The sequence below is a fragment of the Schistocerca gregaria genome, chromosome 10 (genome assembly GCF_023897955.1).
Source record: "Schistocerca gregaria isolate iqSchGreg1 chromosome 10, iqSchGreg1.2, whole genome shotgun sequence".
NCBI lineage: Eukaryota > Metazoa > Arthropoda > Insecta > Orthoptera > Acrididae > Schistocerca > Schistocerca gregaria.
The window spans coordinates 25,819,117-25,891,205 of record NC_064929.1 but is presented as its reverse complement, the minus strand read 5'-3'; the positions used below and the strand labels follow the sequence as shown (position 1 = coordinate 25,891,205).

At 38.9% G+C, this 72,089-nt stretch overlaps 2 long non-coding RNA genes across 2 annotated transcripts; one reads left to right on the top strand and one right to left on the bottom strand.

Moving 5' to 3' along the window:
• Positions 1-46,339: 46,339 nt before the first annotated feature.
• Positions 46,340-63,053, bottom strand: LOC126293267 (uncharacterized). Its single transcript, XR_007552254.1, has 2 exons — positions 62,350-63,053; positions 46,340-46,956 (listed from the first exon to the last, which is right to left on the bottom strand). It is a non-coding gene; the product is annotated as an uncharacterized LOC126293267 (long non-coding RNA).
• Positions 46,453-62,395, top strand: LOC126293268 (uncharacterized). The gene is made up of 2 exons (XR_007552255.1): positions 46,453-46,539; positions 61,932-62,395. It is a non-coding gene; the product is annotated as an uncharacterized LOC126293268 (long non-coding RNA).
• Positions 63,054-72,089: the final 9,036 nt, after the last annotated feature.

The following is a 72,089-nucleotide window of genomic DNA, read 5'->3' as shown; positions in this document are numbered from 1 at the left end:
CTCGCAGCCGACTTTTCCGACTTTCCACGACGCTCACGCAACGCTCACGGTAGTGACAGCATTATTTATAGTTCGACGTCGCGCCAAAGCGAATGAGCACATTTCGCCTACGGCTTAGGCCGCCCTCCTAGTGTGGCTGCTCGGTGTCTGCAGGCAGCGAGGGTCTGCAAGCTTCCTGTGTTCGCACCTATGTCACCTGTGCTTGCTTGTCAGAGACAGACTATCGCAAAACATACAACTCACTCCATGAATTGATTGCTACGGCATCTGTTATCAGCAGTCACAACTAGCAACACCAGTAGCAGCTGACTGCACGCAAAGAATAGGAATGTGCAGTGGGATTTACGTGAACTCAGCGCAAGGCAGATCTTTCCGACATAGGCTTGAGAATCTTACGGGAACACTTGTACTGTTTCTAAATTAAGTGTAGGCGTGGGAGGAGGGTGCTTCCTGCGCACTAATAACAACACGCTTGTCAATTGTGGATGCTAATCATTCGCTTGTATCTTCCTAGACACATCTGCTGGTTGTGAATTATTCCACTTGCATGGCAAGGTGCGCATGTAGGTGTGTTAAAAATTCTGGAGGCACTGGGTATTGATCCCAGTACCTCTCGCATACTAAGCGAGCGCTCTACCATCTGAGCTACGCAGGCCCCCCCGAAGACTAATGGTGCTACATACAGCCATACAGACGACACAGAACCTTGCACTCAAATTATTCAGCAGACAAACACTACTCTCTATGTATCCGTTAGGGTGTCTTTCAGGTTTCGTGCAATCTGTATCGAATCGTAGTTGGCCACAATGAAAGTGGCACGTATAACGTCGAAAATAGAATTCGGACACCGCTCTGAGTAAGACCAACGTGTTGTCCACCCTCTAGACTTCAATGAGGTTAAGCCGCGAAACCTAAGACAGATGACACCTCGATAACAGCCGGTCCACACACTTACATCTTGCTCTCCTTACGTCAGTATACATCATATCAGTCTGTGACGCTGGATTTGCTACATCTTGCGTGCCTTTAGGTTCGCCGCGACCAACACTTACCATGCACTGACTACAAAAAATGGAGGCGCCGCGGCTTGAAACCTGGACCTTTCACATGCCAAGCGAACGCTCTACCAACTGAGCTACGCCCCATGCACGAGCAAACTGCGCTATTCCCCATTCTTTGCGACTCAGATGCGCACGGAAACGATGGTTGGTTGGTTTGTAGCGGTGAAGGGAGCAGAGTACAAGGGCGGGGACCCGTTTATATACACAAAAGTTCCAAGTAGTTTCCATGCTCTGGTATTACAAATGCAAATTCCGTCTGATTTTAACGTCTTAAATTGAAAGAGCCGTCACAAATTGCCCCGTTTTCACTCCTTGTCGACAATCATACAGCACCTGAGGTAACAAACACATCTCGAGCCCCATTGTGCACTCCATTATTCATGCCAACTCAGTGCCTCGCTCTTTACTACTGTGTACCAATCTTGTCGTCCAACTGCAAAACACTGGGCCACAACAAGTTTCCGCGTCTCCATTGCACTGCGCATACTACGAAACGCTCCCCAAACTTGGCACTCACCCTCGCAGCCGACTTTTCCGACTTTCCACGACGCTCACGCAACGCTCACGGTAGTGACAGCATTATTTATAGTTCGACGTCGCGCCAAAGCGAATGAGCACATTTCGCCTACGGCTTAGGCCGCCCTCCTAGTGTGGCTGCTCGGTGTCTGCAGGCAGCGAGGGTCTGCAAGCTTCCTGTGTTCGCACCTATGTCACCTGTGCTTGCTTGTCAGAGACAGACTATCGCAAAACATACAACTCACTCCATGAATTGATTGCTACGGCATCTGTTATCAGCAGTCACAACTAGCAACACCAGTAGCAGCTGACTGCACGCAAAGAATAGGAATGTGCAGTGGGATTTACGTGAACTCAGCGCAAGGCAGATCTTTCCGACATAGGCTTGAGAATCTTACGGGAACACTTGTACTGTTTCTAAATTAAGTGTAGGCGTGGGAGGAGGGTGCTTCCTGCGCACTAATAACAACACGCTTGTCAATTGTGGATTCTAATCATTCGCTTGTATCTTCCTAGACACATCTGCTGGTTGTGAATTATTCCACTTGCATGGCAAGGTGCGCATGTAGGTGTGTTAAAAATTCTGGAGGCACTGGGTATTGATCCCAGTACCTCTCGCATACTAGCGCTCTACCATCTGAGCTACGCAGGCCCCCCCGGAGACTAATGGTGCTACATACAGCCATACAGACGACACAGAACCTTGCACTCCCATTATTCAGCAGACAAACACTACTCTCTATGTATCCGTTAGGGTGTCTTTCAGGTTTCGTGCAATCTGTATCGAATCGTAGTTGGCCACAATGAAAGTGGCACGTATAACGTCGAAAATAGAATTCGGACACCGCTCTGAGTAAGACCAACGTGTTGTCCACCCTCTAGACTTCAATGAGGTTAAGCCGCGAAACCTAAGACAGATGACACCTCGATAACAGCCGGTCCACACACTTACATCTTGCTCTCCTTACGTCAGTATACATCATATCAGTCTGTGACGCTGGCTTTGCTACATCTTGCGTGCCTTTAGGTTCGCCGCGACCAACACTTACCATGCACTGACTACAAAAAATGGAGGCGCCGCGGCTTGAAACCTGGACCTTTCACATGCCAAGCGAACGCTCTACCAACTGAGCTACGCCCCATGCACGAGCGAACTGCGCTATTCCCCATTCTTTGCGACTCAGATGCGCACGGAAACGATGGTTGGTTGGTTTGTAACGGTGAAGGGAGCAGAGTACGAAGGCGGGGACCCGTTTATATACACAAAAGTTCCAAGTAGTTTCCATGCTCTGGTATTACAAATGCAAATTCCGTCTGATTTTAACGTCTTAAATTGAAAGAGCCGTCACAAATTGCTCCGTTTTCACTCCTTGTCGACAATCATACAGCACCTGAAGTAACAAACACATCTCGAGCCCCGTTGGGCACTCCATTATTCATGCCAACTCAGTGCCTCGCTCTTTACTACTGTGTACCAATCTTGTCGTCCAACTGCAAAACACTGGGCCACAACAAGTTTCCGCGTCTCCATTGCACTGTGCATACTACGAAACGCTCCCCAAACTTGGCACTCACCCTCGCAGCCGACTTTTCCGACTTTCCACGACGCTCACGCTAGTGACAGCATTATTTATAGTTCGACGTCGCGCCAAAGCGAATGAGCACATTTCGCCTACGGCTTAGGCCGCCCTCCTAGTGTGGCTGCTCGGTGTCTGCAGGCAGCGAGGGTCTGCAAGCTTCCTGTGTTTGCACCTATGTCACCTGTGCTAGCTTGTCAGAGACAGACTATCGCAAAACATACAACTCACTCCATGAATTGATTGCTACGGCATCTGTTATCAGCAGTCACAACTAGCAACACCAGTAGCAGCTGACTGCAGGCAAAGAATAGGAATGTGCAGTGGGATTTACGTGAACTCAGCGCAAGGCAGATCTTTCCGACATAGGCTTGAGAATCTTACGGGAACACTTGTACTGTTTCTAAATTAAGTGTAGGCGTGGGAGGAGGGTGCTTCCTGCGCACTAATAACAGCACGCTTGTCAATTGTGGATGCTAATCATTCGCTTGTATCTCCCTAGACACATCTGCTGGTTGTGAATTATTCCACTTGCATATCAAGGTGCGCATGTAGGTGTGATAAAAATTCTGGAGGCACTGGGTATTGATCCCAGTACCTCTCGCATACTAAGCGAGCGCTCTACCATCTGAACTACGCCCGCCCCCCCCCGAAGACTAATGGTGCTACATACAGCCATATAGACGACACAGACCCTTGCACTCCCATTATTCAGCAGACAAACACTACTCTCTATGTATCCGTTAGGGTGTCTTTCACGTTTCGTGCATTCTGTGTCGAATCGTAGTTGGCCACAATGAAAGTGGCACGTATAACGTCGAAAATAGAATTCGGACACCGCTCTGAGTAAGACCAACGTGTTGTCCACCCTCTAGACTTCAATGAGGTTAAGCCGCGATACCTAAGACAGATCTGCACTCGATGACACCTCGATAACAGCCGGTCCCCGCACTTACGTCTTGCTCTCCTTACGTCAGTATACATCACATCACTCTATGACGCTGGCTTTGCAACATCTTGCGTGCCTTAAGGTTCGCCGCGACCAACATTTACCATGCACTGACCACAAAAAATGGAGGCGCCGCGGCTTGAACCCTGGACCTTTCACATGCCAAGCGAACGCTCTACCAACTGAGCTACGCCACATGCACGAGCAAACTGCGCTATTGACCATTCTTTGCGACTCAGATGCGCACGGACACGATGGTTGGTTGGTTTGTAGCGGTGAAGGGAGCACAGTACAAAGGCGGGGACCCGTTTATATACACAAAAGTTCCAAGTAGTTTCCATGCTCTGGTATTACAAATGCAAATTCCGTCTGTTTTTAACGTCTTAAATTGAAAGAGCCGTCACAAATTGCTCCGTTTTCACTCCTTGTCGACAATTATACAGCACCTGAGGTAACAAACACATCTCGAGCCCCATTGTGCACTCCATTATTCATGCCAACTCAGTGCCTCGTTCTTTACTACTGTGTACCAATCTTGTCGTCCAACTGCAAAACACTGGGCCACAACAAGTTTCCGCGTCTCCATTGCACTGCACATACCACGAAACGCTCCCCAAACTTGGCACTCACTCTCGCAGCCGACTTTTCCGACTTTCCACGACGCTCACGCTAGTGACAGCATTATTTATAGTTCGACGTCGCGCCAAAGCGAATGAGCACATTTCGCCTACGGCTTAGGCCGCCCTCCTAGTGTGGCTGCTCGGTGTCTGCAGGCAGCGAGGGTCTGCAAGCTTCCTGTGTTCGCACCTATGTCACCTGTGCTTGCTTGTCAGAGACAGACTATCGCAAAACATACAACTCACTCCATGAATTGATTGCTACGGCATCTGTTATCAGCAGTCACAACTAGAAACACCAGTAGCAGCTGACTGCACGCAAAGAATAGGAATGTGCAGTGGGATTTACGTGAACTCAGCGCAAGGCAGATCTTTCCGACATAGGCTTGAGAATCTTACGGGAACACTCGTACTGTTTCTAAATTAAGTGTAGGCGTGGGAGGAGGGTGCTTCCTGCGCACTAATAACAGCACGCTTGTCACTTGTGGATGCTAATCATTCGCTTGTATCTTCCTAGACACATCTGCTGGTTGTGAATTATTCCACTTGCATGGCAAGGTGCGCATGTGGGTGTGTTAAAAATTCTGGAGGCACTGGGTATTGATCCCAGTACCCCTCGCATACTAGCGCTCTACCTTCTGAGCTACGCAGGCCCCCCCCCCGAAGACTAATGGTGCTACATACAGCCATATAGACGACACAGACCCTTGCACTCCCATTATTCAGCAGACAAACACTACTCTCTATGTATCCGTTAGGGTGTCTTTCAGGTTTCGTGCATTCTGTATCGAATCGTAGTTGGCCACAATGAAAGTGGCACGTATAACGTCGAAAATAGAATTCGGACACCGCTCTGAGTAAGACCAACGTGTTGTCCACCCTCTAGACTTCAATGAGGTTAAGCCGCGATACCTAAGACAGATCTGCACTCGATGACACCTCGATAACAGCCGGTCCCCACACTTACATCTTGCTCTCCTTACGTCAGTATACATCACATCACTCTGTGACGCTGGCTTTGCAACATCTTGCGTGCCTTTAGGTTCGCCGCGACCAACACTTACCATGCACGGACCACAAAAAATGGAGGCGCCGCGACTTCAGCCCTGGACCTTTCACATGCCAAGCGAACGCTCTACCAACTGAGCTACGCCCCATGCACGAGCAAACTGCGCTATTCCCCATTCTTTGCGACTCAGATGCGCACGGACACGATGGTTGGTTGGTTTGTAGCGGTGAAGGGAGCAGAGTACAAAGGCGCGGACCCGTTCATATACACAAAAGTTCCATGTAGTTTCCATGCTCTGGTATTACAAATGCAAATTCCGTCTGTTTTTAACGTCTTAAATTGAAAGAGCCGTCACAAATTGCTCCGTTTTCACTCCTTGTCGACAATCATACAGCACCTGAGGTAACAAACACATCTCGAGCCCCATTGTGCACTCCATTATTCATGCCAACTCAGTGCCTCGCTCTTTACTACTGTGTACCAATCTTGTCGTCCAACTGCAAAACACTGGGCCACAACAAGTTTCCGCGTCTCCATTGCACTGCGCATACTACGAAACGCTCCCCAAACTTGGCACTCACCCTCGCAGCCGACTTTTCCGACTTTCCACGACGCTCACGCTAGTGACAGCATTATTTATAGTTCGACGTCGCGCCAAAGCGAATGAGCACATTTCGCCTACGGCTTAGGCCGCCCTCCTAGTGTGGCTGCTCGGTGTCTGCAGGCAGCGAGGGTCTGCAAGCTTCCTGTGTTCGCACCTATGTCACCTGTGCTTGCTTGTCAGAGACAGACTATCGCAAAACATACAACTCACTCCATGAATTGATTGCTACGGCATCTGTTATCAGCAGTCACAACTAGCAACACCAGTAGCAGCTGACTGCACGCAAAGAATAGGAATGTGCAGTGGGATTTACGTGAACTCAGCGCAAGGCAGATCTTTCCGACATAGGCTTGAGAATCTTACGGGAACACTTGTACTGTTTCTAAATTAAGTGTAGGCGTGGGAGGAGGGTGCTTCCTGCGCACTAATAACAGCACGCTTGTCAATTGTGGATGCTAATCATTCGCTTGTATCTCCCTAGACACATCTGCTGGTTGTGAATTATTCCACTTGCATATCAAGGTGCGCATGTAGGTGTGATAAAAATTCTGGAGGCACTGGGTATTGATCCCAGTACCTCTCACATACTAAGCGAGCGCTCTACCATCTGAACTACGCCCGCCCCCCGAAGACTAATGGTGCTACATACAGCCATATAGACGACACAGACCCTTGCACTCCCATTATTCAGCAGACAAACACTACTCTCTATGTATCCGTTAGGGAGTCTTTTACGTTTCGTGCATTCTGTGTCGAATCGTAGTTGGCCACAATGAAAGTGGCACGTATAACGTCGAAAATAGAATTCGGACACCGCTCTGAGTAAGACCAACGTGTTGTCCACCCTCTAGACTTCAATGAGGTTAAGCCGCGATACCTAAGACAGATCTGCACTCGATGACACCTCGATAACAGCCGGTCCCCGCACTTACATCTTGCTCTCCTTACGTCAGTATACATCACATCACTCTATGACGCTGGCTTTGCAACATCTTGCGTGCCTTAAGGTTCGCCGCGACCAACATTTACCATGCACTGACCACAAAAAATGGAGGCGCCGCGGCTTGAACCCTGGACCTTTCACATGCCAAGCGAACGCTCTACCAACTGAGCTACGCCACATGCACGAGCAAACTGCGCTATTGACCATTCTTTGCGACTCAGATGCGCACGGACACGATGGTTGGTTGGTTTGTAGCGGTGAAGGGAGCGCAGTACAAAGGCGGGGACCCGTTTATATACACAAAAGTTCCAAGTAGTTTCCATGCTCTGGTATTACAAATGCAAATTCCGTCTGTTTTTAACGTCTTAAATTGAAAGAGCCGTCACAAATTGCTCCGTTTTCACTCCTTGTCGACAATCATACAGCACCTGAGGTAACAAACACATCTCGAGCCCCATTGTGCACTCCATTATTCATGCCAACTCAGTGCCTCGTTCTTTACTACTGTGTACCAATCTTGTCGTCCAACTGCAAAACACTGGGCCACAACAAGTTTCCGCGTCTCCATTGCACTGCACATACCACGAAACGCTCCCCAAACTTGGCACTCACTCTCGCAGCCGACTTTTCCGACTTTCCACGACGCTCACGCTAGTGACAGCATTATTTATAGTTCGACGTCGCGCCAAAGCGAATGAGCACATTTCGCCTACGGCTTAGGCCGCCCTCCTAGTGTGGCTGCTCGGTGTCTGCAGGCAGCGAGGGTCTGCAAGCTTCCTGTGTTCGCACCTATGTCACCTGTGCTTGCTTGTCAGAGACAGACTATCGCAAAACATACAACTCACTCCATGAATTGATTGCTACGGCATCTGTTATCAGCAGTCACAACTAGAAACACCAGTAGCAGCTGACTGCACGCAAAGAATAGGAATGTGCAGTGGGATTTACGTGAACTCAGCGCAAGGCAGATCTTTCCGACATAGGCTTGAGAATCTTACGGGAACACTCGTACTGTTTCTAAATTAAGTGTAGGCGTGGGAGGAGGGTGCTTCCTGCGCACTAATAACAGCACGCTTGCCAATTGTGGATTCTAATCATTCGCTTGTATCTTCCTAGACACATCTGCTGGTTGTGAATTATTCCACTTGCATGGCAAGGTGCACATGTAGGTGTGTTAAAAATTGTGGAGGCACTGGGTATATATCCCAGTACCTCTCGCATAATAAGCGAACGCTCTACCATCTGAGCTACGCCCGCCCCCCCAAAGACTAATGGTGCTACATACAGCCATATAGACGACACAGACCCTTGCACTCCCATTATTCAGCAGACAAACACTACTCTCTATGTATCCGTTAGGGTGTCTTTCAGGTTTCGTGCATTCTTTATCGAATCGTAGTTGGCCATTATGAAAGTGGCACGTATAACGTCGAAAATAGAATTCGGACACCGCTCTGAGTAAGACCAACGTGTTGTCCACCCTCTAGACTTCAATGAGGTTAAGCCGCGATACCTAAGACAGATCTGCACTCGATGACACCTCGATAACAGCCTGTCCCCACACTTACATCTTGCTCTCCTTACGTCAGTATACATCACATCACTCTGTGACGCTGGCTTTGCAACATCTTGCGTGCCTTTAGGTTCGCCGCGACCAACACTTACCATGCACGGACCACAAAAAATGGAGGCGCCGCGGCTTGAACCCTGGACCTTCCACAGGCCAAGCGAACGCTCTACCAACTGAGCTACGCCACATGCACGAGCGAACTGCGCTATTGACCATTCTTTGCGACTCAGATGCGCACGGACACGATGGTTGTTGGTTTGTAGTGGTGAAGGGAGCAGAGTACAAAGGCGGGGACCCGTTTATATACACAAAAGTTCCAAGTAGTTTCGATGCTCTGATATTACAAATGCAAATTCCGTCTGTTTTTAACGTCTTAAATTGAAAGAGCCGTCACAAATTGCTCCGTTTTCACTCCTTGTCGACAATCATACAGCACCTGAGGTAACAAACACATCTCGAGCCCCATTGTGCACTCCATTATTCATGCCAACTCAGTGCCTCGCTCTTTACTACTGTGTACCAATCTTGTCGTCCAACTGCAAAACACTGGGCCACAACAAGTTTCCGCGTCTCCATTGCACTGCACATACCACGAAACGCCCCCCAAACTTGGCACTCACTCTCGCAGCCGACTTTTCCGACTTTCCACGACGCTCACGCTAGTGACAGCATTATTTATAGTTCGACGTCGCGCCAAAGCGAATGAGCACATTTCGCCTACGGCTTAGGCCGCCCTCCTAGTGTTGCTGCTCGGTGTCTGCAGGCAGCGAGGGTCTGAAAGCTTTCTGTGTTCGCACCTATGTCACCTGTGCTTGCTTGTCAGAGACAGACTATCGCAAAACATACAACTCACTCCATGAATTGATTGCTACGGCATCTGTTATCAGCAGTCACAACTAGCAACACCAGTAGCAGCTGACTGCACGCAAAGAATAGGAATGTGCAGTGGGATTTACGTGAACTCAGCGCAAGGCAGATCTTTCCGACATAGGCTTGAGAATCTTACGGGAACACTTGTACTGTTTCTAAATTAAGTGTAGGAGTGGGAGGAGGGTGCTTCCTGCGCACTAATAACAGCACGCTTGTCAATTGTGGATGCTAATCACTCGCTTGTATCTTCCTAGACACATCTGCTGGTTGTGAATTATTCCACTTGCATGGCAAGGTGCGCATGTAGGTGTGTTAAAAATTGTAGAGGCACTGGGTATTGATCCCAGTACCTCTCGCATACTAAGCGAGCGCTCTACCATCTGAGCTACGCCCCATGCACGAGCAAACTGCGCTATTCCCCTTTCTTTGCGACTCAGATGCGCACGGACACGATGGTTCGTTGGTTTGTAGCGGTGAAGGGAGCAGAGTACAAAGGCGCGGACCCGTTCATATACACAAAAGTTCCAAGTAGTTTCGATGCTCCGGTATTACAAATGCAAATTCCGTCTGTTTTTAACGTCTTAAATTGAAAGTGCCGTCACAAATTGCTCCGTTTTCACTCCTTGTCGACAATCATACAGCACCTGAGGTAACAAACACATCTCGAGCCCCATTGTTCACTCCATTATTCATGCCAACTCAGTGCCTCGCTCTTTACTACTGTGTACCACTCTTGACGTCCAACTGCAAAACACTGGGCCACAACAAGTTTCCGCGTCTCCATTGCACTGCGCATTCTACGAAACGCTCCCCAAACTTGGCACTCACCCTCCCAGCCGACTTTTCCGACTTTCCACGACGCTCACGCTAGTGACAGCATAATTTATAGTTCGACGTCGCGCCAAAGCGAATGAGCACATTTCGCCTACGGCTTAGGCCGCCCTCCTAGTGTGGCTGCTCGGTGTCTGCAGGCAGCGAGGGTCTGCAAGCTTCCTGTGTTCGCACCTATGTCACCTGTGCTTGCTTGTCAGAGACAGACTATCGCAAAACATACAACTCACTCCATGAATTGATTGCTACGGCATCTGTTATCAGCAGTCACAACTAGCAACACCAGTAGCAGCTGACTGCACGCAAAGAATAGGAATGTGCAGTGGGATTTACGTGAACTCAGCGCAAGGCAGATCTTTCCGACATAGGCTTGAGAATCTTACGGGAACACTTGTACTGTTTTTAAATTAAGTGTAGGCGTGGGAGGAGGGTGCTTCCTGCGCACTAATAACAGCACGCTTGTCAATTGTGGATACTAATCATTCGCTTGTATCTTCCTAGACACATCTGCTGGTTGTGAATTATTCCACTTGCATGGCAAGGTGCGCATGTAGGTGTGTTAAAAATTCTGGAGGCACTGGTTATATATCCCAGTACCTCTCGCATACTAAGCGAATGCTCTACTATCTGAGCTACGCCCGCCCCCCCAAAGACTAATGGTGCTACATACAGCCATATAGACGACACAGACCCTTGCACTCCCATTATTCAGCAGACAAACACTACTCTCTATGTATCCGTTAGGGTGTCTTTCACGTTTCGTGCATTCTGTATCGAATCGTAGTTGGCCACAATGAAAGTGGCACGTATAACGTCGAAAATAGAATTCGGACACCGCTCTGAGTAAGACCAACGTGTTGTCCACCCTCTAGACTTCAATGAGGTTAAGCCGCGATACCCAAGACAGATGACACCTCGATCACAGCCGGTCCCCACACTTACATCTTGCTCTCCTTACGTCAGTATACATCATATCAGTCTGTGACGCTGGCTTTGCAACATCTTGCGTGCCTTTAGGTTCGCCGCGACCAACACTTACCATGCACTGACCACAAATAATGGAGGCGCCGCGGCTTGAACCCTGGACCTTTCACATGCCAAGCGAACGCTCTACCACCTGAGCTACGCCCCATGCACGAGCAAACTGCGCTATTCCCCATTCTTTGCGACTCAGATGCGCACGGACACGATGGTTGGTTGGTTTGTAGCGGTGAAGGGAGCAGAGTACAAAGGCGCGGACCCGTTCATATACACAAAAGTTCCAAGTAGTTTCGATGCTCTGGTATTACAAATGCAAATTCCGTCTGTTTTTAACGTCTTAAATTGAAAGAGCCGTCACAAATTGCTCCGTTTTCACTCCTTGTCGACAATCATACAGCACCTGAGGTAACAAACACATCTCGAGCCCCATTGTGCACTCCGTTATTCATGCCAACTCAGTGCCTCGCTCTTTACTCCTGTGTACCAATCTTGTCGTCCAACTGCAAAACACTGGGCCACAACAAGTTTCCGCGTCTCCATTGCACTGTGCATACTACGAAACGCTCCCCAAACTTGGCACTCACCCTCGCAGCCGACTTTTCCGACTTTCCACGACGCTCACGCTTGTGACAGCATTATTTATAGTTCGACGTCGCGCCAAAGCGAATGAGCACATTTCGCCTACGGCTTAGGCCGCCCTCCTAGTGTTGCTGCTCGGTGTCTGCAGGCAGCGAGGGTCTGAAAGCTTTCTGTGTTCGCACCTATGTCACCTGTGCTTGCTTGTCAGAGACAGACTATCGCAAAACATACAACTCACTCCATGAATTGATTGCTACGGCATCTGTTATCAGCAGTCACAACTAGCAACACCAGTAGCAGCTGACTGCACGCAAAGAATTGGAATGAGCAGTTGGATTTATGTGAACTCAGCGCAAGGCAGATCTTTCCGACATAGGCTTGAGAATCTTACGGGAACACTTGTACTATTTCTAAATTAAGTGTAGGCGTGGGAGGAGGGTGCTTCCGGCGCACTAATAACAGCACGCTTGTCAATTGTGGATGCTAATCATTCGCTTGTATCTCCCTAGACACATCTGCTGGTTGTGAATTATTCCACTTGCATGGCAAGGTGCGCATGTAGGTGTGTTAAAAATTCTGGAGGCACTGGGTATTGATCCCAGTACCTCTCGCATACTAAACGAGCGCTCTACCATCTGAGCTACGCCCGCCCCCCCGATGACTAATGGTGCTACATACAGCCATATAGACGACACAGACCCTTGCACTCCCATTATTCAGCAGACAAACACTACTCTCTATGTATCCGTTAGGGTGTCTTTCACGTTTCGTGCATTCTGTATCGAATCGTAGTTGGCCACAATGAAAGTGGCACGTATAACGTCGAAAATAGAATTCGGACACCGCTCTGAGTAAGACCAACGTGTTGTCCACCCTCTAGACTTCAATGAGGTTAAGCCGCGATACCTAAGACAGATGACACCTCGATAACAGCCTGTCCCCACACTTACATCTTGCTCTCCTTACGTCAGTATACATCACATCACTCTGTGACGCTGGCTTTGCAACATCTTGCGTGCCTTTAGGTTCGCCGCGACCAACACTTACCATGCACTGACCACAAAAAATGGAGGCGCCGCGGCTTGAACCCTGGACCTTTCACAGGCCAAGCGAACGCTCTACCAACTGAGCTACGCCACATGCACGAGCGAACTGCGCTATTGACCATTCTTTGCGACTCAGATGCGCACGGACACGATGGTTGTTGGTTTGTAGTGGTGAAGGGAGCAGAGTACAAAGGCGGGGACCCGTTTATATACACAAAAGTTCCAAGTAGTTTCGATGCTCTGGTATTACAAATGCAAATTCCGTCTGTTTTTAACGTCTTAAATTGAAAGAGCCGTCACAAATTGCTCCGTTTTCACTCCTTGTCGACAATCATACAGCACCTGAGGTAACAAACACATCTCGAGCCCCATTGTGCACTCCATTATTCATGCCAACTCAGTGCCTCGCTCTTTACTACTGTGTACCAATCTTGTCGTCCAACTGCAAAACACTGGGCCACAACAAGTTTCCGCGTCTCCATTGCACTGCACATACCACGAAACGCCCCCCAAACTTGGCACTCACTCTCGCAGCCGACTTTTCCGACTTTCCACGACGCTCACGCTAGTGACAGCATTATTTATAGTTCGACGTCGCGCCAAAGCGAATGAGCACATTTCGCCTACGGCTTAGGCCGCCCTCCTAGTGTTGCTGCTCGGTGTCTGCAGGCAGCGAGGGTCTGAAAGCTTTCTGTGTTCGCACCTATGTCACCTGTGCTTGCTTGTCAGAGACAGACTATCGCAAAACATACAACTCACTCCATGAATTGATTGCTACGGCATCTGTTATCAGCAGTCACAACTAGCAACACCAGTAGCAGCTGACTGCACGCAAAGAATAGGAATGTGCAGTGGGATTTACGTGAACTCAGCGCAAGGCAGATCTTTCCGACATAGGCTTGAGAATCTTACGGGAACACTTGTACTGTTTCTAAATTAAGTGTAGGAGTGGGAGGAGGGTGCTTCCTGCGCACTAATAACAGCACGCTTGTCAATTGTGGATGCTAATCACTCGCTTGTATCTTCCTAGACACATCTGCTGGTTGTGAATTATTCCACTTGCATGGCAAGGTGCGCATGTAGGTGTGTTAAAAATTGTAGAGGCACTGGGTATTGATCCCAGTACCTCTCGCATACTAAGCGAGCGCTCTACCATCTGAGCTACGCCCCATGCACGAGCAAACTGCGCTATTCCCCTTTCTTTGCGACTCAGATGCGCACGGACACGATGGTTCGTTGGTTTGTAGCGGTGAAGGGAGCAGAGTACAAAGGCGCGGACCCGTTCATATACACAAAAGTTCCAAGTAGTTTCGATGCTCCGGTATTACAAATGCAAATTCCGTCTGTTTTTAACGTCTTAAATTGAAAGTGCCGTCACAAATTGCTCCGTTTTCACTCCTTGTCGACAATCATACAGCACCTGAGGTAACAAACACATCTCGAGCCCCATTGTTCACTCCATTATTCATGCCAACTCAGTGCCTCGCTCTTTACTACTGTGTACCACTCTTGACGTCCAACTGCAAAACACTGGGCCACAACAAGTTTCCGCGTCTCCATTGCACTGCGCATTCTACGAAACGCTCCCCAAACTTGGCACTCACCCTCCCAGCCGACTTTTCCGACTTTCCACGACGCTCACGCTAGTGACAGCATAATTTATAGTTCGACGTCGCGCCAAAGCGAATGAGCACATTTCGCCTACGGCTTAGGCCGCCCTCCTAGTGTGGCTGCTCGGTGTCTGCAGGCAGCGAGGGTCTGCAAGCTTCCTGTGTTCGCACCTATGTCACCTGTGCTTGCTTGTCAGAGACAGACTATCGCAAAACATACAACTCACTCCATGAATTGATTGCTACGGCATCTGTTATCAGCAGTCACAACTAGCAACACCAGTAGCAGCTGACTGCACGCAAAGAATAGGAATGTGCAGTGGGATTTACGTGAACTCAGCGCAAGGCAGATCTTTCCGACATAGGCTTGAGAATCTTACGGGAACACTTGTACTGTTTTTAAATTAAGTGTAGGCGTGGGAGGAGGGTGCTTCCTGCGCACTAATAACAGCACGCTTGTCAATTGTGGATACTAATCATTCGCTTGTATCTTCCTAGACACATCTGCTGGTTGTGAATTATTCCACTTGCATGGCAAGGTGCGCATGTAGGTGTGTTAAAAATTCTGGAGGCACTGGTTATATATCCCAGTACCTCTCGCATACTAAGCGAATGCTCTACTATCTGAGCTACGCCCGCCCCCCCAAAGACTAATGGTGCTACATACAGCCATATAGACGACACAGACCCTTGCACTCCCATTATTCAGCAGACAAACACTACTCTCTATGTATCCGTTAGGGTGTCTTTCACGTTTCGTGCATTCTGTATCGAATCGTAGTTGGCCACAATGAAAGTGGCACGTATAACGTCGAAAATAGAATTCGGACACCGCTCTGAGTAAGACCAACGTGTTGTCCACCCTCTAGACTTCAATGAGGTTAAGCCGCGATACCCAAGACAGATGACACCTCGATCACAGCCGGTCCCCACACTTACATCTTGCTCTCCTTACGTCAGTATACATCATATCAGTCTGTGACGCTGGCTTTGCAACATCTTGCGTGCCTTTAGGTTCGCCGCGACCAACACTTACCATGCACTGACCACAAATAATGGAGGCGCCGCGGCTTGAACCCTGGACCTTTCACATGCCAAGCGAACGCTCTACCACCTGAGCTACGCCCCATGCACGAGCAAACTGCGCTATTCCCCATTCTTTGCGACTCAGATGCGCACGGACACGATGGTTGGTTGGTTTGTAGCGGTGAAGGGAGCAGAGTACAAAGGCGCGGACCCGTTCATATACACAAAAGTTCCAAGTAGTTTCGATGCTCTGGTATTACAAATGCAAATTCCGTCTGTTTTTAACGTCTTAAATTGAAAGAGCCGTCACAAATTGCTCCGTTTTCACTCCTTGTCGACAATCATACAGCACCTGAGGTAACAAACACATCTCGAGCCCCATTGTGCACTCCGTTATTCATGCCAACTCAGTGCCTCGCTCTTTACTCCTGTGTACCAATCTTGTCGTCCAACTGCAAAACACTGGGCCACAACAAGTTTCCGCGTCTCCATTGCACTGTGCATACTACGAAACGCTCCCCAAACTTGGCACTCACCCTCGCAGCCGACTTTTCCGACTTTCCACGACGCTCACGCTTGTGACAGCATTATTTATAGTTCGACGTCGCGCCAAAGCGAATGAGCACATTTCGCCTACGGCTTAGGCCGCCCTCCTAGTGTTGCTGCTCGGTGTCTGCAGGCAGCGAGGGTCTGAAAGCTTTCTGTGTTCGCACCTATGTCACCTGTGCTTGCTTGTCAGAGACAGACTATCGCAAAACATACAACTCACTCCATGAATTGATTGCTACGGCATCTGTTATCAGCAGTCACAACTAGCAACACCAGTAGCAGCTGACTGCACGCAAAGAATTGGAATGAGCAGTTGGATTTATGTGAACTCAGCGCAAGGCAGATCTTTCCGACATAGGCTTGAGAATCTTACGGGAACACTTGTACTATTTCTAAATTAAGTGTAGGCGTGGGAGGAGGGTGCTTCCGGCGCACTAATAACAGCACGCTTGTCAATTGTGGATGCTAATCATTCGCTTGTATCTCCCTAGACACATCTGCTGGTTGTGAATTATTCCACTTGCATGGCAAGGTGCGCATGTAGGTGTGTTAAAAATTCTGGAGGCACTGGGTATTGATCCCAGTACCTCTCGCATACTAAACGAGCGCTCTACCATCTGAGCTACGCCCGCCCCCCCGATGACTAATGGTGCTACATACAGCCATATAGACGACACAGACCCTTGCACTCCCATTATTCAGCAGACAAACACTACTCTCTATGTATCCGTTAGGGTGTCTTTCACGTTTCGTGCATTCTGTATCGAATCGTAGTTGGCCACAATGAAAGTGGCACGTATAACGTCGAAAATAGAATTCGGACACCGCTCTGAGTAAGACCAACGTGTTGTCCACCCTCTAGACTTCAATGAGGTTAAGCCGCGATACCTAAGACAGATGACACCTCGATAACAGCCGGTACCCACACTTACATCTTGCTCTCCTTGCGTCAGTATACATCACATCACTCTGTGACGCTGGCTTTGCAACATCTTGCGTGCCTTTAGGTTCGCCGCAACCAACACTTACCATGCACTGACCACAAAAAATGGAGGCGCCGCGGCTTGAACCCTGGACCTTTCACATGCCAAGCTAACGCTCTACCAACTGAGCTACGCCACATGCACGAGCGAACTGCGCTATTCCCCATTCTTTGCGACTCAGATGCGCACGGACACGATGGTTGTTGGTTTGTAGCGGTGAAGGGAGCAGAGTACAAAGGCGGGGACCCGTTTATATACACAACAGTTCCAAGTAGTTTCGATGCTCTGGTATTACAAATGCAAATTCCGTCTGATTTTAACGTCTTAAATTGAAAGAGCCGTCACAAATTGCTCCGTTTTCACTCCTTGTCGACAATCATACAGCACCTGAGGTAACAAACACATCTCGAGCCCCATTGTGCACTCCATTATTCATGCCAACTCAGTGCCTCGCTCTTTACTACTGTGTACCAATCTTGTCGTCCAACTGCAAAACACTGGGCCACAACAAGTTTCCGCGTCTCCATTGCACTGCACATACCACGAAACGCTCCCCAAACTTGGCACTCACTCTCGCAGCCGACTTTTCCGACTTTCCACGACGCTCACGCAACGCTCACGCTAGTGACAGCATTATTTATAGTTCGACGTCGCGCCAAAGCGAATGAGCACGTTTCGCCTACGGCTTAGGCCGCCCTCCTAGTGTGGCTGCTCGGTGTCTGCAGGCAGCGAGGGTCTGCAAGCTTCCTGTGTTCGCACCTATGTCACCTGTGCTTGCTTGTCAGAGACAGACTATCGCAAAACATACAACTCACTCCATGAATTGATTGCTACGGCATCTGTTATCAGCAGTCACAACTAGCAACACCAGTAGCAGCTGACTGCACGCAAAGAATAGGAATGTGCAGTGGGATTTACGTGAACTCAGCGCAAGGCAGATCTTTCCGACATAGGCTTGAGAATCTTACGGGAACACTTGTACTGTTTTTAAATTAAGTGTAGGCGTGGGAGGAGGGTGCTTCCTGCGCACTAATAACAGCACGCTTGTCAATTGTGGATGCTAATCATTCGCTTGTATCTTCCTAGACACATCTGCTGGTTGTGAATTATTCCTCTTGCATGGCAAGGTGCGGATGTAGGTGTGTTAAAAATTCTGGAGACACTGGGTATTGATCCCAGTACCTCTCGCATACTAAGCGAGCGCTCTACCATCTGAGCTACGCCCGCCCCCCCCAAAGACTAATGGTGCTACATACAGCCATATAGACGACTCAGACCCTTGCACTCCCATTATTCAGCAGACAAACACTACTCTCTATGTATCCGTTAGGGTGTCTTTCAGGTTTCGTGCATTCTGTATCGAATCGTAGTTGGCCACAATGAAAGTGGCACGTATAACGTCGAAAATAGAATTCGGACACCGCTCTGAGTAAGACCAACGTGTTGTCCACCCTCTAGACTTCAATGAGGTTAAGCCGCGATACCCAAGACAGATGACACCTCGATCACAGCCGGTCCCCACACTTACATCTTGCTCTCCTTACGTCAGTATACATCATATCAGTCTGTGACGCTGGCTTTGCAACATCTTGCGTGCCTTTAGGTTCGCCGCGACCAACACTTACCATGCACTGACCACAAATAATGGAGGCGCCGCGGCTTGAACCCTGGACCTTTCACATGCCAAGCGAACGCTCTACCACCTGAGCTACGCCCCATGCACGAGCAAACTGCGCTATTCCCCATTCTTTGCGACTCAGATGCGCACGGACACGATGGTTGGTTGGTTTGTAGCGGTGAAGGGAGCAGAGTACAAAGGCGCGGACCCGTTCATATACACAAAAGTTCCAAGTAGTTTCGATGCTCTGGTATTACAAATGCAAATTCCGTCTGTTTTTAACGTCTTAAATTGAAAGAGCCGTCACAAATTGCTCCGTTTTCACTCCTTGTCGACAATCATACAGCACCTGAGGTAACAAACACATCTCGAGCCCCATTGTGCACTCCGTTATTCATGCCAACTCAGTGCCTCGCTCTTTACTCCTGTGTACCAATCTTGTCGTCCAACTGCAAAACACTGGGCCACAACAAGTTTCCGCGTCTCCATTGCACTGTGCATACTACGAAACGCTCCCCAAACTTGGCACTCACCCTCGCAGCCGACTTTTCCGACTTTCCACGACGCTCACGCTTGTGACAGCATTATTTATAGTTCGACGTCGCGCCAAAGCGAATGAGCACATTTCGCCTACGGCTTAGGCCGCCCTCCTAGTGTTGCTGCTCGGTGTCTGCAGGCAGCGAGGGTCTGAAAGCTTTCTGTGTTCGCACCTATGTCACCTGTGCTTGCTTGTCAGAGACAGACTATCGCAAAACATACAACTCACTCCATGAATTGATTGCTACGGCATCTGTTATCAGCAGTCACAACTAGCAACACCAGTAGCAGCTGACTGCACGCAAAGAATTGGAATGAGCAGTTGGATTTATGTGAACTCAGCGCAAGGCAGATCTTTCCGACATAGGCTTGAGAATCTTACGGGAACACTTGTACTATTTCTAAATTAAGTGTAGGCGTGGGAGGAGGGTGCTTCCGGCGCACTAATAACAGCACGCTTGTCAATTGTGGATGCTAATCATTCGCTTGTATCTCCCTAGACACATCTGCTGGTTGTGAATTATTCCACTTGCATGGCAAGGTGCGCATGTAGGTGTGTTAAAAATTCTGGAGGCACTGGGTATTGATCCCAGTACCTCTCGCATACTAAACGAGCGCTCTACCATCTGAGCTACGCCCGCCCCCCCGATGACTAATGGTGCTACATACAGCCATATAGACGACACAGACCCTTGCACTCCCATTATTCAGCAGACAAACACTACTCTCTATGTATCCGTTAGGGTGTCTTTCACGTTTCGTGCATTCTGTATCGAATCGTAGTTGGCCACAATGAAAGTGGCACGTATAACGTCGAAAATAGAATTCGGACACCGCTCTGAGTAAGACCAACGTGTTGTCCACCCTCTAGACTTCAATGAGGTTAAGCCGCGATACCTAAGACAGATGACACCTCGATAACAGCCGGTACCCACACTTACATCTTGCTCTCCTTGCGTCAGTATAAATCACATCACTCTGTGACGCTGGCTTTGCAACATCTTGCGTGCCTTTAGGTTCGCCGCAACCAACACTTACCATGCACTGACCACAAAAAATGGAGGCGCCGCGGCTTGAACCCTGGACCTTTCACATGCCAAGCTAACGCTCTACCAACTGAGCTACGCCACATGCACGAGCGAACTGCGCTATTCCCCATTCTTTGCGACTCAGATGCGCACGGACACGATGGTTGTTGGTTTGTAGCGGTGAAGGGAGCAGAGTACAAAGGCGGGGACCCGTTTATATACACAACAGTTCCAAGTAGTTTCGATGCTCTGGTATTACAAATGCAAATTCCGTCTGATTTTAACGTCTTAAATTGAAAGAGCCGTCACAAATTGCTCCGTTTTCACTCCTTGTCGACAATCATACAGCACCTGAGGTAACAAACACATCTCGAGCCCCATTGTGCACTCCATTATTCATGCCAACTCAGTGCCTCGCTCTTTACTACTGTGTACCAATCTTGTCGTCCAACTGCAAAACACTGGGCCACAACAAGTTTCCGCGTCTCCATTGCACTGCACATACCACGAAACGCTCCCCAAACTTGGCACTCACTCTCGCAGCCGACTTTTCCGACTTTCCACTACGCTCACGCAACGCTCACGCTAGTGACAGCATTATTTATAGTTCGACGTCGCGCCAAAGCGAATGAGCACGTTTCGCCTACGGCTTAGGCCGCCCTCCTAGTGTGGCTGCTCGGTGTCTGCAGGCAGCGAGGGTCTGCAAGCTTCCTGTGTTCGCACCTATGTCACCTGTGCTTGCTTGTCAGAGACAGACTATCGCAAAACATACAACTCACTCCATGAATTGATTGCTACGGCATCTGTTATCAGCAGTCACAACTAGCAACACCAGTAGCAGCTGACTGCACGCAAAGAATAGGAATGTGCAGTGGGATTTACGTGAACTCAGCGCAAGGCAGATCTTTCCGACATAGGCTTGAGAATCTTACGGGAACACTTGTACTGTTTCTAAATTAAGTGTAGGCGTGGGAGGAGGGTGCTTCCTGCGCACTAATAACAGCACGCTTGTCAATTGTGGATGCTAATCATTCGCTTGTATCTTCCTAGACACATCTGCTGGTTGTGAATTATTCCTCTTGCATGGCAAGGTGCGGATGTAGGTGTGTTAAAAATTCTGGAGACACTGGGTATTGATCCCAGTACCTCTCGCATACTAAGCGAGCGCTCTACCATCTGAGCTACGCCCGCCCCCCCCCCAAAGACTAATGGTGCTACATACAGCCATATAGACGACTCAGACCCTTGCACTCCCATTATTCAGCAGACAAACACTACTCTCTATGTATCCGTTAGGGTGTCTTTCAGGTTTCGTGCATTCTGTATCGAATCGTAGTTGGCCACAATGAAAGTGGCACGTATAACGTCGAAAATAGAATTCGGACACCGCTCTGAGTAAGACCAACGTGTTGTCCACCCTCTAGACTTCAATGAGGTTAAGCCGCGATACCTAAGACAGATCTGCACTCGATGACACCTCGATAACAGCCGGTCCCCGCACTTACATCTTGCTCTCCTTACGTCAGTATACATCATATCAGTCTGTGACGCTGGCTTTGCAACATCTTGCGTGCCTTTAGGTTCGCCGCGACCAACACTTACCATGCACTGACCACAAATAATGGAGGCGCCGCGGCTTGAACCCTGGACCTTTCACATGCCAAGCGAACGCTCTACCAACTGAGCTACGCCCCATGCACGAGCAAACTGCGCTATTCCCCATTCTTTGCGACTCAGATGCGCACGGACACGATGGTTGGTTGGTTTGTAGCGGTGAAGGGAGCAGAGTACAAAGGCGCGGACCCGTTCATATACACAAAAGTTCCAAGTAGTTTCCATGCTCTGGTATTACAAATGCAAATTCCGTCTGTTTTTAACGTCTTAAATTGAAAGAGCCGTCACAAATTGCTCCGTTTTCACTCCTTGTCGACAATCATACAGCACCTGAGGTAACAAACACATCTCGAGCCCCATTGTGCACTCCATTATTCATGCCAACTCAGTGCCTCGCTCTTTACTACTGTGTACCAATCTTGTCGTCCAACTGCAAAACACTGGGCCACAACAAGTTTCCGCGTCTCCATTGCACTGCGCATACTACGAAACGCTCCCCAAACTTGGCACTCACCCTCGCAGCCGACTTTTCCGACTTTCCACGACGCTCACGCTAGTGACAGCATTATTTATAGTTCGACGTCGCGCCAAAGCGAATGAGCACATTTCGCCTACGTCTTAGGCCGCCGTCCTAGTGTGGCTGCTCGGTGTCTGCAGGCAGCGAGGGTCTGCAAGCTTCCTGTGTTCGCACCTATGTCACCTGTGCTTGCTGGTCAGAGACAGACTATCGCAAAACATACAACTCACTCCATGAATTGATTGCTACGGCATCTGTTATCAGCAGTCACAACTAGCAACACCAGTAGCAGCTGACTGCACGCAAAGAATAGGAATGTGCAGTGGGATTTACGTGAACTCAGCACAAGGCAGATCTTTCCGACATAGGCTTGAGAATCTTACGGGAACACTTATACTGTTTCTAAATAAAGTGTAGGCGTATGAGGAGGGTGCTTCCTGCGCACTAATAACAGCACGCTTGTCAATTGTGGATGCTAATCATTCGCTTGTATCTTCCTAGACACATCTGCTGGTTGTGAATTATTCCACTTGCATGGCAAGGAGCGCATGTAGGTGTGTTAAAAATTCTAGAGGCACTGGGTATTGATACCAGTACCTCTCGCATACTAAGCGAGCGCTCTACCATCTGAGCTACGCCCGCCACCCCGAAGACTAATGGTGCTACATACAGCCATATCGACGACACAGACCCTTGCACTCCCATTATTCGGCAGACAAACACTACTCTCTATGTATCCGTTAGTGTGTCTTTCACGTTTCGTGCATTCTGTATCGAATCGTAGTTGGCCACAATGAAAGTGGCACGTATAACGTCGAAAATAGAATTCGGACACCGCTCTGAGTAAGACCAACGTGTTGTCCACCCTCTAGACTTCAATGAGGTTAAGCCGCGATACCTAAGACAGATGACACCTCGATAACAGCCGGTCCCCACACTTACATCTTGCCCTCCTTACGTCAGTATACATCATATCAGTCTGCGACGCTGGCTTTGCAACATCTTGCGTGCCTTTAGGTTCGGCGCGACCAACACTTACCATGCACTGACCACAAAAAATGGAGGCGCCGTGACTTCAGCCCTGGACCTTTCACATGCCAAGCGAACGCTCTACCAACTGAGCTACGCCCCATGCACGAGCAAACTGCGCTATTCCCCATTCTTTGCGACTCAGATGCGCACGGACACGATGGTTGGTTGGTTTGTAGCGGTGAAGGGAGCAGAGTACAAAGGCGCGGACCCGTTCATATACACAAAAGTTCCAAGTAGTTTCGATGCTCTGGTATTACAAATGCAAATTCCGTCTGTTTTTAACGTCTTAAATTGAAAGAGCCGTCACAAATTGCTCCGTTTTCACTCCTTGTCGACAATCATACAGCACCTGAGGTAACAAACACATCTCGAGCCCCATTGTGCACTCCATTATTCATGCCAACTCAGTGCCTCGCTCTTTACTACTGTGTACCAAATTTGTCGTCCAACTGCAAAACACTGGGCCACAACAAGTTTCCGCGTCTCCATTGCACTGCGCATACTACGAAACGCTCCCCAAACTTGGCACTCACCCTCGCAGCCGACTTTTCCGACTTTCCACGACGCTCACGCTAGTGACAGCATTATTTATAGTTCGACGTCGCGCCAAAGCGAATGAGCACATTTCGCCTACGGCTTAGGCCGCCCTCCTAGTGTGGCTGCTCGGTGTCTGCAGGCAGCGAGGGTCTGCAAGCTTCCTGTGTTCGCACCTATGTCACCTGTGCTTGCTTGTCAGAGACAGACTATCGCAAAACATACAACTCACTCCATGAATTGATTGCTACGGCATCTGTTATCAGCAGTCACAACTAGCAACACCAGTAGCAGCTGACTGCACGCAAAGAATAGGAATGTGCAGTGGGATTTACGTGAACTCAGCGCAAGGCAGATCTTTCCGACATAGGCTTGAGAATCTTACGGGAACACTTATACTGTTTCTAAATAAAGTGTAGGCGTGGGAGGAGGGTGCTTCCTGCGCACTAATAACAGCACGCTTGTCAATTGTGGATGCTAATCATTCGCTTGTATCTTCCTAGACACATCTGCTGGTTGTGAATTATTCCACTTGCATGGCAAGGTGCGCATGTAGGTGTGTTAAAAATTCTAGAGGCACTGGGTATTGATCCCAGTACCTCTCGCATACTAAGGGAGCGCTCTACCATCTGAGCTACGCCCGCCCCCCCGAAGACTAATGGTGCTACATACAGCCATATAGACTACACAGACCCTTGCACTCCCATTATTCAGCAGACAAACACTACTCTCTATGTATCCGTTAGGGTGTCTTTCAGGTTTCGTGCATTCTGTATCGAATCGTAGTTGGCCACAATAAAAGTGGCTCGTATAACGTCGAAAATAGAATTCGGACACCGCTCTGAGTAAGACCAACGTGTTGTCCACCCTCTAGACTTCAATGAGGTTAAGCCGCGATACCTAAGACAGATGACACCTCGATAACAGCCGGTCCCCACACTTACATCTTGCTCTCCTTACGTCAGTATACATCATATCAGTCTGTGACGCTGGCTTTGCAACATCTTGCGTGCCTTTAGGTTCGCCGCGACCAACACTTACCATGCACTACCCACAAAAAATGGAGGGGCCGCGGCTTGAACCCTGGACCTTTCACATGCCAAGCGAACGCTCTACTAACTGAGCTACGCCCCATGCACGAGCAAACTGCGCTATTCCCCATTCTTTGCGACTCAGATGCGGACGGACACGATGGTTGGTTGGTTTGTAGCGGTGAAGGGAGCAGGGTACAAAGGGGCGGACCCGTTCATATACACAAAAGTTCCAAGTAGTTTCGATGCTCTGGTATTACAAATGCAAATTCCGTCTGTTTTTAACGTCTTAAATTGAAAGAGCCGTCACAAATTGCTCCGTTTTCACTCCTTGTCGACAATCATACAGCACCTGAGGTAACAAACACATCTCGAGCCCCATTGTGCACTCCATTATTCATGCCAACTCAGTGCCTCGCTCTTTAATGCTGTGTACCAATCTTGTCGTCCAACTGCAAAACACTGGGCCACAACAAGTTTCCGCGTCTCCATTGCTCTGCGCATACTACGAAACGCTCCCCAAACATGGCACTCACCCTCGCAGCCGACTTTTCCGACTTTCCACGACGCTCACGCTAGTGACAGCATTATTTATAGTTCGACGTCGCGCCAAAGCGAATGAGCACATTTCGCCTACGGCTTAGGCCGCCCTCCTAGTGTGGCTGCTCGGTGTCTGCAGGCAGCGAGGGTCTGCAAGCTTCCTGTGTTCGCACCTATGTCACCTGTGCTTGCTTGTCAGAGACAGACTATCGCAAAACATACAACTCACTCCATGAATTGATTGCTACGGCATCTGTTATCAGCAGTCACAACTAGCAACACCAGTAGCAGCTGACTGCACGCAAAGAATAGAAATGTGCAGTGGGATTTACGTGAACTCAGTGCAAGGCAGATCTTTCCGACATAGGCTTGAGAATCTTACGGGAACACTTGTACTGTTTCTAAATTAAGTGTAGGCGTGGGAGGAGGGTGCTTCCTGCGCACTAATAACAGCACGCTTGTCAATTGTGGATGCTAATCATTCGCTTGTATCTTCCTAGACACATCTGCTGGCTGTGAATTATTCCACTTGCATGGCAAGGTGCGCATGTAGGTGTGTTAAAAATTCTGGAGGAACTGGGTATTGATCCCAGTACCTCTCGCATACTAAGCGAGCGCTCTACCATCTGAGCTACGCCCCATGCACGAGCAAACTGCGCTATTCCCCATTCTTTGCGACTCAGATGCGCACGGACACGATGGTTGGTTGGTTTGTACCGGTGATGGGAGCAGAGTACAAAGGCGCGGACCCGTTCATATACACAAAAGTTCCAAGTAGTTTCGATTCTCTGGTATTACAAATGCAAATTCCGTCTGTTTTTAACGTCTTAAATTGAAAGAGCCGTCACAAATTGCTCCGTTTTCACTCCTTGTCGACAATCATACAGCATCTGAGGTAACAAACACATCTCGAGCCCCATTGTGCACTCCATTATTCATGCCAACTCAGTGCCTCGCTCTTTACTACTGTGTACCAATCTTGTCGTCCAACTGCAAAACACTGGGCCACAACAAGTTTCCGCGTCTCCATTGCACTGCGCATACTACGAAACGCTCCCCAAACTTGGCACTCACCCTCGCAGCCGACTTTTCCGACTTTCCACGACGCTCACGCTAGTGACAGCATTATTTATAGTTCGACGTCGCGCCAAAGCGAATGAGCACATTTCACCTACGGCTTAGGCCGCCCTCCTAGTGTGGCTGCTCGGTGTCTGCAGGCAGCGAGGGTCTGCAAGCTTCCTGTGTTCGCACCTATGTCACCTGTGCTTGCTTGTCAGAGAAAGACTATCGCAAAACATACAACTCACTCCATGAATTGATTGCTACGGCATCTGTTATCAGCAGTCACAACTAGCAACACCAGTAGCAGCTGACTGCACGCAAAGAATAGGAATGTGCAGTGGGATTTACGTGAACTCAGCGCAAGGCAGATCTTTCCGACATAGGCTTGAGAATCTTACGGGAACACTTGTACTGTTTCTAAATTAAGTGTAGGCGTGGGAGGAGGGTGCTTCCTGCGCACTAATAACAGCACGCTTGTCAATTGTGGATGCTAATCATTCGCTTGTATCTTCCTAGACACATCTGCTGGTTGTGATTTATTCCACTTGCATGGCAAGGTGCGCATGTAGGTGTGTTAAAAATTCTGGAGGCACTGGGTATTAACCCCAGTACGTCTCGCACACTAAGCGAGCGCTCTACCATCTGAGCTACGCCCGCCCCCCCGAAGACTAATGGTGCTACATACAGCCATATAGACGACACAGACCCTTGCACTAACATTATTCAGCAGACAAACACTACTCTCTATGTATCCGTTAGGGTGTCTTTCAGGTTTCGTGCATTCTGTATCGAATCGTAGTTGGCCACAATGAAAGTGGCACGTATAACGTCGAAAATAGAATTCGGACACCGCTCTGAGTAAGACCAACGTGTTGTCCACCCTCTAGACTTCAATGAGGTTAAGCCGCGATACCTAAGACAGATCTGCACTCGATGACACCTCGATAACAGCCGGTCCCCACACTTACATCTTGCTCTCCTTACGTCAGTATACATCATATCAGTCTGTGACGCTGGCTTTGCAACATCTTGCGTGCCTTTAGGTTCGCCGCGACCAACACTTACCATGCACTGACCACAAAAAATGGAGGCGCCGCGGCTTGAACCCTGGACCTTTCACATGCCAAGCGAACGCTCTACCAACTTTTTTTTATTATTACTTTTTTTTTTTTTTTGGGCCTCCCTTCTCCCCACACAGCCCATCCATTCGCTCTCCTTTTATGCCTTCTTCGGCGAGCTTCTATGCTATATCGACTGATTTTTTTTTCATATTTACTGTGACAGTTAGGGAAATGAAATGATGTTTCGCTTCTTCGCCATGTGAGGCTTCTCCTCCGTAGAACTGAAAATTGAAAAATTAAGGCTTCTTGGGAATTAATAAATTGTCACTCTTGCTTCATACTGAAAAAAATTAAACAAAAATAGAAAGATTGTAACTGAGGAGAACGTGCAAGAAGCTTCCACTGCATTGTGTGCAACGAAACCACCTTCCGATATTACCGAGATTTTGGAAAATCATCATAGATGAAAGTAGTTGCTGGAGATATGGGGTTCATCCAGCAGTAAGTGTGAAGCCGCAGTGCCGTTTCGGGGTTCTGTCCGAGGCCTTCACGGCTACCGTAGCGGCCCTGGGGCACACGAAGTCCCCACCGTACTTCACCCTCAACAGCGATCCCCTACTTTGGCCTGTGACTACATTTTTCGTAGACGAGGGCTATTAAGATGTTTATCCAATCCCTTGTCTCTGAAACAGAATGTGTAACATGTTACCAAAAGTTTTTTTGTGGTCCCTGCGCGTACATATCTGATAATATTTTGCTCGTTCGTATAATTCGTATTCTAAAACACGGGCATTGCCGTGTTCAGATATAACGTAATGTACATAATTACCAAACAACCACAACACAGCAGTGGTTTTCTGGACAGGGAAGAAAACACCACCGGGGAAGAGTAATTTTTCAACATTGATCTCAGTACTAACAGTTCTGGTTATAAAGGCTACCCGCCGTTGGAGTCCCCTCCATATTTCGGCGTATCCGCCACAGAGAAAGCGGTGGATCAATGTGTCAACTGCGTCACATCGGGTGCACACAATCGTGTCACTAAGACCAATGGAGTGCAACTTTTCGTTAGTGGAAACTACGTTATTAACAACTCGGTACCAGGTTGCCTGAATGTCGGAAGACAGTTCACGATTACTAATATTTTTCCAAATTCTTTTCCAGTCTTTGTCGGGATATCTGCACTCCATTTTGTTGACATGTTCTTTCGTTGTTAAGAGTTCCATTAATTTCCTGCAATTCCTTGATTGTGGATTCGTGACAATACTGTCCATGTAGCTAATCTCTAAAAAGAACTGGCGAATATATTTCAATTTATAATTAATTCCGCCTATATTTATGGGTGGACGTAAATTTTCTGGCTGTAGGAGTCGATACAGCCTGGCTGTAATACTATGTGGATGTTTTTCTATAATTTGTAGGGTCCTCTTTATATATAACGCCGTAGTCTTCCGCCATATATCTGTTAAACCTAGGCCACCTTCAGCGGAAGGTAACGTAACTGTACCGACTGCTACTCTAAAAATATTCCCTGTCCATATAAATCGGCAAATGATACTCATTATACGTTTGGCAATGGGTTTCGAAACTGGCAATATTTGACCTATATATATAGCTTTTGATAAAATGGACCAATTAATTATTCTGATTCGTTGTTTAATGTTCAGATGTCTGGTCTGATTGAGTATTGTGGCTCCTCTGATTGTATCCAGTACTTTCTTCCAATTGTAGGTCATGGTCTGAAGCGGACATCGGTAAAAGGTGACACCCAGAGCGGTGTGACGATCGACGGAGCGTGCCCATTCCAAACGGACATCTTGAAGACCTTTAAGATTTAAAAACGAACTCTTCACCTCGTTAACCCTAGCGCCTGTAGCTTCACAAAAGATCTGAATATTCGTAGTTAATTTCTCTAAATCTTCGTTACTACGAATAACCACTCCAACGTCATCAGCATATGCATTGGTGACGTTGTTAACGCCAGATATCGTGACGCCCTCAAGATCGACATCGAGTCTCCTTAGTAAAGGCTCCAGTGCAACAACATACAGGAGCATTGACAAAGGACTTCCCTGCGGGACGCCGTTGCGAATTTCAATGGGTGGAGTGAAATGCCCATTTACAGACACTTGTGTTTGGATGCCTTCAACAATGTTAATTAAAACTTGCACAAAATGTTGACTAAAACCCACATAGGTCAACGTTCTGAACAAAAATAAGTGGTTGACCCTGTCAAAAGCCTTTGAGAAGTCGATAAAGGCAAGGCCTCCTGGTGAGGATGACGTTGCAAAAATTGCAGAGACATCCCTATATTCACAAACAGTTTTAAAAATATTCCGCCCCGAGAGACAGGTTTGGTGGTCACCTATGATCTTCTCCATTAGAGGTCTCAGTCTTTCCTTCAGTACACGTGCAATTATTTTATAATCCGAGTTCATCAAACATATTGGTCTCAATTGATTGAGATCTTTAACTGTCGCGTTCCTTCCCTTTGGTATTAGCACAGTTACGCTTGCTTTGAACTCGCGTGGAACAGTAACACCTTGCAACACTTCATTTATCACTTCTGTGAATTGATTACCGATGAGAGGCCAAAATTTACAATAAAACTCTACAGGCAAGCCATCAGGCCCTGGGGACTTACGGGTAGGCGAATATTTAAGTATATCAAACACCTCCTCACATGTGATCGCAGTGGTAAGGGACACATTGTCCTCGTCATTGATAACGTTGTCGATACCTGTAGTTCGTAGCAAATCGTTCGCACAGTCTAGATTATACCGGGTATCAGTATATAAAGTACGATAAAATTCATAAACTGCATTTAAAATGTCAGAGTGTTCCGTCAGCACCCGGTTATCGCCCACTCTAAGACAAGCAATAAACGCTCGTCTTCTATTTCTTTCATGTTCGAGTAAGTGGTACAGCGATGCGTTTTCGTCCTCCACCGTTGTCGGGACACGAGATTTAATTTTTAAACCCTCCAGCTGTTGTCGCTTGAGACTTATGAGGTGAGCCTTGATCTTCTTTATTTCAATGAAAAACCTCATCAGTCATCTGCTGAGCTGATAGTTCCCTTAAGCATGTATAGTAAAATTCAACGGTATTGCGAGACCACATCGCTCGCTCCCTCCCGTAAGCTATTAGGGATGATCTCAATTTCTTTTTAGCACATGAGGTCCACCACGCAAGGCGAGATCTGTATTTATGGCGCATACGTAGAGCAGCCTGCCATACCTCCGCTACTGTTCTTGATAGGGCACCCTCGAACAACATATGGGTATTCAGCTTCCATAAGGGGCGACCCCAATACGTTCCTTGCTTCTGAAACCGAATGCTGCATTTCACTGCGAGATGGTCCGAAAAGGTAGTGGGAATTACTTCGATACTACTGATTTTATTTTCCAGGTTTGCTGTGACGTATATTCTGTCTATTCTGCTTTGCGAGCGACTACTGATGTACGTAAATTTGACTAACGTGGGGTATTTGCTTTCCCACACGTCTGTCCACTTCATGTTTGTCACCAAAGCCGCCAGTTCCCTGGAGAAGTTAAAATTTGGTCGCTGATCCTTTTTGTGAAGTACACAATTAAAGTCACCACCGATTAAAGCTTCCGCCGGATTCCCCTTAAGTAAATAGACCATATCGTTCTTAAAAAAATTAGCCCTATCATCTCTAGCGTTGTTACCAGAGGGGACATATACATTTAAAACAGTAGTAGTAAAGATGTTACAACTGATGCCCCTCCCATTTTCTAACAGACAGATATCCTTCACATCAATACCATCTTTGACAAGGATCGCAGTCCCACATGTGGCTTCCGGTGCAATATTTAAAATCTCTTGAAAACCTGGGACATAAAAGTTGTGGACATTAAATTCCTGTAGGAGGGCTATATCAGTATCCGACTGGTAAATGAAATCTTTTAAAGAAGCGACTTTCGTTTCACTGCGAATCCGATTTACATTGATCGTGGTCACATTATATGTCAGTTCCGTTGGCATAGGTGCAGGTAAAAGAAATTGGCTAATGAAGTATACCCCATGCAGAGTCACGTCTGTACCATTCCATTCTGTCTGTCAGAAAGAAAAAGACACATTAAAAAAAAAAATTAAATGCCACTAGCATGTGTCAGGTCCATCTCCATTCCGTGGTCGGTGCGATCTTCTTGGGCATCGGCCCAATCAAGTCCTTTTCCTGAGACAGTTCGGTCTAAATCCATAGTAGTGCCGGTCTGCAAACCTGCGACGCCAAGCGGTGCGCGAGGTTGTTGTTGAAGATCATCTGCATCGGCACGACTCATCTCCGCTTCAGTACACTCGTTAACTCGTGCTACTGGGCATTATTCTCGTAGTCGTTCATTATCCCGTAAATGTTTTAACTTTTCCCGCAATGCAGGAGCTAAACTCTCTGCTGCTTTGTGTGCCAATCTCCTCTTCTTGCCTTTCTTCGAAGATCTCTTCGGCGATCTAGCAGGAGATGAAGTTTGCGACCTGTCAGGAGAAGTACCGGATGATACGTCTGACGTCGCCTGTTCCTTTTTTCGGACAAAAGTCCGCGTATCGCATTCCACAACGGCAGAAGGAGGCGCATCTTTTTCCATGGCTCCCACTGGTAGCAACCCAGTCTCCAATTCTACACTATCGCTCGTTGTGGTTTCCTTGACGCAAGTGTCTTCTGTGGGCGCCAACGTGAAACCAATGTCCAGATTGCTATCTTCGTTCATAGTTCCCGCAGAGTGGATGCCTGGAGCGTCCACTCCTCGGAAGCTAGTGGCAATATCCTCACGTTGGTGGGAATCCTGACGACGCAAGGAAACCTCCGTTGCGGGTATTTGGGGATCTTCGGCCGAGTCCGCGGAAGAACGAGCAACCACAGTGGGAGAGTTGGAAAAAGTTGGCGTCGGCATAGATTCGAGGGGCGCGGAGCTGATCGGCAGACCATCCGCAAATCTAGAGCTTGAAGCCGCAGTATCATCGACAACCGCCCGCGAGGCAGCAGGCACCCCGCGCACAGGCGGCACCGACTCGCCTCGGCTGCTGAAGTCAGCAGCGGCAGCGTATGACAACTTCATACCAACAACAGGGCCGGAACTCGGCATCTCGTCACGCGGTAACTGCGGGACACGCCTCCGTGAACATTCTGCACGAATGTGTTCCGTGGAATTGCATAAAGCGCAAGTCCGCGGTTGCCCATCATAAATAATCAAAGCACGATACCCACAAATATTAAGATAAGAGGGGACATGCTTCTGTAATTCAATCTTAATTTGCCTTACGCCGTTCAAGACAGGAAACATATGAGCTTCAGACCACCTTTCTGCCACATTGGAAATAATTCTGCCATAAGGCCGAAGGGCAACATTAAGTTCTTCGGGCGGAATTTCAAAAGGGAGCTCAAACACTCTGATCGTACGAATCCCGTACCCAGCATGACTAACAGCAACGTCACTCACATTCCCATCAGAATGATTAAACTTCACGCTACCTCCGCAACGATCCACAATGGAACTACTTAATTCTGGACTTTTCATCTTCAGATACACAGCATTTGTCACAAACGAGAGATAAACTCCGACAACATCATCACCGTTAATCAATACTTTTTTGATAAACCATGCTTTAATTTCAAATGCTTTAGGTCGAACGAAATTTCGATCGAAAGTACACTTGATTGTGTCTTTCCTCAAATAATTCGAATTATTCATTCTAGAACTTCATGAATACAAGTGCAACACGAATAGCGGCTTAGCAGCACCTCTAACCGCAAACGAAGCGACTCAGCCTGTGTTTACTACAGCCAGACGTCCAGCTCCGCCACACGTCCGTCCCGCTCGGCGGCTGACTCGCAACAACTGAGCTACGCCCCATGCACGAGCGAACTGCGCTATTCCCCATTCTTTGCGACTCAGATGCGCACGGACACGATGGTTGGTTGGTTTGTAGCGGTGAAGGGAGCAGAGTACAAAGGCGCGGACCCGTTCATATACACAAAAGTTCCAAGTAGTTTCGATGCTCTGGTATTACAAATGCAAATTCCGTCTGTTTTTAACGTCTTAAATTGAAAGAGCCGTCACAAATTGCTCCGTTTTCACTCCTTGTCGACAGTCATACAGCACCTGAGGTAACAAACACATCTTGAGCCCCATTGTGCACTCCATTATTCATGCCAACTCAGTGCCTCGCTCTTTACTACTGTGTACCAATCTTGTCGTCCAACTGCCAAACACTGGGCCACAACAAGTTTCCGCGTCTCCATTGCACTGCGCATACTACGAAACGCTCCCCAAACTTGGCACTTACCCTCGCAGCCGAGTTTTCCGACTTTCCACGACGCTCACGCTAGTGACAACATTATTTATAGTTCGACGTCGCGCCAAAGCGAATGAGCACATTTCGCCTACGGCTTAGGCCGCTCTCCTAGTGTGGCTGCTCGGTGTCTGCAGGCAGCGAGGGTCTGCAAGCTTCCTGTGTTCGCACCTATGTCACTTGTGCTTGCTTGTCAGAGACAGACTATCGCAAAACATACAACTCACTCCATGAATTGATTGCTACGGCATCTGTTATCAGCAGTCACAACTAGCAACACCAGTAGCAGCTGACTGCACGCAAAGAATAGGAATGTGCAGTGGGATTTACGTGAACTCAGCGGAAGGCAGATCTTTTCGACATAGGCTTGCGAATCTTACGGGAACACTTGTACTGTATCTAAATTAAGTGTAGGCGTGGGAGGAGGGTGCTTCCTGCGCACTAATAACAGCACGCTTGTCAATTGTGGATGCTAATCATTCGCTTGTATCTTCCTAGACACATCTGCTGGTTGTGAATTATTCCACTTGCATGGCAAGGTGCGCATGTAGGTGTGTTAAAAATTCTGGAGGCACTGGGTATTAATCCCAGTACCTCTCGCACACTAAGCGAGCGCTCTACCATCTGAGCTACGCCCGCCCCCCCCCCCCCCCCCCCCCCCCGAAGACTAATGGTGCTACATACAGCCATATAGACGACACAGACCCTTGCACTCCCATTATTCAGCAGACAAACTCTACTCTCTATGTATCCGTTAGGGTGTCTTTCAGGTTTCGTGCATTCTGTATCGAATCGTAGTTGGCCACAATGAAAGTGGCACGTATAACGTCAAAAATAGAATTCGGACACCGCTCTGAGTAAGACCAACGTGTTGTCCACCCTCTAGACTTCAATGAGGTTAAGCCGCGATACCTAAGACAGATCTGCACTCGATGACACCTCGATAACAGCCGGTCCCCATACTTACATCTTGCTCTCCTTACGTCAGTATACATCATATCAGTCTGTGACGCTGGCTTTGCAACATCTTGCGTGCCTTTAGGTTCGCCGCGACCAACACTTACCATGCACTGACCACAAAAAATGGAGTCGCCGCGGCTTGAACCCTGGATCTTTTACATGCCAAGCGAACGCTCTACCAACTGAGCTACGCCCCATGCACGGGCAAACTGCGCTATTCCCCATTCTTTGCGACTCAGATGCGCACGGACACGATGGTTGGTTGGTTTGTAGCGGTGAAGGGAGCAGAGTACAAAGGGGCGGACCCGTTCATATACACAAAAGTTCCAAGTAGTTTCGATGCTCTGGTATTACAAATGCAAATTCCGTCTGTTTTTAACGTCTTAAATTGAAAGAGCCGTCACAAATTGCTCCGTTTTCACTCCTTGTCGACAATCATACAGCACCTGAGGTAACAAACACGTCTCGAGCCCCATTGTGCACTCCATTATTCCTTCCAACTCAGTGCTTCGCTCTTTACTACTGTGTACCAATCTTGTCGTCCAACTGCAAAACACTGGGCCACAACAAGTTTCCGCGTCTCCATTGCACTGCGCATACTACGAAACGCTCCCCAAACTTGGCACTCACCCTCGCAGCCGACTTTTTCGACTTTCCACGACGCTCACGCAACGCTCACGCTAGTGAGAGCTTTATTTATAGTTCGACGTCGCGCCAAAGGGAATGAGCACATTTCGCCTACGGCTTAGGCCGCTCTCCTAGTGTGGCTGCTCGGTGTCTGCAGGCAGCGAGGGTCTGCAAGCTTCCTGTGTTCGCACCTATGTCACCTGTGCTTGCTTGTCAGAGACAGACTATCGCAAAACATACAACTCACTTCATGAATTGATTGCTACGGCATCTGTTATCAGCAGTCACAACTAGCAACACCAGTAGCAGCTGACTGCACGCAAAGAATAGAATGTGCAGTGGGATTTACGTGAACTCAGCGCAAGGCAAATCTTTCCGACATAGGCTTGAGAATCTTACGGGAACACTTGTACTGTTTCTAAATTATGTGTATTCGTGGGAGGAGGGTGCTTCCTGCGCACTAATAACAGCACGCTTGTCAATTGTGGATTCTAATCATTCGCTTGTATCTTCCTAGACACATCTGCTGGTTGTGAATTATTCCACTTGCATGGCAAGGTGCGCATGTAGGTGTGTTGAAAATTCTGGAGGCACTGGGTATTGATCCCAGTACCTCTCGCACACTAAGCGAGCGCTTTACCATCTGAGCTACGCCCGCCCCCCCAAAGACTAATCGTGCTACATACAGCCATATAGACGACACAGACCCTTGCACTCCCATTATTCAGCAGACAAACACTACTCTCTATGTATCCGTTAGGGTGTCTTTCAGGTTTCGTGCATTCTGTATCGAATTGTAGTTGGCCACAATGAAAGTGGCACGTATAACGTCGAAAATAGAATTCGGACACCGCTCTGAGTAAGACCAACGTGTTGTCCACCCTCTAGACTTCAATGAGGTTAAGCCGCGATACCTAAGACAGATCTGCACTCGATGACACAAGCCGGTCCCCACACTTACATCTTGCTCTCCTTACGTCAGTATACATCATATCAGTCTGTGACGCTGGCTTTGCAACATCATGCGTGCCTTTAGGTTCGCCGCCACCAACACTTACCATGCACTGACCACAAAAAATGGAGGCGCCGCGGCTTGAACCCTGGACCTTTCACATGCCAAGCGAACGCTCTACCAACTATGCTACGCCCCATGCACGAGCAAACTGCGCTACTCCCCATTCTTTGCGACTCAGATGCGCACGGACAGGATGGTTGGTTGGTTTGTAGCGGTGAAGGGAGCAGAGTACAAAGGGGTGGACCCGTTCATATACACAAATGTTCCAAGTAGTTTCGATGCTCTGGTATTACAAATGCAAATTCCGTCTGTTTTTAACGTCTTAAATTGAAAGAGCCCTCACAAATTGCTCCGTTTTCACTCCTTGTCGACAATCATACAGCACCTGAGGTAACAAACACATCTTGAGCCCCATTGTGCACTCCATTATTCATGCCAACTCAGTGCCTCGCTCTTTACTACTGTGTACCAATCTTGTCGTCCAACTGCAAAACACTGGGCCACAACAAGTTTCCGCGTCTCCATTGCACTGCGCATACTACAAAACGCTCCCCAAACTTGGCACTCACCCTCGCAGCCGACTTTTCCGACTTTCCACGACGCTCACGCTAGTGACAGCATTATTTATAGTTCGACGTCGCGCCAAAGCGAATGAGCACATTTCGCCTACGGCTTAGGCCGCCCTCCTAGTGTGGCTGCTCGGTGTCTGCAGGCAGCGAGGGTCTGCAAGCTTCCTGTGTTCGCACCTATGTCAGCTGTGCTTGCTTGTCAGAGACAGACTATCGCAAAACATACAACTCACTCCATGAATTGATTGCTACGGCATCTGTTATCAGCAGTCACAACTAGCAACACCAGTAGCAGCTGACTGCACGCAAAGAATAGGAATGTGCAGTGGGATTTACGTGAACTCAGCGCAAGGCAAATCTTTCCGACATAGGCTTGAGAATCTTACGGGAACACTTGTACTGTTTCTAAATTAAGTGTAGGCGTGGGAGGAGGGTGCGTCATGCGCACTAATAACAGCACGCTTGTCAATTGTGGATGCTAATCATTCGCTTGTATCTTCCTAGACACATCTGCTGGTTGTGAATTATACCACTTGCATGGCAAGGTGCGCATGTAGGTGTGTTAAAAATTCTGGAGGCACTGGGTATTGATCCCAGTACCTCTCACATACTAAACGAGTGCTCTACCATCTGAGTTACGCCCGCCCCCCCAAAGACTAATGGTGCTACATACAGCCATATAGACGACACAGACCCTTGCACTCCCATTATTCAGCAGACAAACACTACTCTCTATGTATCCGTTAGGGTGTCTTTCAGGTTTCGTGCATTCTGTATCGAATCGCAGTTGGCCACAATGAAAGTGGCATGTATAACGTCGAAAATAGAATTCGGACACCGCTCTGAGTAACACCAACTTGTTGTCCACCCTCTAGACTTCAATGAGGTTAAGCCGCGATACATAAGACAGATGACACCTCGATAACAGCCGGTCCCCACACTTACATCTTGCTCTCCTTACGTCAGTATACATCATATCAGTCTGTGACGCTGGCTTTGCAACATCTTGCGTGCCTTTAGGTTCGCCGCGACCAACCCTTACCATGCACTGACCACAAAAATGGAGGCACCGCGGCTTGAACGCTGGACCTTTCACATGCCAAGCGAACGCTCTACCAACTGATCTACGCCCTATGCACGAGCAAACTGCGCTATTCCCCATTCTTTGCGACTCAGATGCGCACGGACACGATGGTTGGTTGGTTTGTAGCGGTGAAGGGAGCAGAGTACAAAGGGGCGGACCCGTTCATTTACACAAAAGTTCCAAGTAGTTTCGATGCTCTGGTATTACAAATGCAAATTCCGTCTGTTTTTAGCGTCTTAAATTGAAAGAGCCCTCACAAATTGCTCCGTTTTCACTCCTTGTCGACAATCATACAGCACCTGAGGTAACAAACACATCTCGAGCCCCATTGTGCACTCCATTATTCATGCCAACTCAGTGCCTCGCTCTTTACTACTGTGTACCAATCTTGTCGTCCAACTGCAAAACACTGGGCCACAACAAGTTTCCGCGTCTCCATTGCACTGCGCATACTACGAAACGCTCCCCAAACTTGGCACTCACCCTCGCAGCCGACTTTTTCGACTTTCCACGACGCTCACGCAACGCTCACGCTAGTGACAGCATTATTTATAGTTCGACGTCGCGCCAAAGCGAATGAGCACATTTCGCCTACGCCTTAGGCCGCCATCCTAGTGTGGCTGCTCGGTGTCTGCAGGCAGCGAGGGTCTGCAAGCTTCCTGTGTTCGCACCTGTGTCACCTGTGCTTGCTTGTCAGAGACAGACTATCGCAAAACATACAACTCACTCCATGAATTGATTGCTACGGCATCTGTTATCAGCAGTCACAACTAGCAACACCAGTAGCAGCTGACTGCACGCAAAGAATAGGAATGTGCAGTGGGATTTACGTGAACTCAGCGGAAGGCAGATCTTTCCGACATAGGCTTGAGAATCTTACGGGAACACTTGTACTGTTTCTAAATTAAGTGTAGGCGTGGGAGGAGGGTGCTTCCTGCGCACTAATAACAGCACGCTTGTCAATTGTGGATGCTAATCATTCGCTTGTATCTTCCTAGACACATCTGCTGGTTGTGAATTATTCCACTTGCATGGCAAGTTGCGCATGTAGGTGTGTTAAAAATTCTGGAGGCACTGGGTATTGATCCCAGTACCTCTCACATACTAAACGAGTGCTCTACCATCTGAGTTACGCCCGCCCCCCCAAAGACTAATGGTGCTACATGCAGCCATATAGACGACACAGACCCTTGCACTCCCATTATTCAGCAGACAAACACTACTCTCTATGTATCCGTTAGGGTGTCTTTCAGGTTTCGTGCATTCTGTATCGAATCGCAGTTGGCCACAATGAAAGTGGCACGTATAACGTCGAAAATAGAATTCGGACACCGCTCTGAGTAAGACCAACGTGTTGTCCACCCTCTAGACTACAATGAGGTTAAGCCGCGATACCTAAGACAGATGACACCTCGATAACAGCCGGTCCCCACACTTACATCTTGCTCTCCTTACGTCAGTATACATCATATCAGTCTGTGACACTGGCTTTGCAAAATCTTGCGTGCCTTTAGGTTCGCCGCGACCAACACTTACCATGCACTGACCACAAAAATGGAGGCGCCGCGGCTTGAACCCTTGACCTTTCACATGCCAAGCGAACGCTCTACCAACTGAGCTACGCCCCATGCACGAGCAAACTGCTCTACTCCCCATTCTTTGCGACTCAGATGCGCACGGACACGATGGTTGGTTGGTTTGTAGCGGTGAAGGGAGCAGAGTACAAAGGGGAGGACCCGTTCATATACACAAAAGTTCCAAGTAGTTTCGATGCTCTGGTATTACAAATGCAAATTCCGTCTGTTGTTAACGTCTTAAATTGAAAGAGCCGTCACAAATTGCTCCGTTTTCACTCCTTGTCGACAATCATACAGCACCTGAGGTAACAAACACATCTCGAGCCCCATTGCGCACTCCATTATTCATGCCAACTCAGTGCCTCGCTCTTTACTACTGTGTACCAATCTTGTCGTCCAACTGCAAAACACTGGGCCACAACAAGTTTCCGCGTCTCCATTCCACTGCGCATACTACGAAACGCTCCCCAAACTTGGCACTCACCCTCGCAGCCGACTTTTTCGACTTTCCACGACGCTCACGCAACGCTCACGCTAGTGACAGCATTATTTATAGTTCGACGTCGCGCCAAAGCGAATGAGCACATTTCGCCTACGCCTTAGGCCGCCATCCTAGTGTGGCTGCTCGGTGTCTGCAGGCAGCGAGGGTCTGCAAGCCTCCTGTGTTCGCACCTATGTCACCTGTGCTTGCTTGTCAGAGACAGACTATGGAAAAACATACAACTCACTCCATGAATTGATTGCTACGGCATCTGTTATCAGCAGTCACAACTAGCAACACCAGTAGCAGCTGACTGCACGCAAAGAATGGGAATGTGCAGTGGGATTTACGTGAACTCAGCGCAAGGCAGATCTTTCCGACATAGGCTTGAGAATCTTACGGGAACACTTGTACTGTTTCTAAATTAAGTGTAGGCGTGGTAGGAGGGTGCCTCCTGCGCACTAATAACAGCACGCTTGTCAATTGTGGATGCTAATCATTCGCTTGTATCTTCCTAGACACATCTGCTGGTTGTGAATTATTCCACTTGCATGGCAAGGTGCGCCTGTAGGTGTGTTAAAAATTCTGGAGGCACTGGGTATTGATCCCAGTACCTCTCGCATACTAAGCGAGCGCTCTACCAAATTGATATTTGGATAACCCATAGCCAAAATTCTTATTATTAAACCAAGTTGTCTTAAAGTAGAAAGAGCAATAATCTTCTTCAAATCAAATTCAAAATTAGCGCCCAGTCCAGCCATAAATATAGTTATACAACCAATTAAAAGTAAAAATCAACCACAATTATAAGTATCTAATATTGGTCTAAAACGAATTAATAAATAAACACCAGCAGTAACAAGAGTAGAAGAATGAACTAAAGCAGAAACAGGAGTAGGAGCTGCTATAGCAGCAGGAAGTCATGAAGAGAAAGGAATCTGAGCTCTCTTAGTTATAGCTGCTAAAACAATTAATATAGTAATGAGCTTTATTTCAAAAGAATTAGAAATAAAATCATAATAATAAATATAATTTCAACCACCAAAATTTAACATTCATGCAATAGAAATTAAAATAGCAACATCACCAATACGATTAGAAAGTGCAGTTAATATACCAGCACTATAAGATTTTACATTTTGATAATAAATAACTAAACAATAAGAAACTAAACCAAAACCATCTCAACCTAATAAAATTCTAATTAAATTAGGACTAATAATTAAAAAACCTATAGAAAGAATATATATTAAAACAATAGTAATAAAACGATTTATATTCTTTTCACCAGATATATAATCCTCTCTATAATAAATAACCAAAGATGAAATATATATAACAAAAGATATAAAAATAAGAGATATTCAATCCAAAATTAAAGTTATAACAACTATAGAACCATTTAAATTGAAAAGCTCTCACTCAACAAAAACTCTATAATCCGTTATTAAATAATAAATACCTAAAATAAAAATTATAGTTCTCGAAAAAAAACAAAGAAAAAAAACTCAAAGAACAAATAGAAAATAAATTCACGGCCTAAGATGAAAAACTTCATATCATTGATTCCACAAAACAATATTTTTAATTAAAATTCTTAAGCAAACTAAACAAAGAAATATTCACCCTTTAAACAGAGAATATTTAAAGGCAATCAATGTAAAAGTAAAAGATGATATTCACGAAAATAACCAAGAGAACAAGTATAAACACCAGAATAATAATTTCCATACTGAGAATAAGAATATATATACAAAGTATAAACAGCTCTAAAAAAAGATAAAAAAATCAAAGCAAAGAATCTAAAAGAAGATCAAGATATAATTCTATTTAATAATCTAATTTCACCTACCAAATTTAAAGAAGGAGGAGCAGCCATATTTGATGATCTTAAAAGAAATCATCATAAAGCCATTCTTGGCATCAAATTAATTATACCCTTGTTAATTAATAATCTTCGTCTACCTAAACGTTCATAAATAATATTAGATAAACAAAATAAACCAGAAGAACATAAACCATGACCAACCATTAGAGAAAGAGAACAGAAGAATATGCAATTAAAGACTTTAAATCAACCTGACGAAAACAAATAAATCTTACAATAACACCCCCAGATAAACCCAAAGATAATCAAAAATAATTAAACTTTAAACCCAAATAAGAAATAACCTTTAAACACGAAAAATACCATAACCACCTAACTTTAATAAAACACCAGCAAGAATCATTCTACCTGAAATAGGGGCCTCTACATGAGCCTTAGGAAGTCATAAATGAACCAAAAACATAGGTATCTTAACTAAAAAAGCCAAAATTATAAATACATAAAACATAAAATAATAAGAACCAAAATCAACTAATAAAGGAAAATATAAAGTATTAGAAAAATCATAAACCTTAAATAAAACTAATAATAAAGGTAATCTAGCAACCAAAGTATAAAAAATTAAATAAACACCAGCCTGCAAACGCTCAGGTTGATAACCCCAACCCAAAATTAAAAGTAAAGTAGGAACTAATCTAGCCTCAAAAAAAATATAAAAAGAAAGAAGACTTAATCTAGCAAATGAACAGTAAAGCATAATTATTAAAATCAAAACCATAAAAACAAAAAAATTAGAATGATATGAACTTAAATAAACTGAACCTCTAGCAGTGATTATTAAAGAACAAATCCAAAAACTAAGCAAAATTAAACTAAAAGAAAAATAATCAATACCAAAATAATATCTAATTATATTCAAATCAGCATATGAATAAACACAAATTATAAACACAAAACTCGACAGAAACATTAAAGAATGAACCAACCATCAACAATTATTTAATAAACAAAGAGGGATCAAAAAAATAGTTATAAATTAATACTTTAACATTAAGATAAACCAAAAGAATTAAAAAAATCATTACCATGAGAACGAATTATTGAAACTAAAATAGAAAGACCTAAAGCACCCTCACAAACAGAAAAAACTAAAAAAATAACAGGAAAAAATAATCATAATCAAACTCAATAAGAAAAACAATAACTAATATAAATAAAGAAAGAACAATATATTCTAATCTCAAAAGAACCATTAATAAATGTTTACGTTTAGAAGAAAAAACATAAACACCAGCAAAATAAATCAATAAAGAAGTAAAAATAGAGAATATAAACATTAGTTTTAATAGTTTAAAAAAAACGCCGGTCTTGTAAACCGGAAATAAGTCCAGCCCCCACTTTTAAAACTTCAGAGGTGGAAAAGCTTCCATCATCGGTCCCCAAAACCGATATTTTAAATAAACTAACCCCTGAAATGATCGAAATAATAATTATATCATTATCAAATGTAATAAATATTAATTTTATTAAATTAAGACACCCAATATCAATAATGCTTTTTATTATCCTTCAAACCTTCCTAGTTGGATTAATAACAGGAACAATAATAGAAAGATATTGATTATCATATATTTTATTTTTAACATTTCTTGGTGGTATACTAGTATTATTTATTTACATTACAAGAATTGCATCAAACGAAATATTTCAGCCTAAATCAATTACTATAATTATTACATTAATAATGTGAGTATTTATCATATCAATATTCATTATTCTAGATATACCTATATTTATAGACTTTTTCAAAACACCGAAACTATAAATATTGATAATTCAATCAATTATCAAGAAATAACAATATCTTTAGAAAAATTATATAACAGACCAACATTCATTATTACAATAATAATAATAATTTATTTATTTTTAGCACTACTAGCTGTTGTTAAAATCACTAATATTAATCAGGGACCTATTCGTAAAATAAGATAATTACTAATGAATAAACCCTTACGATTAAGACATCCTTTAATTAAAATTATTAATAACTCTTTAATTGACTTACCTGCCCCAACAAATATTTCATTTTGATGAAATTTTGGATCCCTATTAGGGTTATGTTTGGTAATTCAAATCGTAACTGGACTATTTTTAGCTATACATTATACATCAAATATTGAAATAGCATTCAGTAGTGTAGTACACATCTGCCGAGACGTAAATAATGGTTGAATTATCTGAACCTTACATGCAAATGGAGCATCTATATTTTTTATTTGTATTTACTTACATGTAGGACGGGGAATTTACTACGGATCTTATATATATATACATACCTGAATAATTGGTACAGTGATTTTATTTTTAGTTATAGCAACTGCATTTATAGGATATGTCTTACCCTGAGGCCAAATATCTTTTTGAGGTGCAACAGTAATTACTAATTTATTATCAGCAATCCCATACTTAGGAACAGATTTAGTCCAATGAGTATGAGGAGGATTCGCTGTTGATAATGCAACATTAAATCGAATCTTCACATTCCATTTTGTATTACCATTTATTATTGCTGCTATAGCAGCAATTCATTTATTTTTTCTTCACCAAACAGGATCTAATAATCCTCTTGGACTAAATGGAGATATTGAAAAAATTCCATTCCATCCATACTTTACCTTTAAGGATTCTATTACATTTGTAATAATAACATCATTATTAATTATACTATGTTTAATCAATCCTTACCTATTAGGAGATCCAGATAACTTTGTACCTGCCAACCTGTTGAAGAACCTTATATTATAACAGGTCAAATCTTAAAAATTATCTACTTTACATATTTCTTAATTAATGTCCATGTCGCAAATGCATGAGATAAATTAATTAAGGAATAAAGTTAATTAGCTTAGGAAAAGCATATGTTTTTAAAACATTAAATTAGAAGTTTAACTCTTCTATTAACTTTTCTCAAAAAATTTCACTAGTCAAATGAGATAAATAAAATCTTTAAACCAACAAAGAAAATAAAAAAATTCAAAGATAAAGGTAAAAAACTTTTTCAAGCTAAGTACATTAATTTATCATAACGAAACCGTGGTAATGTTCCACGAACCCAAATAAAACCAAAAGATATAATAGCAAGCTTAATAAAAAATATAAAAGAATAAAAATCACCACCTAAAAAAATTAAAGCCAATAATATTCTTATGAAGACAATTCTAGTATATTCAGCTAAAAAATTAAAGTAAAACCACCCGCACCATACTCAATATTAAATCCTGAAACTAACTCAGATTCCCCTTCAGCAAAATCAAAAGGAGTACGATTAGTTTCAGCTAAACAAGAAGCAAAACAAGCTAAAGCTAAAGGAAAAGAAATAATAATAAATCAACAATAAAGCTGATAGTTTATAAAATCAAACATATTAAAACTACCAATTAAAATAATTAAAGACAATAAAATTAAAGCTAAACTAACTTCATAAGAAATTGTTTGAGCAACAGAACGAAGAGAACCTAATAATGAATAATTGGAATTAGAAGATCAACCAGCAATTATAACAGTATAAACACCTAACCTAGTACAAGAAAAAAAATAAAAATCCATAAGAAAAAGAACACATATAAGTTAAATAAGGAAAAATTACTCAAACGGCTAAAGAAATCATTAAATTAAAAACAGGGGAAAAATAATAAAGTAGGTAATTAGATATAATAGGAATTGGCTGCTCCTTACAAATTAACTTAATAGCATCTCTAAATGGCTGAGGAATTCCAACAAAACCTACCTTATTTGGACCCTTTCGAATCTGAATATAACCTAAAACCTTACGCTCTAATAAAGTTAAAAAGGCAACACTAATTAAAACACAAATAACCAATAAAAGAAAATTCAAAATAAATATAATTAAATCATAAAGTATCAATACTATTTGTAGAAAAAAATCTACATAAACGAATTCTAAATTCAACACATTAATATGTCAAAATAGTAAATAAATTAATATTAATCAATATGACAAAAAATATTTTAACCATATGGTCCTTTCGTACTAATATGGATTAATAATCTTAGGATAGAAACCGACCTGGCTCACGCCGGTCTGAACTCAGATCAAGTAAGAATTTAAAGGTCGAACAGACCTAATCATTGGGCTCCTGCACCCAAAATTTTTCTTAATCCAACATCGAGGTCGCAGTCTGCTTTGTCGATATGAGCTCTCAAAAACAATTACGCTGTTATCCCTAAGGTAACTTAATCTTATGATCATAAATTATGGATCAAAATAACAAACATAAATAAATGATATAATAATGAAGAGTTTATCTATTCTTCATGTCACCCCAACAAAACATCATCATTAAATATAGAAAGACAAACAAAAAACTATATAAAAGTAAAATGTCAAGCTCTATAGGGTCGTCTCGTCCTAAAGAAGAATTTAAGCCTTTTGACTCAAAAGTTAAATTCAAAAATTTATTAAGAGACAGTTGATTTCTCGTCAAGCCATTCATTCCAGCCACTAATTAAGAGACAAATGATTATGCTACCTTTGCACGGTCAATATACCGCGGCTCTTTAAAAATACGCTCAGTGAGCAGGCCAGACCTCAAAGTATAAACAAGAGGACATGTTTTTGATAAACAGACGGAAATCAATTTTTCCTTATAATAAGTTCACAAGGTAAGAATTTCATACAAATAAATATACAAATTCTATCATTATTAAAAAAATTTTAAAATTAAATTAATAATCTTAATAAAAAAACTAAAATATTTATAAAATCAAAATAAAAAATAATGAACTAAAACGTAATCTTAAAGATAGCTGGTTTAAAGCTTACTATTATATTTCTATAAAATAAATTATAGGTTATTAACTTCAAAGCTTATCCCTTAAAGAATAAATAAGTTAATATTTTTACTTAAAAAATTAAATAAAAACAAATAACTTTAAAAAATTAAATTTTTTCTTAAGAAACTAGATATCTTGGAAAACGATTAACATCTCATTTCTATAAATAATTTAATAATAATTATGATACATTAACTATAAATTATTTATAAATCAACCCAAATCGAGACAAGTAAAATAAATACTAAAATTTTGATAAACCCTGATACAAAAGGTACAATAAATAAAATCTACTTAAAAAAATTTAAAATAATATTTCATAAAACACTTACATTACCAATACACTATAATTTAAAAAATCAATTCTATAAAATATACTAAGACAAAAATACAATAAAATTATTTATATTAAATAATTAAAGAAACAAAAAATAAAAATAATAAAATAAATAATCAAGATATCCTGATTTGCACAGAAAAATTTTCAGTGTAAATGAAACACTTTACTAATAAGTTATATCTTGAAACTCTTCCTAGATACACTTTCCAGTCAATCTACTATGTTACGACTTATCTCATCTAAATTGAAGCTACTTTAAAATAGAATAGAATAATCAATAATGAGAGCGACGGGCGATGTGTACACATCTCAGAGCCAATATCAGTTAAATTAAATAAATTAATTTACTATCAAATCCACCTTCATTAACAGTATTTCACTATCAAATCCGTTATAAACAAAAATCTATTGTAACCCACCTCCTCTTAACTATAAGCTGCACCTTGACCTGAAATATTTTATAATTATAAATCTTGAGAATTATAACTCTAAAAAGATTCTCTGATAACGGAGATATATAAACAAATAAATTAAGTAGAGTAAATCGTGTATTTTCAATCATGGGGTAGGTTCCTCTGAATGGAATGAGATACCGCCAAATTCTTTGGGTTTAAAGACCTTAACTAATAGTACCCTGGTAAATATGATTAACATTTAAAATAATAGGGTATCTGATCCTAGTTTATTATTTAAATTTCACAGATTCATAAAAAGGGCCACAAATAAATTTTAACATTTCACCTTACAAATTTATATTTCAACCCTAATAGTATAAACAACTGCTTTAACCAATAATATTCACTTGTATCAATTGTATAACCGCGGCTGCTGGCACGAATTATGCCGATACTAAATCAATTGCTAAATCCAAAATCACTTGATAATTAAATCAAATTACTGCAAAAAGAACATTTAGTCTAACAAAACTTACATATAATACAATGAAAAAGTGAATAAACAAGCAAGAATAAAACTTTTAAAAATAAAAAATAAGAAATTTTTAAATTTATTAAATCAGGAAAAAATAAAAGATTCAAATATTTAAAGAAAAAAAAAGAAAAAACCACAAACATTAACAAAAAAAAAGAAACGCTCCCCTGTATGACCACAACAACTTCTCTATTATATATAATTAAAGATTAATATGGAACTTGTATAGCAATAAATGTATTATATTCTTTCTTATTTAATCTTTCTTTTCCCTAATAAATAAAGAAAGATTAAATATTATAATAAATATATTTTATACAATTATGTAATTTAATATAATATGTTATTAATATGATTTCTTTTTTTATATTAAGTTAACTTATATATATATTAGTTAAATAATCTAATTATAGATAATTTAGGTTAATTATATTATTATAATTAATATAATTATTTATATTATTATATTATTTTATATTTAAAATTAATAATTTTATTTATTATATCCAATTATAATAATATTAAATATTAAATTTCATATTATTATATATATTATATTATAATAACCTATTTTAAGCTAAAAACATAAGTAGCTATAATCCTAGGTAAATGAATGTATTATAATAATCAATTAATAATAATAAGATGAACTTATAATCTTTTAATTTTAATGAAATGTAATATATTAATATAAATTATTTATTATATATATATATAAAAAAAAGGAGCAGGATAAATTAATTCTAATTATACAAAATAATACATAAAAGAATTTCAAAAAAAAACTTTCGATTTATATATTAAATAAATGAAGTGCCTGATTATAGGGTTACCTTGATAGGGTAAATAGAGTAAATAAAATTACCTTCATTAAAATTACATAAGATAGAATTAAACTACCTCCTTTAGTATCAAAAACTAACGTGCATCATACACCTTAATGTAAAAAGGTAAGCTAAACAAGCTAATGGGTTCATACCCCATTTATAGAGGTATCAATCCTCTCCTTTTTAATGACCAACAACTCTACAAAACTTCTCTTCCTATCTACATTAATGATAGGAATGATGCTGTCCATTTCATCAAATTCCTGATTTGGCGTTTGAATAGGACTTGAGATCAACTTACTTTCATTTATTCCGCTCCTAACAAGAAATAAAAATATAATAATAAACGAATCATCAATTAAATATTTTATTGTCCAAGCAATAGCATCGACAATATTATTATTTTCAATTTTGCTGATTCAAATAAAATATCCCATGGGATGGGAAACAGAATTTATCCCATCAATAATAATTAGATCTAGACTATTATTAAAGATTGGAGCTGCACCTTTCCATTTCTGATTTCCAGAAGTTATAGGAGCATCAAGATGAAATAATTGTTTAACATTAATAACATGACAAAAAAATCGCCCCAATAATGGTCTTATCCTATTGTATTCAATTAAGAACTTTTATTTGAACAATTATTATCTTAAGAATTATTATTGGGGCAATAGGAGGTTTAAATCAAACATCCTTACGACAACTTTTAGCATATTCATCAATCAGACATCTAGGTTGAATAATTAGATCATTAACAGTCAGAGAAAACATCTGAGAACTATACTTCATTATTTACTCACTATTAAGATTAATTATAGTTTTATTATTTAAGCAAATAAATTTATTTTTCATAAATCAAATTTATTCAGCCAGAAATATAAAAACCCAAATTAAATTCATAATATTCTTATCTTTATTATCTTTAGGTGGACTACCACCATTCCTTGGATTCTTACCAAAATGAATTGTAACAATCGTTAATAGAAAACAATATAACAACTATTATAACTATTATAGTTGTATTAACTACAATTACACTCTACTACTATATACGTATTAGATTCTCAGCTCTAATTATATCATACACAGAAAATTCGTGATCTATAAAGATAAAGTCCCAAAAATCAAGAATCATTCTTCCTATAACAGTAATAATTTCAACAATAGGATTGATTTCAACATCAACCTTAATTTCATTATACTAAGGACTTAAGTTAATCAAACTAATAACCTTCAAAGTTATAATTAAAGGAATAATCTTTTAGGCCTTAGTAAAATTTTACACCTCTACAATTGCAGTCTAGAATCATAATTGAATATAAGACCTAAATATGATAAGAGAGAAAACATCTCATAAGTAGATTTACAGTCTACCACCTAAAATTCAGCCATCTTACCGCAAAAATGATTATTCTCAACAAACCATAAGGACATTGGTACTTTATATTTTCTATTTGGAGCATGAGCAGGAATAGTAGGAACATCAATAAGAATACTTATTCGTGCTGAACTTGGTCAACCCGGATCTCTAATTGGGGATGACCAGATTTATAATGTTATTATTACAGCTCACGCATTCGTAATAATTTTCTTTATAGTAATACCTATTATAATTGGTGGATTTGGTAATTGACTTGTTCCACTAATAATTGGTGCACCAGATATAGCATTTCCACGAATAAATAATATAAGTTTTTGATTACTACCACCTTCACTAACCCTTCTTCTTACATCTTCTATAGTAGATAATGGTGCTGGTACAGGATGAACAGTTTACCCTCCTGTAGCAGGAGCTATTGCACACGGGGGTGCATCTGTAGATCTAGCTATTTTTTCACTACACTTAGCAGGTGTATCATCTATTCTTGGTGCAGTAAATTTCATTACAACAGCAATTAATATACGATCAGAAAGTATAACTTTAGATCAAACACCTTTATTTGTATGATCAGTAGCTATTACAGCATTACTTCTCCTTCTTTCACTTCCAGTTTTAGCAGGAGCTATTACTATATTATTAACAGATCAAAATTTAAATACATCATTCTTTGACCCTGCAGGAGGGGGTGACCCAATTCTATATCAACATCTATTTTGATTCTTTGGACACCCAGAAGTTTATATTTTAATTCTACCGGGGTTCGGAATTATTTCACATATTGTCAAGAAAGAGGAAAAATTGAATCATTTGGAACATTAGGTATAATTTATGCTATACTATCAATTGGACTAATAGGATTTATTGGATGAGCACATCATATATTTACAGTAGGAATGGATGTTGACACACGAGCATATTTTACATCAGCAACAATAATTATTGCTGTACCTACAGGAATTAAGGTATTTAGATGATTAGCTACATTATATGGAACTAAATTCAAGTTCAATCCACCATTATTATGAGCTCTAGGATTTATTTTCCTATTTACAATTGGTGGATTAACAGGATTAGTATTAGCAAATTCATCACTTGATATTGTATTACATGATACATATTATGTAGTAGCCCACTTTCATTATGTATTATCTATAGGAGCAGTATTTGCAATTATAGGAGGTGTCATTCAATGATATCCACTATTTACAGGATTAACTATAAATAATAAATGATTAAAAATCCAATTTACAATTATATTCATTGGAGTAAACTTAACATTCTTTCCTCAACACTTCCTAGGATTAGCAGGAATACCTCGACGATACTCAGACTACCCAGACGCATATACATCATGAAACGTAGTATCAAGAATTGGGTCTACAATTTCTATTGTAGGAATCATTATATTCATTGTAGTTATATGAGAAAGAATGGTTACAAACCGAGCATTTATATTTAGAGCTAACATAAGAAGATCAACAGAATGACTACAAAATAACCCTCCTGCAGAACATAGTTACTCAGAATTACCATTAATCTCTAGATTCTAATATGGCAGATGAGTGCAGTAGATTTAAGCTCTACAAATAAAGGTTTGACCTTTTGTTAGAAAATATTTATTAATGGCAACATGATCAAATTTATCTCTTCAAGATGGAGCTTCACCATTAATGGAACAAATATCATTCTTTCATGATCATACTATGGTCCTATTATTATTAATTACAGTAATTGTAGGTTATGCCTTAAGTTATATATTATTTATTGCCTATACTAACCGTAATATACTTCATGGACATTTAATTGAAACAATCTGAACAGCTTTACCAGCAATTACATTAATTTTTATTGCCCTTCCATCATTACGACTATTATATTTACTTGATGATTCAGTAGATGCAATAATCACAATTAAAACCATTGGACGACAATGATATTGAAGATATGAATATTCAGACTTCATAGACGTAGAATTTGACACTTATATAACACCAGAACAAGACCTAGAAAATGATGGATTTCGACTGCTAGATGTAGATAACCGAACAATCCTACCAATAAATACAGAAGTACGAGTATTAACAAGAGCATCAGATGTTCTACACTCATGAGCAGTTCCTGCATTAGGGGTTAAAATTGATGCAACGCCAGGTCGGTTAAATCAAGGAACGTTCACAATAAATCGACCTGGATTATTCTTTGGACAATGCTCAGAAATCTGTGGAGCAAACCACAGATTTATACCAATTGTAATTGAAAGAACTTCAGTAAATTTATTTATTAAGTGATTATCTAAGATAATTTAAGGAGTTAGTTAAAATAAATAACATTAGAGTGTCAATCTAAAGTAACTAAAAAAATTAGTACACCTTGAAATTCATCAGATGACTGAAAGTAAGTAATGGTCTCTTAAACCAAATAATAGTAAATTAACGACTACTTCTGATGGGGAAATTATATCCAAATCCCTCAAATATCCCCTCTTATATGATACTCACTATTCATTATATTTTCAGCTACATTAATCTTGTTTAATCAAATAAACTTCTTCTCATTTAAACCTAACCTTATTAAAAGAGCAGAAAAAGGAACAATTGAAATAAAAAACTTAAATTGAAAATGATAACAAATCTATTCTCAACATTTGACCCATCAACTAACATCTTTAATTTATCATTAAATTGAACTAGAACATTTCTAGGACTATTATTAATCCCATCACTATTTTGACTTACACCATCACGAATTAACATTATCTGAAATAAACTAAATTTAACCTTACATAATGAATTTAAAACACTACTTGGACCAAAATCATTTAATGGAACAACATTCATTTTCATCTCAATTCTTATTATAATATTATTTAACAATTTCATAGGATTATTCCCTTATATTTTTACTAGAACAAGACATTTAGCATTAACATTTGCAATTGCCCTACCTATATGACTAAGATTTATATTATTTGGATGAATTAACCATACTAATCATATATTTACACTCCTTGTACCACAAGGTACACCACCCGCATTAATATCATTTATAGTACTAATTGAAACAATTAGTAATGTTATTCGACCAGGTACATTAGCAGTACGGTTAGCAGCAAATATAATTGCAGGACACTTATTATTAACCTTATTAGGAAACACAGGACCATCTATAGCAATAAACTTAATCTCATTACTAATTATTGGACAAATACTTCTATTAATTCTAGAATCAGCAGTAGCAATAATTGAAGCCTATGTTTTCTCAATTCTAAGAACTCTATATTCTAGAGAAGTATATTAAACCTATGTTAACAACTCACTCAAACCACCCATTCCACTTAGTAGACTATAGACCTTGACCATTAACAGGAGCAATTGGAGCAATAGTCCTAGTATCAGGACTAGCAAAATGATTCCACCTATTTAATATTAACTTATTTATAATTGGATTTGGAATTACCCTACTAACCATTTCAATGATGACGAGATGTAGTACGAGAAGGAACATATCAAGGATTACATACAGGATTTGTATCAATTGGATTACGAGGAGGAATAATTTTATTTATTGCATCAGAGGTATTATTTTTCGTTTCTTTTTTTTGAGCATTCTTTAGAAGAAGATTAGCACCAACAATTGAACTAGGAATACTATGACCTCCAATAGGAATTCAACCCTTTAACCCTATACAAATTCCATTACTTAATACAGCTATTCTTTTAGCATCAGGAGTAACAGTAACATGAGCACATCATAGTTTAATGGAATCTAATCATACTCAAGCACTACAAGGATTATTCTTCACAGTGTTATTAGGACTATACTTTACAATACTCCAAGCATATGAATATTGAGAAGCACCTTTTACCATTGCAGATGCAGTTTATGGGTCAACATTCTTTGTTGCAACAGGATTCCACGGTCTACACGTAATTATTGGAACAATCTTTTTATCAACATGTCTACTTCGACACTCAATAAATCAATTCTCACCAAGACACCACTTTGGATGTGAAGCAGCAGCATGATACTGACACTTCGTAGACGTAGTATGATTATTCTTATATATCTCTATTTATTGATGAGGTAGATAATTGTTTTTCTAGTATAAATAGTACATTTGACTTCCAATCAGAAAGCTTGATATAAATCAAGAAAAACAATTCTAATTCTATCCACAAGAGTTTTCATTAGATTTATTATTCCAATAATTGTTATAATCCTGGCAACAACACTATCAAAAAAATTAATTAATGATCGAGAAAAAAGATCACCATTTGAATGTGGGTTTGATCCAAAAAGATCAGCACAAATACCATTCTCACTACGATTCTTCCTAATCGCAGTAATCTTTTTAATTTTTGATGTAGAAATTGCACTAATTCTACCAATTGTAATTATTTTTAAAACATCAGACATTATAATCTGAACAGTATCAACAATATTTTTTATTCTAGTTCTACTAGGTGGACTATACCATGAATGAAATCAAGGAGCATTACAATGAACAGAATAAAGGGTTGTAGTTAAACATAACATTTGGGTTGCATTCAAAAAGTATTGATAATATCAATCAACCTTAAATAGAATAAGAAACGAAATATTGCAGTCAGTTTCGACCTGGAAGATTGGTATATACTACCCTTATTCCTATTAATTGAAGCCAAAAAGAGGCGTATTACTGTTAATAATATAATTGAACTATAATAGTTCCAATTAAGGAAATGTAAAGCCAATATGAAAGCTGCTAACTTTTTATATTAGCGGTTAAACTCCGTTAACATTTCTAAAATTTATATAGTTTAAATAAAACATTACATTTTCACTGTAAAAATAATATATCTATATTTATAAATACCTAAAAGTAAAAATACTTCCTTAACATCTTCAGTGTCACGCTCTAATTATAAGCTATTTAAGTAAACGAAAAATAATATTACCAAAATAAATATTCAAAAAATAAAAGTTAAAAGATAAATCTTGAAATTAGAATCATATCAACCTTGAATATAACCAATTAAATAAATAAATAATCTATATAAACCTTGACCACCAAGTAATTCACCCCAACCATAATCAAATGACTTAGATGAATAATAACCTATTTTTAAAGGAATATATCTAATAATCTTAGTTAAAAGAAAAGGTATAAATCATATAGAACCAGCAAATCTGACAAAAGAAAGTATACTTAAAGAAAATAAATTATGAGAAAAATCAAAATTAGAAATAAGATAACCTAAATAAGCACCTAAAATAACAACTGTAATAGTTAAAAACTTTAAATAATAAGGTAAAGCAATCACATGAGGAATAGGAAAAATTAATCAAGATAAAAGACTACCACCAAAAACAGCAACAAACAATAGACCAATTAATCCAAATGAAATATAATAACCCTTATCATCAAAAGAAAATCTAGAATAAAAATTATTATTTCCAGATATTGAATAATAAAACAAAGGAAAAGAACAAGAAGCAGTTAAACCAGTAGAAAAAAAATAAAGAAAAAAAATTAAACAATTAATTCATCTTAAACAAACCATCTCAAGAATTAAATCCTTTGAATAAAATCCCGCTAAAAAAGGTATTCCACACAAAGATAAAATAGAAACATTAAAACAAACTGAAGTTAAAGGTATGAAATTAACAATTGATCCTATAAAACGAATATCCTGAAAATCCTTCAAATTATGAATTATTGAACCTGCACATATAAATATTAATGCCTTAAATAAAGCATGGGCCAATAAATGAAAAAATGCAAGCTTTGGATAACCCATAGCCAAAATTCTTATTATTAAACCAAGTTGTCTTAAAGTAGAAAGAGCAATAATCTTCTTCAAATCAAATTCAAAATTAGCGCCCAATCCAGCCATAAATATAGTTATACAACCAATTAAAAGTAAAAATCAACCACAATTATAAGTATCTAATATTGGTCTAAAACGAATTAATAAATAAACACCAGCAGTAACAAGAGTAGAAGAATGAACTAAAGCAGAAACAGGAGTAGGAGCTGCTATAGCAGCAGGAAGTCATGAAGAGAAAGGAATCTGAGCTCTCTTAGTTATAGCTGCTAAAACAATTAATATAGTAATGAGCTTTATTTCAAAAGAATTAGAAATAAAATCATAATAATAAATATAATTTCAACCACCAAAATTTAACATTCATGCAATAGAAATTAAAATAGCAACATCACCAATACGATTAGAAAGTGAAGTTAATATACCAGCTCTATAAGATTTTACATTTTGATAATAAATAACTAAACAATAAGAAACTAAACCTAAACCATCTCAACCTAATAAAATTCTAATTAAATTAGGACTAATAATTAAAAAACCTATAGAAAGAATAAATATTAAAACAATAATAATAAAACGATTTATATTCTTTTCACCAGATATATGATCCTCTCTATAATAAATAACCAAAGAAGAATTACATATAACAAAAGATATAAAAATAAGAGATATTCAATCCAAAATTAAAGTTATAACAACTAAAGAACCATTTAAATTGAAAAGCTCTCACTCAACAAAAACTCTATAATCAATTATTAAATAATAAATACCTAAAATAAAAATTATAGTTCTCGAAAAAAGCAAAGAAAAAAAACTCAAAGAACAAATAGAAAATAAATTCACGGCCTAAGATGAAAAACTTCATATCATTGATTCCACAAAACAATATTTTTAATTAAATTACTTAAGCATGCTGAGTATAAGAATATATATACAAAGTATAAACAGCTCTAAAAAAAGATAAAAAAATCAAAGCAAAGAATCTAAAAGAAGATCAAGATATAATTCTATCTAATAATCTAATTTCACCTACCAAATTTAAAGAAGGAGGAGCAGCCATATTTGATGATCTTAAAAGAAATCATCATAAAGCCATTCTTGGCATCAAATTAATTATACCCTTGTTAATTAATAATCTTCGTCTACCTAAACGTTCATAAATAATATTAGATAAACAAAATAAACCAGAAGAACATAAACCATGACCAACCATTAGAGAAAGAGAACAGAAGAATATGCAATTAAAGACTTTAAATCAACCTGACGAAAACAAATAAATCTTACAATAACACCCCCAGATAAACCCAAAGATAATCAAAAATAATTAAACTTTAAACCCAAATAAGAAATAACCTTTAAAACACGAAAAATACCATAACCACCTAACTTTAATAAAACACCAGCAAGAATCATTCTACCTGAAATAGGGGCCTCTACATGAGCCTTAGGAAGTCATAAATGAACCAAAAACATAGGTATCTTAACTAAAAAAACCAAAATTACAAATACATAAAACATAAAATAATAAGAACCAAAATCAACTAATAAAGGAAAATATAAAGTATTAGAAAAATCATAAACCTTAAATAAAACTAATAATAAAGGTAATCTAGCAACCAAAGTATAAAAAATTAAATAAACACCAGCCTGCAAACGCTCAGGTTGATAACCCCAACCCAAAATTAAAAGTAAAGTAGGAACTAATCTAGCCTCAAAAAAAATATAAAAAGAAAGAAGACTTAATCTAGCAAATGAACAGTAAAGCATAATTATTAAAATCAAAAAAATTAGTATGATATGAACTTAAATAAACTGAACCTCTAGCAGTGATTATTAAAGAACAAATCAAAAAAAAAAGCAAAATTAAACTAAAAGAAAAATAATCAATACCAAAATAATATCTAATTATATTCAAATCAGCATATGAATAAACACAAATTATAAACACAAAACTCGACAGAAACATTAAAGAATGAACCAACCATCAACAATTATTTAATAACCAAAGAGGGATCAAAAAATAGTTATAAATAAATACTTTAACATAAAGATAAACCAAAAGAATTAAAAAAATCATTACCATGAGAACGAATTATTGAAACTAAAATAGAAAGACCTAAAGCACCCTCACAAACAGAAAAAACTAAAAAAATAACAGGAAAAAAATAATCATAATCAAACTCAATAAGAAAAACAATAACTAATATAAATAAAGAAAGAACAATATATTCTAATCTCAAAAGAACCATTAATAAATGTTTACGTTTAGAAGAAAAAACATAAACACCAGCAAAATAAATCAATAAAGAAGTAAACATAGAGAATATAAACATTAGTTTTAATAGTTTAAAAAAAACGCCGGTCTTGTAAACCGGAAATAAGTCCAGCCCCCACTTTTAAAACTTCAGAGGTGGAAAAGCTTCCATCATCGGTCCCCAAAACCGATATTTTAAATAAACTAACCCCTGAAATGATCGAAATAATAATTATATCATTATCAAATGTAATAAATATTAATTTTATTAAATTAAGACACCCAATATCAATAATGCTTTTTATTATCCTTCAAACCTTCCTAGTTGGATTAATAACAGGAACAATAATAGAAAGATATTGATTATCATATATTTTATTTTTAACATTTCTTGGTGGTATACTAGTATTATTTATTTACATTACAAGAATTGCATCAAACGAAATATTTCAGCCTAAATCAATTACTATAATTATTACATTAATAATGTGAGTATTTATCATATCAATATTCATTATTCTAGTTATATCTATATTTATAGACTTTTTCAAAAACACCGAAACTATAAATATTGATAATTCAATCAATTATCAAGAAATAACAATATCTTTAGAAAAATTATATAACAGACCAACATTCATTATTACAATAATAATAATAATTTATTTATTTTTAGCACTACTAGCAGTTGTTAAAATCACTAATATTAATCAGGGACCTATTCGTAAAATAAGATAATTACTAATGAATAAACCCTTACGATTAAGACATCCTTTAATTAAAATTATTAATAACTCTTTAATTGACTTACCTGCCCCAACAAATATTTCATTTTGATGAAATTTTCGATCCCTATTAGGGTTATGTTTGGTAATTCAAATCGTAACTGGACTATTTTTAGCTATACATTATACATCAAATATTGAAATAGCATTCAGTAGTGTAGTACACATCTGCCGAGACGTAAATAATGGTTTAATTATCCGAACCTTACATGCAAATGGAGCATCTATATTTTTTATTTGTATTTACTTACATGTAGGAAGGGGAATTTACTACGGATCTTATATATATATATATACATACCTGAATAATTGGTACAGTGATTTTATTTTTAGTTATAGCAACTGCATTTATGGGATATGTCTTACCCTGAGGCCAAATATCATTTTGAGGTGCAACAGTAATTACTAATTTATTATCAGCAATCCCATACTTAGGAACAGATTTAGTCCAATGAGTATGAGGAGGATTCGCTGTTGATAATCCAACATTAAATCGATTCTTTACATTCCATTTTGTATTACCATTTATTATTGCTGCTATAGCAGCAATTCATTTATTTTTTCTTCACCAAACAGGATCTAATAATCCTCTTGGACTAAATGGAGATATTGAAAAAATTCCATTCCATCCATACTTTACCTTTAAGGATTCTATTACATTTGTAATAATAACATCATTATTAATTATACTATGTTTAATCAATCCTTACCTATTAGGAGATCCAGATAACTTTGTACCTGCCAACCCATTAGTAACACCAGTTCACATTCAACCAAAGTGATATTTCCTATTTGCATATGCAATTCTACGATCTATCCCTAATAAATTAGGAGGTGTTATTGTATTATTTTTATCAATTAGAATCTTAATAATTTCACCATTTTATAATAAAACACCATTCCGAGGCATTCAATTTTACCCTATTAATCAAATTTTATTCTGAATTATAGTAGTTGTTGTATGCTTACTAACGTGAATTGGTAAACGACCTGTTGAAGAACCTTATATTATAACAGGTCAAATCTTAACAACTATCTACTTTACATATTTCTTAATTAATGTCCATGTCGCAAATGCATGAGATAAATTAATTAAGGAATAAAGTTAATTAGCTTAGGAAAAGCATATGTTTTGAAAACATAAAATTAGAAGTTTAACTCTTCTATTAACTTTTCTCAAAAAATTTCGCTTAACAAATGATATAAATAAAATCTTTGAACCAACAAAGAAAATAAAAAAATTCAAAGATAAAGGTAAAAAACTTTTTCAAGCTAAGTACATTAATATATCATAACGAAACCGTGGTAATGTTCCACGAACCCAAATAAAACCAAAAGATATAATAGCAAGCTTAATAAAAAATATAAAAGAATAAAAATCACCACCTAAAAAAATTAAAGCCAATAATATTCTTATGAAGACAATTCTAGTATATTCAGCTAAAAAAATTAAACTAAAACCACCCGCACCATACTCAATATTAAATCCTGAAACTAACTCAGATTCCCCTTCAGCAAAATCAAAAGGAGTACGATTAGTTTCAGCTAAACAAGAAGCAAAACAAGCTAAAGCTAAAGGAAAAGAAATAATAATAAATCAACAATAAAGCTGATAGTTTATAAAATCAAACATATTAAAACTACCAATTAAAATAATTAAAGACAATAAAATTAGAGCTAAACTAACTTCATAAGAAATTGTTTGAGCAACAGAACGAAGATTACCTAATAATGAATAATTTGAATTAGAAGATCAACCAGCAATTATAACAGTATAAACACCTAACCTAGTACAACATAAAAAAATAAAAATCCATAAGAAAATGGACACATATATGTTAAATAAGGAAAAATTACTCAAACGGCTAAAGAAATCATTAAATTAAAAACAGGGGAAAAATAATAAAGTAGGTAATTAGATATAATAGGAATTGGCTGCTCCTTACAAATTAACTTAATAGCATCTCTAAATGGCTGAGGAATTCCAACAAAACCTACCTTATTTGGACCCTTTCGAATCTGAATATAACCTAAAACCTTACGCTCTAATAAAGTTAAAAAGTCAACACTAATTAAAACACAAATAACCAATAAAAGAAAATTCAAAATAAATATAAATAAATCATAAAGTATCAATACTATTTGTAGAAAAAAATCTACATAAACGAATTCTAAATTCAACACATTAATCTGTCAAAATAGTAAATAAATTAATATTAATCAGTATAACAGAAAATATTTTAACCATATGGTCCTTTCGTACTAATATGGATAAATAATCTTAGGATAGAAACCGACCTGGCTCACGCCGGTCTGAACTCAGATCAAGTAAGAATTTAAAGGTCGAACAGACCTAATCATTGGGCTCCTGCACCAAAAATTTTTCTTAATCCAACATCGAGGTCGCAATCTGCTTTGTCGATATGAGCTCTCAAAAACAATTACGCTGTTATCCCTAAGGTAACTTAATCTTATGATCATAAATTATGGATCAAAATAACAAACATAAATAAATGATATAATAATGAAGAGTTTATCTATTCTTCATGTCACCCCAACAAAACATCATCATTAAATATAGAAAGACAAACAAAAAACTATATAAAAGTAAAATGGTCAAGCTCTATAGGGTCTTCTCGTCCTAAAGAAGAATTTAAGCCTTTTGACTCAAAAGTTAAATTCAAAAATTTATTAAGAAACAGTTGATTTCTCGTCAAGCCATTCATTCCCGCCAGTAATTAAGAGACTAATGATTATGCTACCTTTGCACGGTCAAAATACCGCGGCTCTCTAAAAAAACGCTCAGTGAGCAGGCCAGACCTCAAAGTATAAACAAGAGGACATGTTTTTGATAAACAGGCGGAAATCAATTTTGCCTAGTTCCTTATAATAAGTTCACAAGGTAAAAATTTCATACAAATAAATATACTAATTCTATCATTATTACTAAAATTTTAAAATTAAATTAATAATCTTAATAAAAAACCTAAAATATTTATAAAATCAAGATAAAATATAATGAACTAAAACGTAATCTTAAAGATAGCTAGTTTAAAGCTTACTATTATATTTCTATAAAATAAATTATAGGTTATTAACTTCAAAGCTTATCCCTTAAAGAATAAATAAGTTAATATTTTTACTTAAAAAATTAAATAAAAACAAATAACTTTAAAAAATTAAATTTTTTCTTAAGAAACTAGATAACTTGGGAAACGATTAACATCTCATTTCTATACATAATTTAATAATAATTATGATACATTAACTATAAATTATTTATAAATCAACCCAAATCGAGACAAGTAAAATAAATACTAAAATTTTGATAAACTCTGATACAAAAGGTACAATAAATAAAATCTACTTAAAAAAATTTAAAATAATATTTCATAAAACACTTACATTACCAATACACTATAATTTAAAAAATCAATTCTATAAACTATACTAAGACAAAAATACAATAAAATTACTTATATTAAATAATTAAATAAACAAAAAATAAATATAATAAAATAAATAAACAAGATATCCTGATTTGCACAGAAAAATTTTCAGTGTAAATGAAACACTTTACTAATAAGTTATATCTTGAAACTCTTCCTAGATACACTTTCCAGTACATGTACTATGTTACGACTTATCTCATCTAAATTGAAGCTACTTTAAAATAGAATAGAATAATCAATAATGAGAGCAACGGGCGATGTGTACACATCTCAGAGCCAATATCAGTTAAATTAAATAAATTAAATTACTATCAAATCCACCTTCATTAACAGTATTTCACTATCAAATCCGTTATAAACAAAAATCTATTGTAACCCAACTCCTCTTAACTATAAGCTGCACCTTGACCTGAAATATGTTATAATTATAAATCTTGAGAATTATAACTCTAAAAAGATTCTCTGATAACGGAGATATACAAACAAATAAATTAAGTAGAGTAAATCGTGTATTATCAATCATGGGGTAGGTTCCTCTGAATGGAATGAGATACCGCCAAATTCTTTGGGTTTAAAGACCTTAACTAATTGTACCCTGGTAAATATAATTAACATTTAAAATAATAGGGTATCTAATACTAGTTTATTATTTAAATTTCACAGATTCATAAAAAGGGCCACAAATAAATTTTAACATTTCACCTTACATATTTATATTTCAACCCTAATAGTATAAACAACTGTTTTAACCAATAATATTCACTTGTATCAATCGTATAACCGCGGCTGCTGGCACGAATTATGCCGATACTAAATCAATTGCTAAATCCAAAATCACTTGATAATTAAATCAAATTACTGCAAAAAGAACATTTAGTCTAACAAAACTTACATATAATACAAAGAAAAAGTGAATAAACAAGCAAGAATAAAACTTTTAAAAATAAAAAATAAGAAATTTTTAAATTTATTAAATCAGGAAAAAATAAAAGATTCAAATATTTAAAGAAAAAAAAGAAAAAAACCACAAACATTACCAAAAAAAAAAGAAACGCTCGCCTGTATGACCACAACAACTTCTCTATTATCTATAATTAAAGATTAATTGGAACATGTATAGCAATAAATGTATTATATTCTTTATTATTTAATCTTTCTTTTCACTAATAAATAAAGAAAGATTAAATAATATAATAAATATATTTTATACAATTATGTAATTTAATATAATATGTTATTAATATGAATTCTTTTTTATATTAATTTAACTTATATATATATATTAGTTAAATAATCTAATTATAGATAATTTATGTTAATTATATTATTATAATTAATATAATTATTTATATTATTATAATATTTTATATTTAAAATTAATAATTTTATTTATTTTATCCAATTATAATAATATTAAATATTAAATTACATATTATTATATATATTATATTATAATAACCTATTTTAAGCTAAAAACATAAGTAGCTATAATCCTAGGTAAATGAATGTATTATAATAATCAATTAATAATAATAAGATGAAATTATAATCTTTTAATTTTAATTAAATGTAATATATTAATATAAATTATTTATTATATATATATAAAAATAAAAGAAGCAGGATAAATTAATTCTAATTAAACAAAATAATACATAAAAGAATTTCAAAAAAAACCTTCGATTTATATATTAAATAAATGAAGTGCCTGATTAAAGGGTTACCTTGATAGGGTAAATAAAGTAAATAAAATTACCTTCATTAAAATTACATAAGATTGAATTAAACTACCTCCTTTAGTATCAAAAACAAACGTGCATCATACACCTTAATGTAAAAAGGTAAGCTAAACAAGCTAATGGGTTCATACCCCATTTATAGAGGTATCAATCCTCTCCTTTTTAATGACCAACAACTCTACAAAACTTCTCTTCCTATCAACATTAATGATAGGAACGATCCTGTCCATTTCATCAAATTCCTGATTTGGGGTTTGAATAGGACTTGAGATCAACTTACTTTCATTTATTCCGCTCCTAACAAGAAATAAAAATATAATAATAAACGAATCATTAATTAAATATTTTATTGTCCAAGCAATAGCATCGACAATATTATTATTTTCAATTTTGCTGATTCAAATAAAATATCCCATGGGATGGGAAACAGAATTTATCCCATCAATAATAATTAGATCTAGACTATTATTAAAGATTGGAGCTGCACCTTTCCATTTCTGATTTCCAGAAATTATAGGAGCATCAAGAAGAAATAATTGTTTAACATTAATAAAAAATCGCCCCAATAATGGTCTTATCCTATTGTATTCAATTAAGAACTTTTATTTGAACAATTATTATCTTAAGAATTATTATTGGGGCAATAGGAGGTTTAAATCAAACATCCTTACGACAACTTTTAGCATATTCATCAATCAGACATCTAGGTTGAATAATTAGATCATTAACAGTCAGAGAAAACATCTGAGAACTATACTTCATTATTTACTCACTATTAAAATTAATTATAGTTTTATTATTTAAGCAAATAAATTTATTTTTCATAAATCAAATTTATTCAGCCAGAAATATAAAAACCCAAATTAAATTCATAATATTCTTATCTTTATTACCTTTAGGTGGACTACCACCATTCCTTGGATTCTTACCAAAATGAATTGTAATACAATCGTTAATAGAAAACAATATAACAACTATTATAACTATTATAGTTGTATTAACTACAATTACACTATACTACTATATACGTATTAGATTCTCAGCTGTAATTATATCATACACAGAAAATTCGTGATCTATAAAGATAAAGTCACAAAAATCAAGAATCATTCTTCCTATAACAGTAATAATTTCAACAATAGGATTGATTTCAACATCAACCTTAATTTCATTATACTAAGGACTTAAGTTAATCAAACTAATAACCTTCAAAGTTATAATTAAAAGAATAATCTTTTAGGCCTTAGTAAAATTTTACACCTCTAGAATTGCAGTCTAGAATCATAATTGAATATAAGACCTAAATATGATAAGAGAGAAAACATCTCATAAGTAGATTTACAGTCTACCACCTAAAATTCAGCCATCTTACTGCAAAAATGATTATTCTCAACAAACCATAAGGACATTGTTACTTTATATTTTCTATTTGGAGCATGAGCAGGAATAGTAGGAACATCAATAAGAATACTTATTCGTGCTGAACTTGGTCAACCCGGATCTCTAATAGGGGATGACCAGATTTATAATGTTATTATGACAGCTCACGCATTCGTAATAATTTTCTTTATAGTAATACCTATTATAATTGGTGGATTTGGTAATTGACTTGTTCCACTAATAATTGGTGCACCAGATATAGCATTTCCACGAATAAATAATATAAGTTTTTGATTACTACCACCTTCACTAACCCTTCTTCTTACATCTTCTATAGTAGATAATGGTGCTGGTACAGGATGAACAGTTTAACCTCCTCTAGCAGGAGCTATTGCACACGGGGGTGCATCTGTAGATCTAGCTATTTTTTCACTACACTTAGCAGGTGTATCATCTATTCTTGGTGCAGTAAATTTCATTACAACAGCAATTAATATACGATCAGAAAGTATAACTTTAGATCAAACACCTATATTTGTATGATCAGTAGCTATTACAGCATTACTTCTCCTTCTTTCACTTCCAGTTTTAGCAGGAGCTATTACTATATTATTAACAGATCGAAATTTAAATACATCATTCTTTGACCCTGCAGGAGGGGGTGACCCAATTCTATATCAACATCTATTTTGATTCTTTGGACACCCAGAAGTTTATATTTTAATTCTACCGGGGTTTGGAATTATTTCACATATTGTATGTCAAGAAAGAGGAAAAATTGAATCATTTGGAACATTAGGTATAATTTATGCTATACTATCAATTGGACTAATAGGATTTATTGTATGAGCACATCATATATTTACAGTAGGAATGGATGTTGACACACGAGCATATTTTACATCAGCAACAATAATTATTGCTGTACCTACAGGAATTAAGGTATTTAGATGATTAGCTACATTATATGGAACTAAATTCAAGTTCAATCCACCATTATTATGAGCTCTAGGATTTATTTTCCTATTTACAATTGGTGGATTAACAGGATTAGTATTAGCAAATTCATCACTTGATATTGTATTACATGATACATATTATGTAGTAGCCCACTTTCATTATGTATTATCTATAGGAGCAGTATTTGCAATTATAGGAGGTGTCATTCAATGATATCCACTATTATCAGGATTAACTATAAATAATACATGATTAAAAATCCAATTTACAATTATATTCATTGGAGTAAACTTAACATTCTTTCCTCAACACTTCCTAGGATTAGCAGGAATACCTCGACGATACTCAGACTACCCAGACGCATATACATCATGAAACGTAGTATCAAGAATTGGGTCTACAATTTCTATTGTAGGAATCATTATATTCATTGTAATTATATGAGAAAGAATGGTTACAAACCGAGCAATTATATTTAGAGCTAACATAAGAAGATCAACAGAATGACTACAAAATAACCCTCCTGCAGAACATAGTTACTCAGAATTACCATTAATCTCTAGATTCTAATATGGCAGATTAGTGCAGTAGATTTAAGCTCTACAAATAAAGGTTTGAACTTTTATTAGAAAATATTTATTAATGGCAACATGATCAAATTTATCTCTTCAAGATGGAGCTTCACCATTAATGGAACAATTATCATTCTTTCATGATCATACTATGGTCGTATTATTATTAATTACAGTAATTGTAGGTTATGCCTTAAGTTATATATTATTTATTGCCTATACTAACCGTAATATACTTCATGGACATTTAATTGAAACAATCTGAACAGCTTTACCAGCAATTACATTAATTTTTATTGCCCTTCCATCATTACGACTGTTATATTTACTTGATGATTCAGTAGATGCAATAATCACAATTAAAACCATTGGACGACAATGATATTGAAGATATGAATATTCAGACTTCATAGACGTTGAATTTGACATTTATATAACACCAGAACAAGACCTAGAAAATGATGGATTTCGACTGCTAGATGTAGATAACTGAACAATCCTACCAATAAATACAGAAGTACGAGTATTAACAAGAGCATCAGATATTCTACACTTATGAGCAGTTCCTGCATTAGGGGTTAAAATTGATGCAACGCCAGGTCGGTTAAATCAAGGAACATTCACAATAAATCGACCTGGATTATTCTTTGGACAATGCTCAGAAATCTGTGGAGCAAACCACAGATTTATACCAACTGTAATTGAAAGAACTTCAGTAAATTTATTTATTAAGTGATTATCTAAGATAATTTAAGGAGTTAGTTAAAATAAATAACATTAGAGTGTCAATCTAAAGTAACTAGAAAAATTAGTACACCTTGAAATTCATCAGATGACTGAAAGTAAGTAATGGTCTCTTAAACCAAATTATAGTAAATTAACGACTACTTCTGATGGGGAAATTATATCCAAATCCCTCAAATATCCCCCCTTATATGATTCTTACTATTCATTATATTTTCAGCTACATTAATCTTGTTTAATCAAATAAACTTCTTCTCATTTAAACCTAACCTTATTAAAAGAGCAGAAAAAGGAACAATTGAAATAAAAAACTTAAATTGAAAATGATAACAAATCTATTCTCAACATTTGACCCATCAACTAACATCTTTAATTTATCATTAAATTGAACTAGAACATTTCTAGGACTATTATTAATCCCATCACTATTTTGACTTACACCATGACGAATTAACATTATCTGAAATAAACTAAATTTAACCTTACATAATGAATTTAAAACACTACTTGGACCAAAATCATTTAAAGGAACAACATTCATTTTCATCTCAATTCTTATTATAATATTATTTAACAATTTCATAGCATTATTCCCTTATATTTTTACTAGAACAAGACATTTAGCATTAACATTTGCAATTGCCCTACCTATATGACTAAGATTTATATTATTTGGATGAATTAACCATACTAATCATATCTTTCTATTATTGTTCCTGTTATTAATCCAACTAGGAAGGTTTGAAGGATAATAAAAAGCATTATTGATATTGGGTGCCTTAATTTAATAAAATTAATATTTATTACATTGGATAATGATATAATTTTTATTTTGATCATTTCAGGGGTTAGTTTATTTAAAATATCGGTTTTGGGGACCGATGATGGAAGCTTTTTCACCTCTGAAGTTTTAAAAGTGGGGGCTGGACTTATTTCCGGTTTACAAGACCGGCGTTTTTTTTAAACTATTAAAACTAATGTTTATATTCTCTATTTTTAATTCTTTATTGATTTATTTTGCTGGTGTTTATGTTTTTTCTTCTAAACGTAAACATTTATTAATGGTTCTTTTGAGATTAGAATATATTGTTCTTTCTTTATTTATATTAGTTATTGTTTTTCTTATTGAGTTTGATTATGATTATTTTTTCCTGTTATTTTTTTAGTTTTTTCTGTTTGTGAGGGTGCTTTAGGTCTTTCTATTTTAGTTTCAATAATTCGTTCTCATGGTAATGATTTTTTTAATTCTTTTGGTTTATCTTAATGTTAAAGTATTAATTTATAACTATTTTTTTGATCCCTCTTTGTTTATTAAATAATTGTTGATGGTTGGTTCATTCTTTAATGTTTCTGTCGAGTTTTGTGTTTATAATTTGTGTTTATTCATATGCTGATTTGAATATAATTAGATATTATTTTGGTATTGATTATTTTTCTTTTAGTTTAATTTTGCTTAGTTTTTGGATTTGTTCTTTAATAATCACTGCTAGAGGTTCAGTTTATTTAAGTTCATATCATTCTAATTTTTTTGTTTTTATGGTTTTGATTTTAATAATTATGCTTTACTGTTCATTTGCTAGATTAAGTCTTCTTTCTTTTTATATTTTTTTTGAGGCTAGATTAGTTCCTACTTTACTTTTAATTTTGGGTTGGGGTTATCAACCTGAGCGTTTGCAGGCTGGTGTTTATTTAATTTTTTATACTTTGGTTGCTAGATTACCTTTATTATTAGTTTTATTTAAGGTTTATGATTTTTCTAATACTTTATATTTTCCTTTATTAGTTGATTTTGGTTCTTATTATTTTATGTTTTATGTATTTATAATTTTGGCTTTTTTAGTTAAGATACCTATGTTTTTGGTTCATTTATGACTTCCTAAGGCTCATGTAGAGGCCCCTATTTCAGGTAGAATGATTCTTGCTGGTGTTTTATTAAAGTTAGGTGGTTATGGTATTTTTCGTGTTTAAAGGTTATTTCTTATTTGGGTTTAAAGTTTAATTATTTTTGATTATCTTTGGGTTTATCTGGGGGTGTTATTGTAAGATTTATTTGTTTTCGTCAGGTTGATTTAAAGTCTTTAATTGCATATTCTTCTGTTCTCTTTCTCTAATGGTTGGTCATGGTTTATGTTCTTCTGGTTTATTTTGTTTATCTAATATTATTTATGAACGTTTAGGTAGACGAAGATTATTAATTAACAAGGGTATAATTAATTTGATGCCAAGAATGGCTTTATGATGATTTCTTTTAAGATCATCAAATATGGCTGCTCCTCCTTCTTTAAATTTGGTAGGTGAAATTAGATTATTAAATAGAATTATATCTTGATCTTCTTTTAGATTCTTTGCTTTGATTTTTTTATCTTTTTTTAGAGCTGTTTATACTTTGTATATATATTCTTATTCTCAGCATGGAAATTATTATTCTGGTGTTTATACTTGTTCTCTTGGTTATTTTCGTGAATATCATCTTTTACTTTTACATTGATTGCCTTTAAATATTCTCTGTTTAAAGGGTGAATATTTCTTTGTTTAGTTTGCTTAAGTATTTTAATTAAAAATATTGTTTTGTGGAATCAATGATATGAAGTTTTTCATCTTAGACCGTATTTTTTTTCTATTTGTTCTTTGAGTTTTTTTTCTTTGTTTTTTTCGAGAACTATAATTTTTATTTCAGGTATTTATTATTTAATAATTGATTATAGATTTTTTGTTGAGTGAGAGCTTTTCAATTTAAATGGTTCTATAGTTGTTATAACTTTAATTTTGGATTGAATATCTCTTATTCTTATATCTTTTGTTATATATATTTCTTCTTAAGTTATTTATTATAGAGAGGATTATATATCTGGTGAAAAGAATATAAATCGTTTTATTATTATTGTTTACATATTTATTCTTTCCATAGGTTTTTTAATTATTAGTCCTAATTTAATTAGAATTTTATTAGGTTGAGATGGTTTAGGTTTAGTTTCTTATTGTTTAGTTATTTATTATCAAAATGTAAAATCTTATAGTGCTGGTATATTAACTGCACTTTCTAATCGTATTGGTGATGTTGCTATTTTAATTTCTATTGCATGAATGATAAATTTTGGTGGTTGAAATTATATTTATTATTATGATTTTATTTCTAATTCTTTTGAAATAAAGCTCATTACTATATTAATTGTTTTAGCAGCTATAACTAAGAGAGCTCAGATTCCTTTCTCTTCATGACTTCCTGCTGCTATAGCAGCTCCTACTCCTACAACTTGGTTTAATAATAAGAATTTTGGCTATGGGTTATCGAAAGCTTGCATTTTTTCATTTATTGGCTCATGCTTTATTTAAGGCATTATTATTTATATGTGCAGGTTCAATAATTCATAATTTCAAGGATTCTCAGGATATTCGTTTTATAGGTTCAATTGTTAATTTCATACCTTTAACTTCAGTTTGTTTTAATGTTTCTAGTTTATCTTTGTGTGGAATACCTTTTTTAGAGGGGTTTTATTCAAAGGATTTAATTCTTGAGATGGTTTGTTTAAGATGAATTAATTGTTTAATTTTTTTCTTTATTTTTTTTCTACTGGTTTAACTGCTTCTTATTCTTTTCGTTTGTTTTATTATTCAATATCTGGTGATAATAATTTTTATTCTAGATTTTCTTTTGATGATAAGGGTTATTATATTTCATTTGGAATAATTGGTCTATTGTTTGTTGCTGTTTT